The sequence below is a fragment of the Salvia miltiorrhiza genome, chromosome 6, assembly GCF_028751815.1.
Source record: "Salvia miltiorrhiza cultivar Shanhuang (shh) chromosome 6, IMPLAD_Smil_shh, whole genome shotgun sequence".
Taxonomy (NCBI): domain Eukaryota; kingdom Viridiplantae; phylum Streptophyta; class Magnoliopsida; order Lamiales; family Lamiaceae; genus Salvia; species Salvia miltiorrhiza.
The window spans coordinates 19,962,829-20,034,917 of NC_080392.1; the positions used below are offsets into that span (position 1 = coordinate 19,962,829).

A 72,089-nucleotide genomic window follows, 5' to 3' on the forward strand; every position below is an offset into this window, starting at 1 on the left:
ACGCGCAACAGTTAAGTTCTTGTGACTTAACTGATAACTCATTACTGAAGAGTCTTTCAGTATCAGTCGTCAACCCTGTTTTGGTCAAAACTCTTTTCAGTAAACAGGTGTCTGAGTTTGTGTGTAAAGTTTCATTTTGATCTCTATCTTGAGATCCTTCTGATTTTAAAAATAGCCTAAAGGTGTATTCCCCTCCCATATACCTATTCGAGACCCTCCGGACCTAATTAACATCATGTGACAGAACCTGCTCTATGTCTGGCTTTGTACTCCATATATTCACGATATTTCCTTGCCTTATCAAGCATTTTATTCGTCCATTTTGTAGCTGCAAACAACCAGAAGTTAGATTAAAAATGGATACCAAGCATAATTAATCATTCATGTACTTAATGAATGCCTTGCCTCTCTACTTCTATCATTTTATTTTGCAAGATTATTTCTTTATTCGGTAGTCTAGTTGTTGCATGAACAATCAAATCTACATCATGAACAATGAGCTCAAAAATACAAAAAAATCAAAAAAAAAACCATGTTTTCTTACAATAATGCCCACTTGCATTAGATAAACTTGCTAATAAATCTAGGTAAATGAATTGGAAATGAAAATGATACAATATAAACCTAGTCAAGGGGACCCCCACCATTATAGAATTAATGTTCTTTAACAAGTACTTTATATTATTATACAGACTCAACAAAATAAGTCAACTAAAACGACACAAATGAAACTAAATCCTTGTATTCAACAAGTGTTTTCTTCGATTTGTGGTAAAAAAAAACATAGAATAAATATACATACACAAACATGCATTCGGGACAAAATTGAGAACCGAATACTTGCATAAATATACGACGATTTGCCAGATAGCACCGGAAAACCAATAGTTGTTCAATGGCTTCTCGATTTTAGGGAAAAAAAAGGCAACATATATATAATCCGTCGGTGTTCATCTTAATGGAAAAAAAGGCGAAACCACAAAAATGATACCAACCTTGTTCGATGGTGGTGATGTTCAGTGAACTCGTCGGTTTTCAACCAGAATTTCGTAGTTTTTCTTTGTGATAGATGAATAATGACATCTTCCAAATCGTTTACTCTATATCGAAGCTGAAAATACTCGATATTCAGTGTGTTGGATTTTCTTTTGGGTAGATGAATAGTGACAGAAGTTGTGTTGGGAACTTAATGAAATATCCTAATTCTAGTTTTGATGATACCAAAATCAATATGTTTCACTTGTAATAGACTAGAACTGTTCGAACTCAAGTGTTAGAGTTCGTTTTCTATTTTTGTTGCTGTTCTGAAGACTGAAGAATGAAGAATGAAGGACTGAAGACTGAAGACTGAAGATGCCGACTGATGCGACGATTAAGGCAAAGTCAAATACTGATATTTGACTTATCAGTCGAAGGATCAGTTTTGACTGATTACTTAATGCGCGCCACGTGGATTCAGCGGACTGATACTAAAGTCAAATATCAGTTAAACATTCTTCATCGGACTGAACCTTTAAAGTTTAAAGGAAGCCACGCACTCTAGAAGTACAGTCGCATTAAATGCAGAGATCTCAGGATCGTTCTTTCTCTGTAGAGGCCATTCCTTTTTGGTGACTACCTTTTCAGAGATGCCCTATCTCCTGCTCCTCAAAGTAGCCGTTCTCACCAAACAAGGAACCTCGAAGATTGAAGCCTCAGCCCAAGTTCAAATTACTCTCTAACGGAAGAAATCTTGAAGACCATCTCCGCCAACGGATCTATTCAAGACTTCTCCGATAAATAGCGCTCGAGGATCACTTCAATCTTCACCGATTCAACAACATAAGCTGAAACTCTGCCAAAATTGTTTCTCAGCCAAAGCCCAGCCTCTCCAAAGTTTAAATCGAAGAAGAGAATCACAAAGCCAAAAATCAGTCACCGCTGATTACATATATTCTCTTAGAACTTAGGCAAATATTGTATATCCAAAGCCTAGGTAAAACTGACTGCGGAGAACTTGTTCTTTGTGGTTTAGTTGGTAAGTGTTCAAACCTCCTTTCAACGGACTGAATTGAGAGTTTGTGTCTAAAGGAGTTCAGGCCAGTGTTCTGTCTCCGTGAGATCTTAGTGCACAGTGTGCGCTAGGAGTGAGAAATCCAACCCAGTGTGTTGGTACTGAAGATAGGCTCTTCAGTTGTTTCGGTTTGTTGTGCACCCGTAAGCACACGTTCAGGTTCGCTATGCACCCGTAAGCACACGCATAAGTTTGTTGTGCACCCGTAAGCACATGCCTAGTGAAGTTGTCGGTCTGATCAACTGATCGTGGATGTAGGAAGTATTTTCCGAACCACGTAAAAATCTCTGTGTTATTTACAACTTTCAGTATTTTACCTTCTTACTTGTGCTCTCACTTTTTTAAACTGAAAACTGATTAATTGCAAAGAGAAACTTAACTGCTGACAACGTGATTAATCTCACAGGCTATTTCGAAACAAAAAGTTTTCCGCTGCGTGTGTTATTAGTCTAACTGACCTATCTTCAGATAGTCAGTAAGATTCATAACATCTCTCTGTTTAACAAACTCGACTGAAGCCTTACGTGTATCAGTTAAAGTCTTTGACTTAACTGATAACTTTTTACTGGAGAGTATTCAGTATCAGTCGCCAACCTAAGTCTTGCTAAACTCCTTTAACTGAAAAGGTTGTGTCAGTTTGTTTTCGTTTGAAAAATAGCCTATAGATGTATTCCCCCCCATACACCTATTCGAGACCTTTCGGACCTAACAGTGGTTCCGCGTGTGTGCGGTTATTTCCCCTTCTTTGTGTGGTGTAGAGGTTCCCCGAATTACTTATTTAATTATATATTAGATACCTCTTGTAATTTTTTTTTAAAAAGTACAATATATTGCAACCATTCAAGAAAAGTAAAACGTAAGTCAACCCTATGTTTAGTATTGAATTTTAATATTTTTGTTTAAAGCATTCAAAAGATTCAGCGATGTTTTACCGACCACAATTCTACGCTCATCTATTAGATGTTCATATTTTGATTCATAGGCGGAGCTACACTATGAGCAGGTGGGGCAATTGCCCCTCCTCAAAAAAAAATTATATGTATTTTATTAATATATATATATGTATAATTACTAAAAAAAATAGAATTTTGCCCCACCAAAATTTTGAGAAAAAGGGGCAAAACGTGGAGATTGGAGAAAAACAGACTTTAACAAATTACATTCCTTTTTTCGTCTAACATGGAGATTGGAAAGAAGATAAAAAAATAAAAATAAAAATAGAGGAAAGAGAAATTATTTTACCTTTCTCCACAAGTTTTCTTTTATTAAAAGAGAATATGAAAAGTTCTTCTCTATCTCTATGAACTACATTATCGTCTTCTCACCTCTATATTTTGTATCTTTTGTCCGTTGGTGTATAAGCTTATTAAACTGGCACTTATTTTACCTGTGACAATTGCAAATGTGGAAATTAAAGAGCTTATGAAAATTGTTAAAAGTCGGCCTCGAAATCGAATGGATGATTGTTGGATGATATTGAGAAAGAAATTTTTGAGACAATTTATAATGAATTGATATTAAGTCGTTTTTAAAATATGAGTAATCGTATGAATTATTGTGAAAATATTTTATTATATAAAGCTTTATAGAAGTTACTTTAAATTTTCTTTATCATGTTTTGCCCCCTCTATCTTTAGGGGCCTGGCTCCGCCCCTGTTTTGATTGGTACTGGATATCGATGCTTAAATTTTTAACTAATCTACAATAAAAAGTCCAATTCATAAATTTCTACAATAATATTTCCTTTGCCAATAAATGGGCTTTAGGAAAACCCGAAATCATGGGGCCCAAAAGAAATTAAAAAAAAATTGCATTCATCGCATCAACGACAAATATTGTAGGCATGCACACCGAACAAATAAGAATTGTTGGATATGCTAAAACCCTAGTTCTTATTTAGTTGAGATGAAATCAGTCTTCCTCTTCCGGCCGTTTGGACCAACAACCATCTCTCCACCCTTTCCCCACCGACAATCTTCGTTGAACGCCACCATAAACTCATCTTAGTTTCTTCTTTGACTCTCAGTTCATTTTCTATTTATATATGATTTTTTTTTGTTTCTCCGATTGTAGATTTGTGTTTTCTTAATTAATAGGGATTTATATATGTGTTTTAAGGTTGTAATGCGTTCTGTTTTCATGCGCTCACGAGATTTTTGTAGATTTAGTTTGTATTGTGTTTGTGTCAAAATCGATTGGTTAGATCCAATCACCTTTATAAAATTAGTCAAAAACCGATTGGTTCAATCCATTTTTGGTCAGTTTGATCAGCTAATCCAATTTTTGCACACCCCTTCCCTGAGAAATATCAACACCGCCCCCTTCCCCTAAATTTCCCCAGCGCCGCGCTTGCCCTGCATCTACCCCTCCCCCCCTTCCCCCTCCCCCAATTTGCCCAGCGCCGCCCCCTTTCCCACAACCCCCACCTTTACGCTCTCTCTCTCTCTCTCTCTCACACACACACACACACACACACACAGTCGAACACACCGCTGCCACATTGAATCACACACTCACATGCCACCGCCACCACCTGCAACACAAACAAGCACACATGTTGCACTCCGTCAAATGCGCTGCGAAATATGGTTGTAAACAATTAGAGCGGTAATTTGATGAAAACTTTTATTATTTTGATTAGCATTGGAAGACCAGTTAATAATCGAAGGGGAGATGCAATTTGTTATTGGATCGGACCTTATCTTTAACATGGGCCTTCAGATTAGGTATCTAAGATATCAAATAACCGTATTAACCTAGATATGTATTCTATCTTGGGCTAATTTAGGCTACCAAACATTGCCTGAGTGTGTGAACTAGTAGCCAAAGATTAGTCCAGAAGAGAATATATAAAACTTTATAGGAGCATCGCATTTCAGTTCGCCTACGTTTTCTATTACATTCTTTTTTTCTTTCTTTTTTTAGTGAAAGAATTATCATCAACAAAATTCTTATTTCTCCTATACCTGATTTTATAGAACAATGCCAAAGAATTATCAACAACAAAATTCAATATTTTCAATTATCAACTATACATATGATGCATATGGAGAAACAACGAAAAATTTTAGCAAATTAAGAGGCAGTGTATGTTGAAAGGAATGTTTAATTGTTAAACTATCCATCACTTTTCTTTATAAAACAAAATTTTGAAAAAAATTTCATGATTAACATATTAAGGAAAACAAAAATTAGAATGTAAGCGTCACGAATGCAGGATCATAATATTATCAACTTCAGTGCTCATAATTATTCTATGATCGCTTGATAAGAGAGAAATACCATTGGCCCCTGAATGAGCAAAACCTACTAAAGAAGACAGAAATGACGACCTCTTCGCGATTCGCCGGAGAAAGGGGCAGACGGAGGAGGGGGGCTCCTATGCATGGCTTTGAGAGAGAGAAATGGGTTGACCATTGTTAGTAAAAAATGGAGGTAGGTAGACACCTACCACCTCCACCATTTGCCACCTACCACCATGAGTGCCACCTACCACCATGAATTTGCCTATAAATACCTTCTTCAGCAACATTGCAAAGATACACCAAACACAACTATCAAAGCAGATAGCTAGAGAGATAGAGAGATAGAGAGAAAATCTTGTGAGAGAAAACTTCAGTGTGGAAGTTATACACGAGTGATAAAAGTGAGTTGAGAGATAGCCTCTGCGTAGGCAGATACAAAATACAGTGTGGTATTGTTGTACTCCTCATTTTGTGAGATTCTCTAATATATTGGGGTGGGTCCGTGGACGTAGGCAGTTTGGCCGAACCACGTTAAATATCGGTGTCATTATTTTTCCCGTCTTAGATAATTTATATCTTTGATATTGCTTTCGATTTGATAATGGGTGGAATTATTTGTGTATATTTCCCAACAACTGGTATCAGAGCCACGTTTTGTGATTGTTCTTTTGTAATTCTTAGTATGCTCTGTGGTTGCAGTAATTACTGAACCTCCACATCAGAAAAGAATTACTTTGAGAAAATTATATTGTTTATCAATTAGGGAGCAGTTACGATGGGCGACGGAAAGATTACGATTGAGAAGTTCGATGGTACGGATTTCGGTTTCTGGAAGATGCAGATCGAGGATTATCTTTATGGAAAAGATCTACATCAGCCCCTCAAAGAAAAACCAGATAAGATGGATCCGGACGAGTGGGAGCTGCTGGACAGAAAGGCGATGAGTGCAATACGTTTATCGTTGTCCAGGAACGTTGCCTACCACACGACTGGAGCAAAGTCAACAAAGGAGATGTTGGCGATTCTGGCGGAGATGTACCAGAAACCATCAACTGCAAACAAAGTACATTTGATGAGACGATTGTTCAATCTAAAAATGTCCGAGAGCACACCAGTGCAGAATCATTTGAACGAGTTCAATATGATCACCACACAGCTGAGCTCGGTGGAGATCGAGTTTGATGATGAAGTTCGTGCCCTAATATTGCTATCTTCTTTGCCAGAAAGTTGGGCCGGAACAGTGACAGCAGTTAGCGCTTCATCGGCAAAGGCAAAGTTGCACTTTGACGAAGTAAGAGATCTGATGATCAGCGAGGAGATTCGCAGGAAAGAATCTCCATCTACTTCAGGGTCAGGGACTGCACTGAACACGGAATATCGAGGAAGATCGAAAGGAAGGCAGAACAGGGGAAGGTCAAAGTCCAGAGGAAAGAGCCAATCCAGGACGGATAAGGGTTCAATCCAGTGCTGGAACTGTGAAGAGTTCGGGCACTTTAAGAATCAGTGTAAAGCGCCACCGAAGAAAAATGATCACAAAAAGACAGCGAACGCAGCCACAACAGAAGATGTAGGCGAGGCGTTGGTCCTGAGCGTGACCAGTCCGATGGAGTCGTGGGTACTGGATTCTGGAGCGTCTTTCCATTCATGCAGTAATGAAGATATAATTGAAAATTATGTCTATGGCGATTTTGGACAGGTGTATCTTGCTGATGATGAGCCCCTGAAAATCGTGGGAAAGGGAGACGTACGAGTTGTGACATCCAACGGATCCGAGTTGAAGCTGAATCAAGTCAGACATATTCCTGGACTGAAAAGGAACTTACTTTCAATTGGGCAGCTTGATGCAGAGGGCTACACAGTGACATTTGGCTGCAGTAATTGGAAGATAATCAAGGGAGCTATGATTGTAGCTCGTGGAAAGAAGGAGGGCACGTTGTATATGACAACTAACTCCAAAGATTGCATTGATCTTGCAGGAGGAGTGAACAATGCAGATTTGTGGCATTGTCGGCTTGGCCATGAGCGAAAAGGGGATGAAGATAATGTGTTCGAAGGGTAGGCTGCCTGGCCTGGAAACTGTTGAAGTTGGTCTGTGCGAGGATTGCGTGTTCGGAAAGCAGAAAAGGGTAAGCTTCTCGAGAGGCGGCAGAACCTTGAAGACGCAGAAGCTGGAGCTGGTCCATAGTGATCTATGGGGACCGGCGCCAGTAAAATCCCTTGGTGGCTCGGAATACTACATAACCTTCATTGATGATTCCACTCGAAAGGTATGGGTTTATTTTCTTAAAAATAAATCCGATGCATTTGATACTTTCAGGAAGTGGAAAGCCCTTGTAGAAACTGAAACAGGGCTGAAAGTAAAGTGTCTACGATCCGACAATGGAGGAGAATATGAACTTAAGGAGTTCAAAGACTACTGTGCTGAGAATGGGATTCGCATGGAGAAAACTGTGAGAGGAACTCCCCAGCAGAATGGTGTAGCAGAACGGATGAACAGAACACTAAATGAGCGAGCAAGATGCATGAGGCTGAAAAGTGGGTTGCCTAAGATGTTTTGGGCAGATGCAGTTAACACAGCTGCATACCTAATCAATAGAGGTCCATCAGTTCCATTGGAGTTTCGGATACCTGAGGAAGAATGGACAGGAAAAGAGGTAAACCTATCTTTTCTACGCATCTTTGGATGTGTTGCTTATGCTCATATTGATCATGTTAATAGAAGCAAGTTAGATGCTAAATCTCTTAAGTGTACGTTCATTGGTTATGGTGGAGACGAGTTCGGTTATAGGCTCTGGGATGAGCAGAACCGAAAGGTTATTCGAAGTAGAGATGTGGTTTTCAATGAACATGTGTTGTACAAGGAAAGAGTGAAAGCATCTAGCCCTGGCAATTCTGATTCCCAAGTAGTCGAGTTAGACATCTCAAACTCGAGTGGGAGCAAGGAGAGCCAGAAATTTGAAGAGGTTCCAGATGAGGAGCCAAGAACCCCACCACCAAACAATCCGCTGCCAAGACCGGTTAGAGAGCGACGTGCACCTGATAGGTACTCGCCCTCTAACTTTTATTTACTACTTACTGATGGTGGTGAGCCTGAATGCTATGCAGAGGCAGATACTGGTAGTAATAAGCGGATGTGGAGAGTTGCTATGGATGATGAGATTGCATCTCTTATCCTAAACGGCACTTGGGAACTTGTAGAGCTCCCGAAGGGGAAGAAGGCATTGCATTGCAAGTGGATCTATCGAATCAAGATTGAAGCTGATGGTAGCAAACGCTACAAGGCAAGGCTGGTTGTCAAAGGGTTTGAGCAACGATACGGTATTGATTATACCGATATTTTTACTCCTGTTGTGAAACTGACCACTATTCGTTTAGTGTTGAGCATGGTAGTTGCAGAAAACTTGTTGTTACATCAGATGGATGTAAAGACAGCGTTCCTTCATGGTGATTTGGAGGAAAACTTGTACATGACACAGCCCGAGGGATTCGTGGTGAAAGGAAAAGAAAATCTTGTGTGCAAGTTGAAAAAGAGCTTGTATGGCCTGAAGCAAGCTCCGAAGCAGTGGTATAAGAAGTTTGACAGTTTTATGTTGGAGATTGGCTACACGAGATGCCACGCTGATCATTGTTGCTACTACAAGAGGTTCGACAAAAGTTATCTTATCCTTTTGCTATACGTTGACGATATGTTGATCGCAGGAGTTGATGCAAAGGAAATGGATAAGTTGAAGAAGCAATTGTCTGAACGATTCTCCATGAAAGATCTTGGAGAGGCCAATCAGATTCTTGGCATGAGGATCAAAAGAGACAAGGCGGCAGGAAAGTTGTATCTTTCACAAGCCAACTACATTGAGAAGGTATTGGAAAGATTTAACATGCAGAATTCGAAGCCGGTGAACATCCCGTTGGGTTGTCACTTCAAGCTGTCGAAGAAGGAGTCGCCATGTACAAAGGAGGAACGTGCCGAGATGATAAAAGTTCCTTATGCATCGGCAATAGGCAGCATTATGTACGCCATGGTGTGTACAAGGCCAGATATTGCGCATGCAGTGGGAGTAGTAAGTCGATTCATGGGTGATCCGGGCAAGCAACATTGGGAAGCAGTCAAGTGGATTCTTCGTTACTTAAGAGGTACCACGGACAAGGCTTTATGTTTTGATGGCAAGAGTGCCAAGTTGGTTGGCTATGTTGATGCAGATTTGGCATCAAATGACCTGGAAGGTCGGAAGAGTACAACCGGGTATGTATTTACTTTTGGTGGTACTGCTATTTCTTGGTCTTCTAAGTTGCAGAAGATTGTCACGTTGTCTACTACGGAAGCTGAGTATGTAGCCGTGACGGAAGCAAGCAAGGAGATGGTATGGTTGCAGAATTTCTTGGGAGAACTTGGGAAGAAGCATGAGAATAGTACACTCTTTAGTGACAGTCAAAGTGCTATTTTCTTGGCTAATAATCCAGCGTTTCACTCAAGGACAAAGCACATTGAGTTGAAGTATCACTACATCCGTCACCTGCTGGAGATGAAGATCTTACAACTTGAGAAGATCCAGGGAAGCAAGAACTCAGCCGATATGTTTACAAAGGCAGTAACCATTGATAAATTGAAGTTGTGCTCAGCTTCAATTGGTTTGCTAGAATAACAAAGATAGAAAGGCTGCTGCGTTGATCAAGGTGTGAAGACAGATTGAAATCAGTCTTCAAGTGGGAGATTGTTAGTAAAAAATGGAGGTAGGTAGCCACCTACCACCTCCACCATTTGCCACCTACCACCATGAGTGCCACCTACCACCATGAATTTGCCTATAAATACCTTCTTCAGCAACATTGCAAAGATACACCAAACACAACTATCAAAGCAGATAGCTAGAGAGATAGAGAGATAGAGAGAAAATCTTGTGAGAGAAAACTTCAGTGTGGAAGTTATACACGAGTGATAAAAGTGAGTTGAGAGATAGCCTCTACGTAGGCAGATACAAAATACAGTGTGGTATTGTTGTACTCCTCATTTTGTGAGATTCTCTAATATATTGGGGTGGGTCCGTGGACGTAGGCAGTTTGGCCGAACCACGTTAAATATCGGTGTCATTATTTTTCCCGTCTTAGATAATTTATATCTTTGATATTGCTTTCGATTTGATAATGGGTGGAATTATTTGTGTATATTTCCCAACAACCATGTTTTCACTCATTTTCCTTTTTTCCATAGCACCCCATGTAATCAGTTAAGACGCAGTTGTTTTTTAATTACTAATGCCATGTAATCAGTTAAATTTTACAACTCAAAAAAAAGTGCACACGTCGGATAAGTAGTGCCACGTATTTTGCCGGAAAATGTCGACGGGCCAAAAATTAAAATGGGTGCAAAGGTTGAGTATTGTCAGGCAGGTTTTGAAGGTGGTGTCTAAATTCAAAATCAGCGAAAGTTGATGTATTTAGAGCAAATTAACCCTTAATTTTAAGAAAAAAAGTACATGTACATGCCCAAAGCAAAATATCTCCGAAAAGAGAAGTGAGACGCCTAAAGTATACTCTCACCGTCCCATTACAAATGTCCCACTTTCTATTATGGGATGTCTCATTACAAATGTCTCATTTCTTTTTTGGCAATATATTATCTCTCTATACTTAATATTTGAATAGTTTTTATCAACTCACTTTATCTACTTTTTACACATATCTTAATCTCTGTGCTCAAAATTAATGGGACATTTGTAATGGGACGAAGAAAGTATTATTTAATTATTGGTTATAACTCAAACTGGTTAATTCGGTTTAACAGATCGGTTACTGGTTAAACTGAATAATCGGTATACCTAGTATTTTAATAATCGATAACTGAATCGAATCGGCCAATTTCGATTATCGGTTAATCGATTAACTGATTTTTCAATTCGATTACAGTTATAATCGAATAATCGAACCTATTTTACCACCTTTATTTACCATCTTTACTAAAAGAGTTACAATTTGGGATTAGTGTTTATTAGTTCTACATAAAAAGTTAAAAGAGCTGCAATTTGGGGTTAGTGTTTATTAGTTCTAAATAAAAATTACCCGAGCCGACCGTGCGCCTTATCTCTCTACTACTACTCCCTCCGTCCGCCAAAAGTGGACCACTTTGGCTAGGCACGGAAATTAATAAAATTGGTGATAATTTTGATGTAGTTGAGAAAGGGTCTCACCACTTTATGAGATTTGTGGTTGAAATTGAATTTGGTGTGGTTTTTTTTGTAAATAAAGAGTGTTTGTAAGGATAAAAGATTAAAGTGAATGGTGGGACCATTTCTATAAAAGGAAAGTGGTATACTCTTTGCGGACGCCCGATATAGTAAAAATGGTCCACTTTTGGCGGACGGAGGAAGTAGTATTTTTGGGGGGTTTAATTCAGTTTCAGTATTGACGACGCTCTGCACCTTTGCTTGAGTACTGCCAAAGCATTGAAACATGGGTTCCACTATATCTAGCCTTTTTGGCGCAGGTGTGGGTGAAGAACCAGAACCTTCCGCCGACTCGCGCGTCACCGCCTTTCACTCATCGGACCGCTGGCAGCTCCACTTCGATGCCTCCAAGAAATTAAATAAACTGGTCTCTTCCTCTTCCTCCTTCAATTCTGCTCAGATCATCAATCTAAATGGGTGATCCTTTCCAATTCTATAATCACCGTCACTTGATTCTTTTCCCTTTTTTTGTCCAAGTTATTTTGGGGAAAATCTCAAATTTTTTGAATTTTGAATTCGAGTTCCGATTTAATGTGATCCGATCTGCTAATTACACTTAATTTTTACTTGTTCGATTAGATGGTGGTGGATTTCACTGCGACATGGTGCGGACCGTGCAAGTTCATGGCGCCAGCCTTCGATGCGATGTCCGCCAAATACACCGACGTCGACTTCGTGAAAGTTGATGTCGATGAACTCGCTGTACGCTACTTCCCCCTCAAAATTATGTATTTATCTCGTAGATCTGTTCGTATCGACATCGATATGATTAGGAATGCTTGGATATAGATATATAAACGCGTGAAAACCATGAAACAATTGCAATTGGTGAAGGGTCTAGTAATTCCTGATTAGGGTTTATGAAGCTCCTAATTAGATTTTAGGGGCATTTGTGTCTATATACACTAACATTCATTCAATTCTGGGTTTGCATGAACTGTTAGTTGTTCTAATTTTTTTCACATATTGTCAATTAATGTCACCGTAACCAACTGAAGTGACAAATTGATACCATGGTGATCAACTGAGGCGATTTTTCCAATTAAAGTTTATTAATCAGAATTGAAATTAAATTATGATGGATATATGGTGCATGATTGGCATTTGAGGTGAATTCTTAAGTGGTGGCTGGATTTTGTAGGATGTGGCACGGGAGTTCGCAGTGCAGGCGATGCCATCGTTCGTGTTGCTGAAGCAAGGGAAGGAGGTGGACAGGGTTGTTGGAGCAAAGAAGGATGAGCTTGAGAAAAAAATTTGCAAGCACAGGGAAGTTCCTAAATTTGCTGCATAAACTTTTTAGTTCAAAAGAATTGCTTTACTATTTTGTGAACTTAACTTGTATTGTTATTTGTACAATGAACGTGATTGATGATGTTGAGTGACTCGATTGTGAGCAATTCCGTTCAAAACTGGTACTTCTCAGCATGAGGCTATTCTCACTCCTGTCATCTAGGTTATTGGCTTTGTTTGAACTTTAAAACTTGTTAGTAAGATGCATAAGCGTTCTCTTTGATTGTAAGTTTATGATAAAAAGAATTTCTCTCTTTAAATCTTTCATTTCTTTTGCTCATATTCTACAAAAGGGAATTTCATCATCTTTTATTTATCTTTCTCTTTTCACTCTAAGGAGAGATAATATTATCCCTCTTTATAGTGAAAAAGGAAGGAAGAATGAGGAGGAGCGAACTTTTCTTTTGTAGGTTGTAGAAAATGATGAAAAAAAAAAAAATCAGAGATCTAAAGGGGAAAAAAATCCCTTCTTTTTTCCTAAAAATTTACAATAAAAGAGAACACACTCTACGAGGTTTAGTGTCAACTTTGATAGTGTTTTCAGTGATTGAAATCTCCTTGATAATTAACATTGCATATGCTTCTAGAGAATCGATTGAGATGTTGCTTCAACGAGATTCGACAGCAATTTTGTATGCCAGTCGCCGGCTGTAGCTATTTATTTAAATCGGGTTCCTGTTGTTGGGACATTTAGCTAATTTAGATTGAAGAAATAAATTTATTTTTCGAATACCTCATGCTCATAGGAGGAAATGGAGAGCGAACCCAATTTTTCAAAGTATTAGGTTTAATTTTCTTGATTTGCAATAATGTACAAGTATACTTTGGTTGAGTTCAAGGTAGGTGTAATGAAATGGTGTGTAGAATGTAGCAAAGCGTACGAGGACATCTCCCTCGATAATTTCCTTCTGTTAAGGGTTAGTTGCTTAAAAAACTGGGCGTATATTAGCCTGTAAAATACACAACTTTGGAGGGTTTTTAAAATGGGTTAATAGCCCCTAAATACACCAGAAATTTTCATTTTCTGATATTTCCCATGACCCCTAATTTTGGCTGCTAAATACACCAATTTATAATTTGGCTGCTAAATACACCAATTTATAATTTGTCTGATTTTTCCCATAAATTCAAAGTTTCCCCAAATTAAAACTGACGTGGACGCCGAAAGTGCCAGCGTGTATTAACCGGCACCACGTCACACACACTCCACACTCTATCTCTCTCACACACCCCACTCTCTCTCTCTCTCTCACCACGTCACCACTTTCTCCGACCGCATTCAAAACTATCTCTCAACTCTCGGTTCCGCCGCCACAGCTCCGGCCGGTAGCTTCGCCGGCCCAGAGCCTCTGCCTCTTCTCTCTCTCGCTCATCTCCTCCGCCTCAAACAGATCGAGCCTGAGCTTCCGCCTCTGCCTCTCTCTCTTGCTCATCTCCTCTGCATCTCCACCTCCGCCTCTCTCCCCCCTCCGGCGACCTCCCCCTTCGCCGCCCTCCACCACTTAATCCGCCTCTCTCTCTCTCGTTCATACAGAGAACCTCCGCCCCTATCTCTCTCTCGCTCATACCTGCCACGAAATTTTTTCAACAACACCAAATTCATTCATCAATTTTTCCAGAAAAGGCGTGAAATTTCAGAGTTGAAGCAAAGATCTGTCGCCACCTTCGTTGTTGAGCCCTAAATTTGCCGCCTTGAGACGAGCCCTAAATTCGCCGCCGCCCTGCCTTGAAATTTCGGGTGTGCGGAGGTGGGGAAGGGCTGATAGGGGTCTGGGGAGGGGGAAGTGGGGGCGCCGAGGTGGGGCAAGGGGGAGGGTCCAACGGCGGAAGGTAGCCTCCGCCTCTCTCTCTCTCGCTCAACGAGGAAGGGGGTGGTCTGGTCGAAGGGGAAAAGGGGTGGTCTGGGGGGTGGTCTAGGGGAAGGGGAAAGGGGAAAGCCACGTGGGTGGGGGTAGTCAACAAAAAAAATAATGTAAAACAATACTAACATAAATACACATCAGAACCGATTTTGCCACTTAGGAGCCACGTCAGCTTCAATTTCACCGGAGCTTTTCGCCGGGGGAAAAATTAGACAAATTAAAAATTGGTGTATTTAGCAGCCAAAATTAGGGGTCATGGGAAATATCATAAAATGAAAATTTCTGGTGTATTTAGCGGCTATTAACCCTTTTAAAATTGCAGATTTTTCTTAATAAAAATATATGACCATTCAATCTTTTAAAATTTTAGACATGATTTTAATTTATTTTTTTTAAACTGAAATTGAGTGGACAGTTTTAATGTGGTCAAATCGATGATGAGAAAAAAATGATTGGAACATGCCAAAACTTAATCGTGTTTAATTAAATATATAAATTTAAAATTCAAAAAGCAGCTTTAGGTGTCATCGACAAATTCAAGATGGTCTTAAAAAATGTCACATCCCTTTCATAAATATGTCGTCACGATGTGAATTCTCTTTCGGCAATGCTCTTCAAATTCGGACCTCAATCTAGTCGTTTATTCTTTTTTGAACTCTCGATCAAATGATTTGTGGTTTGACATTTATGTTTTTTATAAACGATGATATTTTTATGTATTCCAATATTGTGTCATTTTTTCTTGTAAGCGATGTGGCAGCGTTGGAATGTTTGATTGCCAACTCAGTGAAAAATTTAAAATTACATGCAAATTTTTTTTTTTTTAAAAGGAGTTATTGCCATAAAATGCATCATATTTGTCAATTTTCTGATTTATATCATCACTTTTTTTTTGTCAGAAAATACATGAATTTATAATTTATTCGCAATTGTCTCATCATTTATAATTTTGCCCAAATTAATCTGAGGTGACAGTCGAATTGCCAACGTGATTGCCGGAATTGCCAACGTGGTTGCCAGAGTTGCCAAATCACACAAACACCTCTCTCTCTCTTAGTCTCTCTCTCTCTCTCTCTCTCTCTCTCTCTCTCACAGACAAACAGACACAAGTCACAGACTCGCCGCCCTTATCCACCAACAGAACTGCCGGCTTTTCTACCAGCAGAGCTGTCCCTCCCCCCTTCGCCGCCCTCCTCCACCAACAGAGCCCCCCCTCCGCCGCCGCCCTCCTCTGCTCTAGGTTCTGCTGTCGACCCCTTCCTCAGCGGCGGCGAAGCCATCGCCACACTCCCTCAAATCTCCCTCAAATAATCACTCACAGATTCCACCAACTCCACCTCTCCTGCTTCGATTACCCGGTGAAGGGCGTCACATCCGACCACCGCCCCTAAGCCATCTCTTAAAAACCACAGAAAACCACAAATCTCTCTCAGAAAATCACAGATCCGGCCAACCTCTTCCCCTTTGCCTATCCAGCGAAGGGCGTCGCCTCCAACCGCCGCTCACCTAACGGTCATAGCCCCTAAGCCATCTCTGAAAACCCTAGGCACCAACAGCCGTTCTTCCCTCTTCAAACCCACGACCATGTCCGCCACCACGACGGCCCCTCTTCTGGCGAGGGCAAAAGTCTGAACGGCGCCGGACTAAATGGCGTCGGCAGGCGCTGTCGGTCAACGGAGGGAATGAGATGGGGAAGAGAAAGATATCAGATATCTCCCCCTCTTTTCCTTTTGCTTTTCGAATACATTGAATGGGTTGGGGGAAGAGGGAGGCTCCGCCGGGCTGTGGCCTATGGGTGCGGGCAGGGCCGAAAGGGTAAGGTGGGGGAGGGTGGTCGATCTGTGGGATGGGTGGGGATGTGGCAACGCATCGTCATCAATCTCGTATAAATTAAATGCCACGTCCGTGCCACATAAGCCACGTAAATGACACATAGTTTCGATTTCGCCGAAGTTATTTACCGTGGAATATTTAAGAATCAATCTTAAATTCATGTATTTTTTGACAAAAAGAAAAGGTGATGACATATTCGAATTATTCGTCCTAATGTCTTTCGCGCTAAATGTTTGGTACGAATGGTACGAATATGTTATTTTGCACCATTCGTGCCAAATAATCGCGCTAGTGTTGATACAGTAGGTCATTTCGTACTTTGCACCATTTGTTCCAAGACGCGACAAATCTAGGAACGGAAGTTACTAAATAACATATTCGAACCATTCGTACCGAACACTTGGCATGAATACCATTGGGACGAATCAGTGCGAAATAGCATATTAGTATCATTCGCTTCATTCACGCCAACTGTTTGACACGAATAGTGCGAAATAGCATATTCGTACAATCCGTCTCAATCTCAAGTGTTAGTTTTATTTTGACAAATGTTGGGACGAATGGTTCGAATATGTCATTTCATACCATTCATTACACTTGTCAAGAGCAAACCTTGAGATGAATGGTGGAAACCTTCGAATATGACTTTGACAGGATAACTTAAAAGAATAGCTTATCCCCCGAGAGCGCGGCATCGAAGTCCATCAACTTCTGCATAACTTCGTACACTTGCGAAATGACAAATTTTATACCATTCGTATCGCACATATATGAGACAAATCCCTAATATTTTAAAGAATAGATACTATTAGTGGGTAGATTTGGACCATCCATTCCTCCGGCTGACACAAAAGATATTGGTACGGATGGAATGATTTCGTACGATTTTATTCCATATTTTCTTAAATTTGGATTTGCGTCTGATAATTCTCGTAGATCTAGAACTCCTTAAACTCCTTTTTCATCGGATTCTGCATAAATCAAGAATGTTAACGGAAGCGATGAAAACAATCGGAGAAGATACCGTTGAAAATAAAAAGAGATAGCAGCTTGTCGGAGAGAGAGAAAAAAAGGTGCGGCAGAAAAACTAGGGTATAAATTCAAACTTTTTATTAAGTAATTGGTATCAATAATTTTATTTAAAAATAATTCACATTTATTTATATTTTAATTATGTTAATACTTTTTTCGTTCCAATGAAGATGAGGTGTTTCTTTTGGGTATCGAATTTAAGTAGTTGATATTTAGTGTTTTAAGTGTACTTTTAATTTAGTGACTAGTGATTTTCGGTATAATTAATAATTTGTGAGTATTTTTTTCTCTCTTTCTCTGTACTTCTTTCTTCTCGTCAGCTCAGATATTTATTCAGCATCTCTCTCTCTTGTCACTAATCTCAGACTGTCGCCTCCACATGTCTAGCAGAAAAATCATCAACGCTGACTCGGCCTGAAACCATGACCTAACTCGATTCACTTGATCTCGTTCAGTCCCTCTAAATCCAAGCCCTGGATGTAGGGATGTAAATTCGAGGCAAGTCGAGTACCCTACCCGCAAATTGTGGGTACCCATCCTGCAAAATCACCCAAAAACAGTGCTCTCACTCGTCCCGCGTTGCATGTGCATGTATCAGAATACCCGCAGCTGGTATCCGCTGCGGTTATTCGAGTACTCGCATTACCCGCAACTTTTTGAAGCCTTGTGAATTTGAGGATATTTTGTCCCCCAAATTGCGGGCGCCCGCAAATTGAGAGTATTTTGTCCTGCTATTTAAAAAAAATGAAAATATTCAAAGTGAGTCATTGATTGTTGTTTAATTATTTTATTTGTTGAATGTTTCCTCATTCTTGACTACCGTATAAAATTAATAATATGAAGGAGGGAGAAAATTAGAAATTCGAAATTATAATCAATAATTAAAATAAATAAAAAAATCAATTAACTAAATCTAAAATTGGGTATGTGGGTACCCGCATTACCCGATGCAGGTACCCGATACACGAAATCTTCTGGAATTACATACCCGCACCCAATCCTCTTTATGACTTGGGAGGGTATCGGGTACCCGATACTCTTGCGGATATCGGGTCGGGTGAGGGTGCACCCGATATCCTCTACCCGAATTTACACCCCTATCTAGATCTGCGAGATTGACTAGCCCACCACCACCAACCACGACCACCCTTCGCTGCTGCGGCTTTTTCTTCCATACGCGTCTTAGTCAGCACCATCATCTTCTCCATCATGTTTGTCTTCTCGTTTCCATTGCGCCCTCAAGCAACCATCGTTTTCCTCTGCGTCTTACACCAACGAAGACGGTAGATTATCTTAGAAAATCTCTTCTTCAGAATGAAAATGACATATAGGGGCGATGGCTGATGTCGTGATCTCTTTAATGATAATGGTCTTCTCACATTCTTCCAGCATTATGATGATTGTCTGATTGGCTGTTGTCGAGTGTTGTGGAAGAGAGGGCGGGGAAGCGGCAGAGAAAGCAGGACGGTTTGTTGAAGAACAATGAACTAATGGAATAATTATGCTATTTGGGTTAATTAAGAAAAAATAACGGGTGTAATTAGTTTTGTTAATTAGAGCTTCAAATTATCAATTTTTTGCTTAAAAAGGAAACGATTCATCTTTGTTGAGACGATCCGAACAGGAATACAACTCACTAATCATTGGGACGAAAGAAGTATTTATATTTACTTATTTAAAATATCATTAATTTCACTACTCGTCGTGCATTAGACAGAGCATACTAGTATTCCTAAAAAACGGGTCTCACTTCGTTAAAAAAACACCAACTTTCATTCAATTTTAAATTTCAACATACTTTATAAATTATCGATAAGAATAATATTATTTAATTTATATCAAAATAAACATATTCAATACATTTCAAACTGAATACTAACATCGACACCATTTAGTGAAATGATATGTAGTTGGCATACATCAAATTTTCTATCAATTTGCTAAAAAACCAGTGTCACATATTTTTCAGTCATAGGAAAAGTTTGGATGTAACTATTTTGCATCAAATTGAAAAGTAATGATTATTATTACAACAATTTATAGTATGTGTCGAAAACCGACATTAGACCATAATTCAAGATTGAAAGGAATAATCAGAGCAATTAACCCTTATATTAATATAGCGTGAAAGTGAAGGGAGAGAAATAACATGATTTGGTGGATCGCCTCAACTTGAAAGGGCACGTGATTCTTTGATGCTCCCCATAGAATCAAACAAAAGGAAAGGCATGAAGAGCCTTCAATTCGAGTAGAGATGTACAGAAATATGTACATGAAGAGATAAGAGCAGTTGGCTCTAACTTGAGCCTCCAGTTCAAATACAAGATACTATCATTGGATAATTAGACATCCAACCCGTAATCGCAATTTTCCAATTGCAAGAGCGGAGCTCTACCAACTGAGCTATATCCCCTCCAGCCAAGTGGAGCATGTATGAAGTAGTCAATACTTCTTCTCCTAATTCTTCAGCTTGATTCGTGTAGATTCCTCGGAGACTTTGGCGAGTTGGTACCTTGAACCAACAAAAAGGTGGATTACCAACAACAGGATAACAGCGCAAAATCATACAGTATATATTTTGGACATACCATTGGTGTTTCCGTGCTTGTGGAAGGGCCAGAGATTGACGAGGCGCTCCAAAACTGCTGCACTTTTGGAGAAGTAACCTGAGAATCCTTGAGGAACTGATGGTGGAGGGAAATCCTCAGCTGGCATTGCGAATGGACGTACCATCTTCTCCATCATTTCCAAAGTTAAACACGATCCTACTTCCTGCAGCCTCTCAGGGCCCATTATTGGCAATGTATGCTCCTGATGCAACGATGCTGCCTCACTATCATTTCTCTGTTCGATTACAAAAAAAAGAAGATCTAAGCCTCAACTTTGGGAGCTTTAAAGTCATTCTATATTTCCCTTTTACTCCCTAAACTAGCTCCAATTTATTGTCTTCCGGTCTAACATTGACTAGCACACATAAAGTTAAATGGTTGAGTTTATGCAGTTGGGTAAAGCAAACGACCAGAGCCAAGATTCTTACCTTATTAGTACTCTGTTGTTTACCGGAACCCGTGCTACCATTATTAAGATTTCCAAAAAAACATAATGACGTAAAAAATAATGTCTAAAATCAGTGCATCATCACGCAAATTACCTCCAAAGGGGACAAATCTGCACCTCTGCTAAAAGTCATCTCCATCCGAAATCTCGTTGGATCTTCAAAAGCCACCTGCTTTCAAATTAGATATTGAGTACCAACAAATATTACAAAAATTTATTGGGAACATTTTTTATTTTGTAAACATCCGCAATCAATAATAATCCATAGATAGGCTGTAATTTTAAATTGAGGCCAAATTTGAGATGACCATTATATTTAGTGGAAATTAAAAGGTGGCCACCAAATTAATTTCAATAAATTGTAGCCATTTTTTAGAAATAGGGACAAAATTGCCCCTAGAGTAAATGCGGACAAAATTATATCCATACTAATACGCACTGGTCGTTCCAACTAGTAGGACCAGCCAGTGGTACGACCAGTATGGATGGGGACTATTCGTACAAGTTGTGGCCTGCAGCATCCTGGTACAAATAATCTCAATTCGTATCAGGTGTACTAGGATGCTTCGCGCCATGACTAGTACGAATTCGTACCAGGTGTACCATATATTTATATATTCGCTAAACAGTTGTACGAAGTCAAAATAAGCACATTTAAGTCTTTTCATGTCAAAATTGGCTAAAACCTAAAAGTTATTGAAATTAAGTTGATGGCTAATATTTGATTTCCATTATCCGTTATGCATATTTCGCACCACTAACACTTATAAATTTGAGCACCAAAAAACTGAGAATATCGTGACTAGTTTCAGCTTTAAGCACTATAACGAGGATCAGAATGAACTAAAAGGTTTCGTATATTCCTGGGCACAGTTGCGCTCAGGAGTGACCTATTAAAAATCTTCCAATGAAAAGCGCAATTAGATGCAACTAAAACTCACTCAAAAAGCAATGTAAAGAAAGGTTAAACCACTAACCTCTGTGTTCTCAAACAACCTCAATACTATGTAACTCATGTAATCAAGCTCCTTTGTCCTATGCAAGCGGTCCAAGGCATTATCACAAACAAGGCTAGGTTCTCCTTGAAGGGATTCATCCAGATTGCAATAACGAAGAACATTCATCAATGAATGGATGTGTGATTCCTGTAATTTCAAAATAAATTGACAGTTGAACATGGGGCAAGACAAATAAAAAGCCCAAAATATCTCATTATAAGGTTTCCTTTCAAGGCTGAGAACAAGAAAAGTATCATCACAATGCAATTCTTTCCTGGCTAGGTTTTTTTGCCAGCAGGAGTTGGTATTTGATGCTAGATTTAATCCTCTGGATCTAATAAACTACTAGTCTAGATCGAGTAAAGCCAAATGTGTTTTTACATGGAGAATCCAATTTACAGGTGCCAACCCTACATGGATTGATTGTAAGTAATGTTGTTTACTTGTTTGTCCTTGTTGAACTTTATGATTCAGGAATCATAACTTATTTCAATCAAAGCTACTGATATAACGCATTTAAGTCGAATCATGGCATATAATATCTTGCAATAATGCATGCTTCTTAATGATGTGTTTAGTGGTGGAGCCCATTGTAGTTGCGAGTTATTGACAGGCAAGCTCCACAATCCAAAAATAAAGAACAAAATGCAGTTCATAAAGCAAGGTGCAATGATCCATACTCCAAACCAATGCAAGAAAGAGAGACGAGGAAAAAAATCATATGATCCAAAACAATGGTTACTCACAGAAGTGAAGTATAGCCTTGTTCGCACATGCCGCTCTGGTGTTTTCACATTTGCATATCTGATGAAGTCAAGAATTTATAGGTTAGAGAGATACATTTGCTTCCAACATTTTAAACCAATATTCTTGGCCAGAAAATCATGATGAAAAAGAAGTGAAAGGATGTTGCTTGTGAGCAAAAAATAAAAAAGGAAGATCTACTTTGGGTCCAGACGGTATTTAATTTCTTTGTCATCATCTTCATCTTGATCCATTGACATTTCACTGGTAAAACTGGTTCTTCTCGAGCTTTCATTTTTAGTCTGAGACTTCAAATAGTAATCTCCATCTTCCTTTCCGGTGTTAGGGATATCTTGGTTGCTCTTTAATTCAGCAACACTGATTGCTTCTTCACGGGTATTTCTCAGATCAATCAAAATTTTACCCATTAAGCGGCGTGCAATCTGAGATTTCACAAGACAGTTTTGTACATCAACATGAGCAAAACTTTACGTGTGTGTGTGAGAGAGAGAAAAAGAGAGAGCTGCAAAACATGCTGAGATATATGAACAAATACATGAAAAAGACCTTCACATATATAACAAACTTCTCTATTCATCTAGTTGTTTGACGATTTAATGATATACAACTTTGCATCTAATTTATTCCAGAGAAACTGTACAATGAGGTTTTATAGCATAGAACCTAGTAAAATTTGACTTCAAAGCCATCCACAGCGGATCCAGATAACATGCATCCAAACATTTAGTAGCAGCATCAAGAATCTTGAATCGATAACAAGAACCACTTTGTTCCCAGCAATGAGTGGATCCTACTCAGCTAAAATCATATGCAAACTAGTTCACTCCCCACCTTTCAGAGAGTTGCATATCTTCTGAGTGAACTGCTGTATAATTTGCCTCGAGGAAAAGAGACAAGATGCAATGAAAATTACCTTCGATCCAATTTTTAGTTTTTGCCTCGGATTGATTCCGTACTCATTAGGAATAACACCATCTGCAAGTAACTGAAGAAAAAAGGGGACCACGGAATAGTAAGGCATCAGTAACTACAGGAGCCCCTAATGAAACACATGCTTTAACCCTTCCATTGATCTTAAAAGAGGGTGTACAAGATAGAAATTTTATGTTTTTAAGTTTCCAGTTTTGATGGCAAAGTAGAACCCTGAAGAAAACAAAAACATTAAAAAACTAGCTATTATATACCTGAGCAACTTTGAAGAGTTCATCTAACCCTTCCAGATTTAGATGTGCATTGTGCAAGAGATCGTATCTGTTGAAAGGAAAGTCATTATTGTGAATAATCAGAAGCACATCAACCACTGATCTTTGGGTCTCCTGTATAGCTCTAAATTCACAGTTCTAAAGATCTACAGTCACAGGTCAACCATCTTTATGTAATATGCATGTTTTTCCATATATGTGATTGGTAATAGTGGACAAACTTAAAGTTCAAGCTGAAAGAAATGAATCAAAGAATTGCGTTCACAAAAATATATAACATATAAATAAAAATAAAATTGAACCCACAGCAGGCATCACAAGCACAATGTCATTATCCACCAAACTTAAAATCGGGAAGATAAAGCTTAATTACATGCTGGACTATAACAGCATGAGATGCATAACATGCCAAAATAAAATAATAATTCCTTACTTGCAAGAATCATAAACATCAGGAATTTGTGTTATATCGAACCGCCTGCACGTTCATTAAAACCCAACAGATGAATCAACCAGATCTAACATGAAAAGTGAATCACAGAACTTCTACTCATCACAGGAAAGTAAGAAAATCTTGGAAAGCTACCAAATATGACTTACCCTTTGCGCTCATTATACAGATCCCTCTCAAGTTTTCTCCATCGAGCAAACATGAGAAGAAATCCCTCACTACCACAAGGTAAACCAGCAGCAATCCGATCAACATCTATATTTGTCTTACCAAGTGCCTTAGCCTGATCATATGGGGGGATTACATCATATGAACTTGTCTCCACAAGGTCCTCATCTTCATCCTTAGCTAAACACCTTACTTGTTCTGTAACCTTCTTTGTTAAATTTACCTTGTAATTACAATGATCAACAGATTAGGACTGATAAGATAATAATAAGAAGCTTTAAAACAAAAATAATTACATATGTCAGAGGAAGACACATTATGGAAGAAGCCCCTAGTCATCCAGGATATTAGCAGCTTTTTACCAGTTTGGGTAAAAGTTCAGAGGCATTTGCAGGAAGGCCAGCACCATCGACCATCCACGGTTTCTCTGGAGAGCTGCTGTGAACAGCTTTCATGCCAGAAGTTATTATCTCATTTAGCCTGGCCTGTAAAGGAAAGCACAAAAGTAACTTCTTTAACACTAGCCACAGCATCAAACAAATATTCTCAGCAAAAGAACAAAATGTGTAGCATGCAAGACAAACCTTAGCTTCTTTTATCTCAATACTGGCATTGTCAAGCCCATCCAACATTGAGGAGTCCTTACTGACAAGTGAAACCTTAAGAAGACAAGAGAATGTAAGAGTAATTTGTGTTAAATCCAAATCCAACCACTAAGTAAATTAGATTGGACGGACTAGATTAATCTTGGAAAAACACTCGGAGTAATTTGTGATACCATATCCTTGCATAAGGTAGTCATTTGTGTGCACGTGAATACATTATACTTGCATAAGTTAAGTAGTGATGAATAAGGTATCTGTTAGTTATGCAAAATTCTCGCACGATACCTTATCCTTGCATAAGGTAGTCATTTGTGTGCACGCGAATACATATACTTGCATAAGTTGAGCAGTTGTATAAATAAGGTATTTCACCAGATATACAAGATTCTCGAATGCGTGAGTTGAAATTTGTGAAAAATCTGGATTTAGTTATTAATTGTAACCGCTGGATTAAAAGGATCGAGAGTAATTATTAATTCTTAGTTCTTACTAAAAATGTAGTAATAAGTGATTAACAAGACATGTTTAGGTTACTGACCAAAATAGGTGTCAGTTGCCCTTCCAAGTCAAGAAGACCTTTAGCGAAAGCAGCTGCTGACATCTGCTCATGGCAAATAAATAACTTATGTGAACAAACCATCATTTAGAAGTAAGTTAAAGCAGGACAACAAATCATTGAACAAATATGGTGTCGCTACACCATAATACTACCTCGAATATACCTTCGGACGTGCATAAAAGATACAAAGAGTGGTTTCATTTAAATTACTAAGTAAAATGTCGAAGCATCACCTGTACACGACCTTCATCTGAACTGTATATTTTTAGATCATGACGATATGTACTGTGGAGACGAAGCAAGCCAGTGCCTTCACCTAAGGAGACAACATAGAAAAAAATTATGCATTTTATTTATTTTTTATCTTTTATTTTTCTTTATTTCTTCTTCTCAAAAGATAGATAGGTTGATGAAGCATGCACAGAGTCTAGCTCCAAAGTTCATAAGAAAGAATGGAACCCAAGCGTAAAATGCACATTAAGAAAAGAACATAAAACAAAGGAGTCGATGTGGAGAAAATCTTGAAAGAACATGCTTCGGCACAATAAGAAAAAGAAAGTGTTGAAAGCAGCAGGCACCAGAGATTCACCATGATGTGCTCTCATATCAAACATAAAAGGAAAACACGGTAATTTAGTTCAAATTTATTTCACTTTAGACTTAGAAAATCAAGTCTTAATTAAATGCCAGATTCAGCCACAAGAACAAAACTGAACAGTAATTTATTTCAAAATTATACTCTCTCTTGAGATTTAGAAAATCAAGTCTTAATTAATCCCAGATTAGGACACAGTTACACAATTAGATGTATTTATGCAAATTGCTAACCTGGATACATATTATTCCGAAAGTACCTGCCCAATTCTTCGGCCTGAAAATTTAAAACGATGAGTACAGTGTGCTATGTACAAAAAATTGGTAAATTAGTGAGCATATGTATCCAGGCATGAAGATGGAGATCAACAGGCATAAAGCAACAAAATTACGACCTGCTTTCTCCCAGCATGAGTTAGAACACCACCATATTTGAGAACCATCAGGGCTTCGGTAGGTCGTTCTTCTTCTCCTTCACCATTAGCTTTTGGAACCTTGACCCACTTTAATGGCTTAAGTTGGACCTTTCGGTATATCCCAGAGAAATGACCCCCCTGGATACCAAAAACATAAATAATATATTAACCATCAAAACCATATCCAAGAAATCCCATGAAATAAGTACAGCTAAAAGAAAAGAGGTGAACATGCAACCTAAAATTGGAAAGTGGTCACCGTGAATAAATAGAAAATTGCTAGAAGGGATAGAGATAAAAACAAAGGTGCTTGTAGAGTTCCAAATCTACGGACTGAAATTCTAACAATTCATTCAGCAAAAATCATATTTGTGGTCTGTTGTTTTTTCATCAGTTACATTCTGGACTAGTTGGTCAGCTTCCAATTTGAGGAAGTGACAATATCAGTCACTCCAAATTAGTACCTCAAAAGTTGAAGCGTAAGTCACCAATTTCTATTGCCTGAATGCCACAGGAAGATGGTAAGGAAGAGGGAAAACAAAAGTGAAGGGGAGGGAGGGGTCCTAAAGACAGACGGGATGTCCCAATATCTCAGAAATAACATCTTTTAGATGAAATCTTGTATTCAACAAAATGAAACAAAACAACAACATTCACATAAAACAGTTAAGAAAAAGTTTGGCAGCTTCATAATTTTAAGCACTATTTTCACCATGAAACGGGGAAGCACACAGAGATTCAGAGTTGAAACTACTTCAATGTTTTAACTTATCGACCAAAAAACAGCAAAAATGATAGCATTGTTTCCAAGCGGTCGAAATATTATATATGTTGACCTCCTCAAGCACAGCTTTCACTTGACGAAGCTTTTCGGCATGTTCAATATCTTCAGCTTCACTATCACTTTCTCGCCCAGGTCTGAATGACAATTTGAACATCAGTCGAAAGTGATCTCTCAACATGCAGATTAATTGCAATGGTTATGCTAAGTGAATTTTAAACAAGTAAACAACCTAAAAAATCAGACCGAAAGTAATATCCCCATGAGAACATGAACTTAGTAGTAAGTCAAGAGTCAAGCACATTTAAAAGTCAATTAGTTTCAGAATTAAATAAAGAAACATTTCTCACCTAGAACGGGGTACTAGAATTCGTGTAGCATCCAAAAGATCTTGCAACTGAACTGCACTTTTCAGCTTTGTCTGCAGGAGTGTAAGAGGGATGTTAATACACATTAACTTATGCATGATGTTTGGAATACAATCAATCAGTAAAGTATGGGGATTTCTGAAAGAGCAAAAAACTACCTCTGCTCTAGGTCTTCCCCCATTGTATTTTAGCATCAAGTTTAAAAGCTTTTCCTCAGTGACTTTCAACTTAACTTTCTGCTTTGGTGTTCTGTCTCCACTGCAAGCAAAGAAACATATCACAAGATAGCCAAGGCATGAAAAACAGTACAGAAACAATAGCAAAGGTGATATATCGTACTGGCGAATAACTGCAATTACACAACGTAGCTCTTCAGATTGCCCAAATGTCCCAATTATCCCACTTCCTTGCCGAGTGAGTCCTTCTGACTGCTGAACAGGCTCATTGACTTTCCAAGGCAGAATTGGAGGAATTGTTGAAGAAAGATGTGGGGCTTTTGCATCAAGAAACATCTTCCTCAATACACAAGCAGCATCATCATAATACCTACAAAAAGGGGTTAAAAAATATAAATCAAGGAGAAAGAAAAGAAAGAAAACAAAACATAGAAGACAAAGAAGAAGGAGATGAAAATGGAAGATAAATGAAGGATAGAAATTGACAGGATGCAAAATCAATCACACAGTCCACAAGCACAAAAATGTTATAGTATATATACTTCTAGGAAGTGGAACAGCTATCTGAGAATAATTCCTAAATCCTAATCAGTATCCATTTATTGTGACACATATAAAATCAAACAACAAGGAGAATAAAACAGCAAACAGAAAGGTTACTTGTAAGAGTTCTTAACGAAGCTCCATCCATTGACATCACAAACATAGGATCGTCCCTCACAGCGCAGAAGATCAAACCCACAAACCTGTACATCAAAAAAGTAAGGACTTGTACCAATTATGATGCAACAAAACAGTACAGGACGCCGGTACCAAACTATTCTAAAGATTGAGAAAAAACATGCTCAAAGTTGACGTATTAATGCAACACAGTTTAGCAGGCCATACGGGCTCTTCATTTGAATTCGACCAATAAACTTCAAATGATTTTGCAAAAGCATCAAGATTTAATATGTGATGATGCATGCAAACATGATAGAAAGACAACAAAACTGAGTTCCGTTCTGATTGGCATAATAAAAATATTCAAAAGAGTGTGTGTGTGTGTGTTGGCCTAGCGGTGGGTGGTTAATGCCCAAGGACTGAGGTCCTGGGTTCGAGTCCACCGTCGTGGGGTCTTTAAATTTCTTTATTTACTTATGTAATTTATCAAATATTTATATATATATATATATATATATATATCATTATTAACACTAAAAATAAATCAAAAGAAGGACATGAATTAAATATCAAGAAGATACACAACTGAAGTTTTATTTTGACTTACAGCTTGCCTAAACGCAATGCAGACCTCTCTTGCCATTTGCTTCTCAGTTGGAGTAAGTAGAACAGGATACCTGACCTGCAAGGAATGCAATTTTAGGCAAAGAAAATTGATGGTAGTGAACATGAAGAATTCGGCTTAAGACTTTCAAATCAGAAACTTAATGCAGAATGCAAGGTATGCAAATAAGAGATATCAACATTTCATAACTTCAGAAATTTGTCATAATCAGATGCTTATATATGTAGAAGTGAAAAAGATTTAAAACAAGAGAAATGACAGGAACAGCAGCAGGATCGTAATAGCTCTGAGGGAAAGAAACATTATCAGAAGGACAAGGCCATAATGCAAACAGAGCCCTGAACCCAAAAAAATCTAGAGAAGAATGAGATGGTGATCTCAGTCTTTTCTTTTTCTTTGACCCATTAGATTTTGAGAGAATCAAGGTGGTAGCAGTAGTAAGAAATGGTAATTGGGAGTAGACTCGCATATAGCTCTGCCTGCACAAAAAGCTGCAGTACATACTACAGGCCAAACTTTTTGTTGCATATTAAGATATTAACATACATAAAATTCACTTTGTTTGAGGAGCACCAAATCCATGACATCACAATTCATAAACAACATTTACTCACTTCTTTACCATCAGGATTTCTCATTACAACACCGTCAACTACAGGAGATTTCCTTGCCTCTGCATGAGCATATTCGGGGCCCACTGTATATACCTAAGATACAGCAAGATAAATACATTGCTTCTTAATCAAATAAGATCAAAATATATATGCAGAAGTCTAAAAAGCAGCTAGACATTAATATTGAATATTAATATATAAATGTTTAGGACATTATTTTCTTTTTCCTTTCTTGGGTTCTTTTTTTTGGTGGGGTGGGGGGAGGTAGGGACAGTTGATAGTTTGCTCTTATTGGTTGGAAGAAAGGGGCGTATCTGCATGAGGAGGGGGAACAACCACTAAAGGTAAGGGTCATAAAGTTCTCAAAGATTCAGAGTCCAAAGCTCAATAGATAAGACTTCATGTATGTTGATCTATTAGGACCGCATATATGTTGGAAGAGTACAAGTTTCATATGAATCCATTCACTGGAAATTTCAAAACACAAGAAAAGCAACCTTAACATCTGTTCCCCCTGTGGGCATGAATTCCTCATATATATAAGAACCTTCACGTCTCACCCTTCTGACCTCTGGATGAAATTCGCTCGACCGATTACCAACCTGCAAAAACAGCAAAAATACTATATCTAATTTTCAACTGAGGAGGAAAAGAATAATCAAAACAAAACAAGAATAGAAAGGATGTAGTCCTCCTGAACACACTCATGGATTTCTAATAAAGAATATAAAGCAATAATAGATTTATAAGTAACCAAATATCCAAATATCAGGAGCAACAGTACTTGAATGATTTCACAACGTGGCAGTATATATAACAAATGTTTCTATAGAACATTTTAATAGTACAAGCTTCAAAAATGGATACATTTAACCACTCGCAAACAAATAACATTCAAACACAAGTTTATTTATTTATGTTGAAATTTATGTTGTTGGTGGAACGCCATTCGTTTTCAATCAAAAAGGTTGTTGGTCATCCCCAAATAACCTGCTGTATTATTGGTGTTCCATTGTAAAGAGAACCATTAAAAGTTTAAAACCATAACTGAAAGAATGTATTACACAGATTGTAGCCAAACAAGCAGACTACAAGACTAGCAAACCTAATGTAGCAACTGAAACCGAGGATTGCTACCCATGATACAGGTGTTTCAGATTTTTATAAATTCAAGACAGCACAATAACTAGCAGAGAGTCTGCTAATACTAGCCTATACATTCAAAACAGAAATTACAACCTGTCACCATGATGTCAGAGGGTGCAATGGAAGATTAGGCGAAAAGAACAAGTATTGTAGAACTTCACTTACATAAAAGCGTTCATGGACTAGGGCTTTCTTGTCACAACAAAGCATTTGTAAATTTAACTACCCATGTCTTTCATAGTGACATGATAACTGGGATTGGAAAAACATAAGATGCCTACAAAGTTCTAAACAAACGAAATCACATAAATGTCAGAGCTATTACCTTTCGGAACAACTCCTTCATTCCACCGCCAGCTGAACTAGGGTAATATATCATTATACTGTGGTTATCACCTTCAGAAAACAAAATATGATCATTGTCATACATTTCTAGAGTAAAAACTAGGAAGAGCACACAGTACCAAACAAAGTTATTATCAGGATGTTGCCACTCACTAACAGTTTCAGGTTCACTATACTATAGCATACGAGTTGCATAGATATTTTACCATCGACAGGCTTTTCCACAAAAGGCTTCCAGAAACGGTTCCCGTGGACCTCAACAAAATCTTCCTCCTCAATGAAATAATCCAGGTCTTGATTCGGATAATCCCTGTTAACTAGAGCATATCTTGGAACAGGAATTCCAAACATTTCAAGCTGCTGCAGAGACCAATAAACTACCACCAATCAACACAACTCCACAAAGGAGGGCAGTCAGTAACATTGCCAGTTCCATATAGAAAGAACAATGCAATAATATTTTCTAGAAGATTAAAGCTGCAAACCTCGTACACTTTCCTTCGATCATGAAGAAGGCGTTGTTGTCCTAATTCGTTTACGAGGAAAGGCCTGAGAAATAAGTGACAAAGCTGATCAGAAAATGTTTACTAAGAGAACTGAAAAGGCAAGAATATGAGATTCAATTTTCAAGGCTCCATCAAAGATTACTATAAAAAAGTGAAAACAATATCAGAAATTAAGGCTTCGTGGCAAGATAACATGATGCTTATGTTCTCAGAATCACATGATCTATCTAGTGGACCCGTAAAGAAATACCTGCCCATTTAAACAGCCAAGCAGCTACCAAAATCTTTCTAGTTAACTAGTTAACTGGAAGATGAAGAAGCACCGATGGAAACAGTTTAACCTAGTTCAAATCCACCACACCCACACCCACTGCTACCGAGCAGAGTCCTTGGCTGCTATCAGTCGAGGTCCATGGTTCAACCTACCACCTTGACCTATTCCTTTATGTACTATCTATCTTACACTAGAGCCAAAGAAAACCTTAAAGGCCCTTGAAACTGAACATATAAGGCCATACACATGTCATTACATTATCATACCACAAGATCTATAGACAACAAACACAAGATAAAGAATTTAAGTTCTAATTACTTTTATGCTCCATTGAATGATGAAATGTCGACGTGCATATGCCATTTGTGGATTAAAAAATGCAGAGGAAAAGAAGTGGAATGAAAGCAACAAGAAGAACAACCAGATTTAAGCTTACTTTCTCAGCGCTGCATATGCTTCAGCCCTCTGCAGAGGATAGCCAGTGGAATGGAAGGCAATCAGGCATTCGCATATCGGCCACCTACAATTTAAGGAAATGAAATAGATCATCAACAGTTCACAGTTCACAGTTAAAAGCAACTAATGAGGTTGTAGACATGTTCAAAGAGATATATAAGAAGCACAAAAATCATGATTGCATAGCAATAAAATTCTGATAGGAGAAAGCTCACCTCTCGATAGGTTCTTCAAGGATTACCTTGTCCCCAAAATACACAATCTGTAGCATGAAGAATCGATCATCAAATGTCATTAAATTACAAATAAAACACTTAACACCAATGCGATGAACTCCATTCGATAAAATCACCACAGCGTCAACTAAACTAATAACCTCAAACTCTCCAAACGCCTCGAGTCGCTCCAAAATCTCCAGCATCGGCGCTGAAGAGGCCTAGAAGAATCCAAAACAAGCCAAAAACGGGGGGGAAAAACAAATCAAAGGAAAATCAGTATTCGCAAATGTGCTCATTCCGTCCCAACCAACGGTTCACGGTATTGTGCAGTGAGATAGTGAAGACAAAAAGGAACAGAACCTCGGAGCCGCATTTCACCTTCTTTTCCATTACACATACTCCTACAGTAATCTTCTTCCTCAAACCATCCTCTTCCCCCTCCATTTCCAACTCCAAGCTCCAAAACTGATGACAAACGACGTCTCTTTACGCAGGCAAGTGAGAATCACGAGAAACGGAGGAGAATGGTAGAGAAAATGCAGAGACTTTTGGCAACTGAAAAACAGAGTGAGAGAGGATTCTGGGATATACGAAAAAGGGTATAGGAGGCGCTTGGGAGTTGGAAAAAGACGGTTTGCGGATTTATGGTGGCCGCTTTATAATACGGGTCTCTGTCATTGTCCATGATACTAATTACTAAGGTAAGCTTTTGTGTCCTTTCTTTTTGTGATTTTTTCACCAAATATATATAAAATGGATGAGTCTTTATCCTTTTCTTCTTTTTCTTCTTTTTTGTGACGCTTGCATTTTGGTTTGGGATATACTCATCCAGCCATTAGAATATTAAATATATATTAGAAATTCACAACACCTCTTTTACAACACACATGAGTCATGACACAACTCTCCTTTTAGAATATTTAAATAGATAGGGATAGATCCGATCACCTACCCACCGTGGGCAAACATAATGTGCCCACCACTGATGTGGCAATTGTAATTAGAGTAAGATAATTATAATTAGAGTAAGATTTATTAATTCTCCTTCCTAATTAACATTGCCACATCAGTGGTGGGCACGTTATGTTTGCCCACGGTGGGTAGGTGATCGGTTCTGTAGATAGGGATGGTATACATACTTGTTGCGAGCATTATTCATTATTCATGTCATGAGTCGTTTAATTTATATTATCATTTTTTATAGATTTACTTTTATTACGTCATCAATTTTATAAATTATAAAAAAATTTAAACTCGTTTTTGTCTTTCATTCATCTATATGAAGTTACTGAAAAAATGAACAAATCAAGCTTTAACTTTTATGTTATTTGTAAAATTAATAACGTCAATAATAATTTCTAAAATATTAAAATTAAAATAAATATATAAAATAAGAAATAATATTAACATGAACTAAACGAAAGTAATACTTATAAACAATGCTCTCATAAAATATTATATGTAGTATAACATTCTTCTTTTTATAAATATACGTGATGGTGTAGTTTTATGGATTAGTGATAGTGTGTAGTTGGTAGGATTATTTATTATACTTTTACTAGTGTGTCCCAATTTATCATATAATTAGTGGTAGTGTAGTTAGTAGTATTATTTGTTATTCATTTATAATAGAAGTGTGTTCCAATTTAACAATATAATAATAAGTAGTGATAGTGTAGTTTTTTTTGTCAGAATAGTATGATAGTGTAGTTACTAGTATTATTTCTTATTTAGTTACTATAGCAATGCATCCCAATTTAATAAATGTTCACATTTATGTTAAAAAAAAATTGACAACGATAATCAGTGTGTTGGAGTCAGACTTTTGACTTGAGGTTCAACTTTTTTCAATAAATTAATAATTAAATAAAAAATAAAAATAAATAATAATTATTAATATAATTATAATGTCATTTAAATTAGGGTTATTGACGCCTAAATACATGAACTCTTGGTCCATTTTAATTTTTCCCACGAACTTTAAAAATTGTCAAAAAAATACACGAATTTTGACTCATTTTATTTTTTTCCACGAACTTTAAAAATTGTCAAAAAAAATACACAACAGCGCCGTTGACCCCAAAACAACGTCGCTGACCATCTCGCAGGCCTAATTTTTTGAACTGAACCTTATTCAAGAGACTTCCGAATATTTTGACATGGAGAAGATCAAGACAAAATACAAGATAATCATCGAGAGATAGAGTCAAATTCTAAGTCTAAAAATAGTCATTTTTCTACTAGAATTCATGATGTCTTTGCCTATAAATACATATAAAACCCTATTGTAAGCTCTCAATTACTCAAAAAGGCTTACGCTATATTCAATACAAAAGTTTTCTATATTTTTGCGATCTTCACATGTTTCTAGCCTTCCGTTATAGGCGATATTTTCGGGCACAACACATAATATTTGGGCAAAACTTCGTCATATTTATATACCATATATAACAGTTAAAGATCTGTCATCTATGCTCTTTCCAGAACTTTAAATTTTATTTTCTTTTCTCTTTTAAATTTATAAATATCATTTCGTCATATTTATATATCATAGTATGTAGTAGGAGTTAAAGAGTTGTCATTTATATTCTTTCAAGAACTTTAAATATTCTTTTCTATTTTGTATATTTTTTCCTATTTTTCAATTTATAAATATCAATAAAATTGTAGTAGAATCAGATTATTGCTAGGCTTATTTATATGTATGTGCATTGTTTGTTTCAACTGGTTTCTACCGCCAACATGCATTATGCATTAATTACTCATTCTCTACATTATCTATAATAAGAGATAATAATGCTCCTGTATGCAAGTCGGAGTAGATTTATAGGTTAGATTACGAGGGTGTTCGGTTAAAATTTATTAGCTTTTGGATCTCGTATAATGCACTAGAAGTATTTTTATATTTAAATATATAAATTTAATATTAATTTAATTATCATATTTAAAAATAGAATGAAAAAATTAATTTCAACTGAGTGTATTTGAACTGAATATTGAAAAAATTTAAAAAAAATTAAGGCGAATTCACAATAATAAAAATTTATATTATGAAAAGACAAAAAAAAAAGAATTAAAAAATAGATTTATTCAAAAAAGACGTGAAATGAGAGAGAATTTTCAAATTTTAATCTTTAAATAAATATATATAGTTTTTATATTTAATATCAAATATTTACATAATATATACTCCCTCCGCCCCACGAATCTTGATACGTTTTCCTTTTTAGGCCGTCCCACGAATCTTGACACGTTTCCATTTTGGGTAATAATTATTACCTTCACTCTCCTACTTTATCATTTTTATATTTTATTAACTACACACTTAAAACACTCATCTACAATTCATTGATTCGCGTGCCGAATCCAAATGTGCCAAGATTCGTGGGACGGATGGAGTATCAAATTAGAGCTCTTATCGTGATTTTTTAATTTGATATGCATATTAAATACTCCCTCCGTCCACGAAAGAACTTCATATCTTTATTTTTTGGGACGTCCACAAAAGAACTTCCTACATATTTTTGGACTATACCCCACCACTTATAATTTTCTTACTTTCACTTTTCACAACTCTCAATATTAATTATAACACTTTTTCACCACTCCCAATACACTCAACTACCTTTTATCAACTTTCAATACACTAAACAATATTTTTTCTTAAAACCCGTGTCACTCCCTCCTAGGAAGTTCTTTCATGGACGGATGGAGTATTTTATAATTAATCGAATTTCAAAATTTTAGAAAGAAATAAAACAAAAATAAGAAGATAAAAAAAGGAAAAAAATTATTATTTACAAATAAACCTTCAATTTTAATATAACTACAAAATTGTCACACAATTTTGAAATTAATTTGAAATTAATTTCAAACTAAAAGTAGCCTTTTTAATATATTATAGATTATAGCTTTTAAAGACTTTGTAAGTTTGAAAAATGTAAGATATTTTAAAAGTTTATAAAGTGTAATATGTTAAGAGTTTATATTTATAAGTTTGTTAAAATATTTGAAGAGTTTATAAGCTAGAATAGGAATTTCAAGTTAGAGATAGAAAATTTAAAAAAGATGAAATTAGAAAGATATGCGAAACAAATAACAAATCGTACTAGGATTATTTTTGTAAATTGACAGTAAATCTTAAGATTATAAAAAAATAAGTTAGAGTTGAAGACGTTCAATACGTTCAAAACTAATAACAAAAATATGTTGTTCAAAACATTCAAAGCGTTCAATACGTTCTTAAAAACATGAACGTTCAATACGTTCTTAAAACATTCAATACGTTCAATAAGTTATTAAAAAAACGGCAGCAAGAATTGAGTTTGAAAAAATCTTTCCATATAAAATACAGATTATGAGAATCTTATAGATATATATTTACGGTTACTAATAAAATGAAGATTACAAATCTAACCTTTTCATATAAAATAAATGGGTTAATTGCCAGAAAAATCATATACTTTTTCGATTTTTGGTTATTTCCCATGACAAAAAAAGTCTGAACAGAAATCCATGAATTGAAAACTTAATTGTAATTTTCCTCGCGTTCGTTTTTTCCCCAAATTGAATCCGAGGTGGCAATCGGATTTCCAGCGTGTCATCGCCGGGAATTGGAGTTTTGCGGCGATAGTGAAGCTTTTTTGAGTCCCGTCACCTCGACCTCCGGCGCCAGCAAACCAGTCAACGGTCGCCTTGCCCGAGCCTCGTGACTCCACCCCGAGTCCCCGACGCCGGCGGCGATTGGCAGTTGGCACAACAATTAGTTTTGAGAGAACTGATTTAGATCCCAGCTCCCACCTCCGTCGCCCTCATCTCACCTCCAACCTCCGCCCTCTCGCCTCGCCGCTTCCACACACCGCCTCCGCCCTCCCATTTCCTCTTCCAGTTCGCTCGCCTCTATTCTCATTAATTAGGGCTCATTGCTTGACAAAGCAGGGGGGAGACAGAACCAGATCTGCGGCGCCTCTTTCAGAAATTTGGGTAACTGATTCAGATCCCGGCTCCCACTTCCGCCGCCCTCGTCTCGCCTCCAACCTCTGCCCTCTCGCCTCGCCGCCTTCGCCCTCCCCTTTCCTCTTTCAGGCGGCAGCGATGTGGCTGCCTAGTCATCAGGCGATGTGGCTGCGTAGTCATCAATTTATTTTGACAGATGGAATGAATTATGCCACGTTGGATCGGAGCTCCATCGGAGATCGCCGGAAAATGGACGCGGGGGAAAATTACAATTAAGTTTTCAATTCATGGATTTCTGTTCAGACTTTTTTTTGTCATGGGAAATAACCAAAAATCGAAAAAGTATATGATTTTTCCGGCAATTAACCCAAAATAAATATATAAGATCTGAAATTAATTCTACCGCTGGATTTGATTTATTCAATGCTCAAGATTACTTTTATATTCTCTACATATATATCCTTCTCTATTGAACTTTCCCATATATATATATATATATATATATATATATATATATATATATATATAGGGGTGCGCTACCGTGAGAGCACATCTTAAAATAAGAAATAAGAGCAATTTTTAACGTATGAATTTTATGTAGAATATGTATGAATTCGCTGTATAAATGTATGAATTGTGAAAAATATATTTTTGCTACCTTTGGGATTCGAACTCAGGATCATAAATCCATCCAACAAGATTACTTAAGATATATAGGGAATGGCTAAAATAAGAGCATTTCTTAAGATATAAAACAAGAATCATTTTCAGCCCTTAGATCATCAAGATCTACGGTTGATTCGTAATCATGTTGGATGGATTTATGGTCCTGAGTTCGAATCCCAAAGGTAGCAAAAATTTATTTTTCACAATTCATACCTTTATACAGCGAATTCATACGTTAAAAATTGCTCTTATTTCTTATTTTAAGATGTGCTTTCACGGTGGCCCACCCCTATATATATATGGTTAAGTTCAATAGAAACGGATATATAACTAGAGTAAATGCGGTTGAACATACCAATAATTTTATTGAACGTTTGAGGTTCGAACCCTGTATACGTTCAACACAATTCCCGTTGAACGTTAAATGCGTTAGATTAGATAAGATCAACGCATAAGATTTGGTCTCCCTTCTTTGAAAATATTTGTGTTTCTATTGAACTTTCTCATATATATATATATATATATATATATATATATATATATATATATGGTGCGGTTCTAGTGAGAACCATAATTTTCGTGAAAACATGAGAACCATTAAAATTAATGCATCTGCTATACAAATTAATGCATCCGTTATTAAATTTACCGCATTTGAAAAAAATAATTTTTTTGCTCCCTCCAGGATTCGAACCCAGGTTCTGCATTTATCCAACAAGATGATGCATCCACAGTAGATCTTGATGATCCAATGGTTTAAAATGGTTCTACATTCTTATTTTATTTAGTGGTTCTTATTTGAACCTCTCCATATATATATATATATAGGAGTGGGCTATAATAAAAACACATCTTTTTGTAAAAACTAAAAACGGCTGAATTCTATGTAGAACACTTATGAATTGGTTGTGTAACTGTATGAATTGCGAAAGGTCCTGAGTTCGACTGAATTCTATGTAGAACACGTATGAATTTCGCAATTCATACAGTTACACAGCTAATTCATACGTGTTCTACATAGAATTCATACATTTTAGCCGTTTTTTATTTTTATTTTAAGAAGTGTTTTCACAGTAGCCCTTCCCTATATATATATATATGTATATATATATATATAGGGTTGCGCTAAAATAAAACTCAACTTTAACCTATAAAATAAGACCAAATATAAACCTTTGATCTGTTTGAAATAGACGGCCAGATTATGTTAGATATTTAATATAGGACTTCAACGCAAATTGGGATTAGAGGATAATTAAGTAATAACCATTATTCAATAACTATCCTATCCTCAAATCAAGGGATCACGTTCATCATTATATCATTCCATATCAGACCACCTTCAATTAATAATTATATACTGTGCAATTTTAGTTACATTAAAATTTATATTCTAATATCAATGGTTGTTTGATTCACTCACTAATATTAATAACCAAGACGAATCTTTAAAGTTGTCTTTTGATTAATATGTGATTAATATGGTTTGAATTTATGTTCACGAATCAACATGTATTTATTCATGCAGAGACTGTGTTTTGATTCATGCAGGGACTGTGTTTCGAATTCATGCAACAGATATAGGGTGAGACTACAACAAATAATTCATGCATAAACCAAAAACAATTCATTCAATCAGGCACAATGTTCACGAATATTGTATGAATTTTTTCATTTATTTAATGACCTATACAACACATAAAAAAATGTAATCCCAACCATTAATTCCATATAATTCATACTTAAACCAAAAATAATTTTAAGTTCACGAATGTACACGTATTTATTCATGCAACAACTATATTTTGATTCATTAACAATATGAAAATTCATATCTTAATATCCATTGTTGTTTGATTTGTTCACTAATATTATGATGCATGAATGTCTTATCATTGCATGAATATGAATCAACTAAGGTATGAACAAAATATATAAGTTCGGTTGAATCGAAAATTTAGTAGGAATAACTCTATTTTTTCAATGAAACATGAAATCCACAAGAAATGTGATTCCAGCCGTGGATTACCATATGACACACGATCATAATATTATATGTACTAATTTTTGGCACTTATTATATGAACAACTTTAGAAAGTAAGTATGAATATTATTCTATATGCAGGATTACCATATGACCTATGAACATGATATTATATGCACGGATTTTTTGCACCAATTTTATGAACAACTTTATCAATTATGTACGAATATAATTCGTAGCAGAAAATGTGGTCTTATTGTTTGCCATGATTCATGCAACTTTATCATTTCAATGGGAGATGTCATTTACTTAAATTTGATTCGGTTCATTTACTCCAGTGAAGAAATCGATAAGCAATCATTACAAACCTTAAAATCCCTATTTAATTGGGGAGTGATAATCGCAGGTATAGGAAAATATTTGGAAGGTCAATCGATTATGTCCAAAATACCCTTCCGAAATTAAACAGTATGAATATTTTGCCAAAATTAATGAATTATAAAATCTATCCAAAATTGGATCTCAACCGTTGATTAGGCTGTAATCAACGTTCAAAATTAAGTCTTATTTTATAGACTTAAGGAAGTTCATTGAATAGCGCTACCCTATATATATATATATATATATATATATATATATATATATATATATATATATATAGGGGAAGGCTAAAATAAAAATCAAAGTTAGACTATAAAATAGGAACCATTTTCAGCCCTTGGATCATCAAGATCTACGGTTAATTCATCACCTTGTTGGAATAATTCATGGTCCTGAGTTCGAATCCCATAGGTAGCAAAAATTTTATTTTTCATAATTCATACATTTACACAGCGGATTCATGGGTGTTCTACATATAATTCATACATTTTAATTAGTTTATAGTTTATAGTCTAAGATGAGTTTTCTGAATAGCCCTCCCCTATATATATATATATATATATATATATATATATATATATATATATGGGGCGGTTATTCAATAAACCACCCTTATTTTAAGAATTACGAACCAGAAAAAATGCATGAATTTTATGTATAACACGCATGAATAAACTGTATAAAGGTATGAATTGCGAAAAATAATTTTTTGCTACCTTTGGGATTCGAACTCAGGACCATGAATTTATCCAACAAGGTGATGAATCAACCGTATATCTTGATGATCTAAGGGCTGAAAATGGTTCATAATTTATATTTTAAGAAGCATTTTTATTTTAGCCTTCCCCTATATATATATATATATATATATATATATATATATATATATATATATATATATATATATATATATGAAAGGGCTAAAATAAGAGCATTTCTTAAGATATAAAATAAGAATCATTTTCAGCACTTAGATCATCAAGATCTACGGTTGATTCATAATCATGTTGGATGGATTTATGGTCCTGAGTTCGAATCCTAAAGGTAGCAAAAATTTATTTTCATAATTCATATCTTTATACAGCGAATTCATACGTGTTCTACATAAAATTCATACATTAAAAATTGATCTTATTTCTTATTTTAAGATGTGCTCTCACGGTAGCCCACCCATATATATATATATATATATATATATATATATATATATATATATATATATATATATCGACAAATGTTATATGCTACATACTTTATGTGAGCTCCTTATGTGAGCACCACTCACGTTTAGCATTCGTTAGCGTTATCTTTTTTGTTTTAGATATTTGTTTTTATTCTAATATTTCATAAATTTTTATTGAGATCGTTAATTTTATAAATTTCATAAAAATTAATCGCACGCCGGAGTGGAGAGCTCACCACCATTCTCTATCCTAGGTGGTACTCTCATATTCTTCCATTCTCTTTTTTCTAAATACTACATTTTATGTTTTAAATAATTATTATTAATCCAATTGATTAGTATATATATATATATATATATATATATAATTGTTTTACTTTCCTTAAATATTTAGCCATTACCTAGGCAATATAAATGTGCATTTATACAAGATGCATATAAATCTGGAAAATTCATATCCATTATATATATAATAATGTAATTTTTAATTTTTTGCACTATATTTTTTATTTAACAAATAACAATAATATTTACATTATATTTAACCATTATTTTTAATGAAGTAATTCATCTTTATATAAAATGCATATAAATTTGAAAATACTAATAATAAAGAAGCATATGGTCAATCCAAATCAATACAAAATATATGGGAATATGAAATGTATCGATTATATTAATATTGCTATAATTATTAATTAAATATTGATTAGTCAAAGTTCATGCTAATGTAAATTTATTGCAATCTTTTTTGTAATAGGAAAACCCAAATTTATTTATGTGGCATTCTAAAATTCATGCATTTTGAAATATATATATTCTCCTTCATTTTGTTCCTTTTTTTTCACAAGTCACATCTCTTATCCCACATCTTGATTTTTAATCAAACTTCATCTTAACTAACACTTATATAAATTCTTGTGTGTAGTATTTCATCCTTTATATATTTGCAACACCAAATTTAATTTGGTTAATTAACTTTTAGTTGGTCAAATAAATAGTTATATTTTTGTTAAAAATTAATTTAATTTATCTAATATTACTTTGGCCAATAATTAAGCTTATTGAATAATATGAGAAAATATATTAAAATAATAAATTAATAAATTACATTTTAGTTATGTTATTTATATTATATTAATTCTATAATTCAACATTTACCTTCACGATATTTTAACAAATGTAAAATAGTAGTTGATTATTAAAGTAAAAAAGATACCATTTGAATCTCATATTGATTTTTATGACACATTTTCCAGCTCATAACCAAAACTAAAGTATACACTTTATGCAATATTTATTAAATAAATTTTGAGTCCCAAATTATTTTTCATAAAGCTTTACAATTTAAACATCTAAATTGAATAATATATTTTGTAATCTTTTAACCAGATTTTAAATTACACATCAATTTTTTTATTAGACTTCACAAATTAAAAATCTAAATAAAATGATACAATTTGAATCTCAAATCAATTTTGGTCATTCTATTAAAATATAACACAGTACATTAGTTTACATAAAGCAGATCAAGTTTTGTAAGTATACTCTATCAATGATACCGAATTAAAATTTAAAATATTGAATATATTAGCTTACATAAAGTAATTAAATCAATTAATATGTTGATTATTCTATAAAATTAAACTATGAAATTGCGTATAGGTTTTGAATGTATAATTTGTATGTATGGTTTGAATTCGAATAGTTATAACTGTTACTATTTTAGTGTTAAAAGTTTGATTAATACGTTTTTTTTTTTTCTTTCAATTCATAAACACAAAAACATTGGGTACAATCGGGTGTACTGTACAATCGGGTTGATCCACACCCAAAATAGTGTTATTTATAAAGTTCAAGTCAGAATACGAGTTCGGATCAGGGCCTAAGTAAGGGGTGCAACCCGATTGTACGGTACACCGGGTTGTACCCAAGACCATCTCATTCATAAATAGTGACAACGGCAATTAAAATGAATTTGGATCATTATGAAGACCAATTACTAATTATTATAGTAATTTATATAAATAAATTTGAACAAGTTTGAATAATTTGTAATATATTTTTTTTTAAAACAGGATAATTTGTAATATTAGATATTTAGGTTTATTACTCAAAGACATACTCTAGCATTTTTACACTGTACGATACGCGAGAGACGTTTTTATATTTCTATATTCATATAAAACCGATAACAACTTAATTATCATAATTATAAATATAATAAAATATTAATCTTAATTGAATGTATTTGAATTGAATATTGAAATTAAAAATAAGAGTGAATAATTCACAATAATAAAAATTGATATTATGAAAAGGTAAAACATAGAAGTTAAAAATGAAAAAAAATACTCCTATCCCACATTGCTTTATATTTATCTCAATTATCCTTAATTCTTATTTTTATCCTTCATTCTTTATTTCCTCACAACTCCTATCCCACATTGCTTTATAATCATAATCCACCTTGAATAAAACTTGTATAAATAATTATGTATAGTATTTCATCTTGAATTTAATTTGTCTAATTAATTAATTAGTTAGTCAAATAAATTTATGATAAAAAAGAACTATATAACATTTTACTAGACTAATTGGATAACACAATATTAATTTATTTGAAGTAATTAATTAATTTTGTCGAATTTAATAAAAATTAATCGCACGCAGGAGATTATTATATATATATATATACATATATATATATATATATAGGGAGAGGTTCAAATAAGAACCACTAAATAAAATTAGAACAGAGAACCATTTTAAACCATTCGATCATCAAGATCTACGGTGGATGCATCATCTTGGTGGATGAATGCATATCCTGGGTTCGAATCCTGAAGGGAGCAAAAAATTTATTATTTTCGGATGCATTAAATTTAATAGCGAATGCATTAATTTATATAGTAGATGCATTGATTTGAATGGTTCTTATGTTCTCACGATAAGTGTGGTTCTCACTATAACCGCACCCTATATATATATTAATAATTATTAGAGGTATCTAATATTTAATCAAATAAGCAACTCACAGGCAGATGAAACTTCTATACCATATTACCCACAATCCACGTAAAGGTGGGAAAATAATAATAATAATAATAATAATAATAATAATAATAATAATAATAATAATAATAATAATAATAATAATAATAATAATAATAATAAATTCAAACTTATTTAGTATTAGTAACTAGGGTTAATTGCCGCTAAATTCAAAAGCTTTTAAAAAATTCGCGATATTCTCACCAACTTCAAAATCGGCGTATAAATACACGAATTGAAAATTCGTTCTTAATGTTCCCAAATTAAGTAAAAAACCCCAAATTGAAGGTGACGTGGACTACCGTAAATACAGCGTGGCATAGTCGGCGGTGCAAGAAAACGGCGTCGTTTTTTTTAAACCAATACGACGTCGTTTTGATTTCCAACCACAATTAAAAAAAAAAAAAAGCAAAATTGGGGCTGTGATTTCCAGGTCGCCGGCGAGAGCTTCAAGCTCGGATGGCGAAGCCCCTATCTGCCCTGAATCGCGGCCTCCCTCCCTGAATCTAGGCCCCAAATCGCAGCCTCCCTCGTCTCTGGTCTCCCTCTCCTTTCTACTCTCTCCCCTCTCCCCTCTCTCCTCTCTCGATCTAAGCTTCCCAGCTAGACCAGAACACCCCCGCCGCCGTTGCTCACGATTCGAGCAACAACAATGGAAAATCAAGGATTCGAGCAACAAGAAGAAGGAGGGAGCAACAATGCAGTTTTCGAAATCGCACCCTAGCCACCATCATCTCCACCCCTGCCTTTTCCGACCCAGTGAAGAAGGCCCAAGATTCCGGCTTCAAAATCAAGCTCATCACAATCGAATTCCCACAGAGATTCCGGCCTCCCCGACCACCTCCAAGCGTCACCTCACCCTCCTGGTCTCCTCCTTCTCCCGCCGCCACCGAGCCCTTCCATCCCACGAAAACGACGCCGCATCCACGAACGACGACGGCGCGGTGGCATTTCCCTGGGCAGACGAACGACGGCGGCGCGGTGGTGGTGCGGTGATGAGAGAGGGGAGAGGGGGATTAGGTGGTCGAGGGTTGGAGAGGGGGTAGGATTTTTTTATTTTTTTTGTAAATTAATTTATTAATAAATTATTATATTTTATTAAAATAAGATTATTAAAAAAATGACATGTAATACCTAATTGGCATGTATTTGACACATATTCAGTGATTGCCACCTCATTTCGCCGGAGTTAATAATTTTGGGAACATTAAGAACGAATTCTCAATTCGTGTATTTATACGCCGATTTTGAAGTTGGTGAGAATATCGCGAATTTTTTAAAAGCTTTTGAATTTAGCGGCAATTAACCCTAGTAACTAATAGTTGAACTGAATCAACTGATATGGTTGACTTGAGGATTGGGTTTGCGATGCATGCTTATCCATTTTCATTCCCATCTTCTGGGCGTCACACAATTATTTTATTAATTTCTGCATCCATTTTCAACAACACGTGATAAGAGCCCTAGCATATGAATCAACATACAAAATGAGAAAAATCAATTGTCTAGTTCTTTTTAGGGAAAAATTTATTGAGTTAATTATTTGATTAATTGTCATTTCTCAATTAATGTATAAATTCTCACTTGTCTTACAATTTTAACACATCTTTAAAATGTTATAATAACATCATATTTTTTTTAAAAAAAAATTCATTAGTAATCGAAAAGTTGACGTGACATCTTTCACCATGACCAATGTCACGGAAACAACTTGTTATCTAATACTTCCTCCGTCCTGTAAAAAGTATCACATATGGAATAACACAGATTCAAAAATAAAAATAAAAATTGATAGATAATGTATTGAGTGAAATGAATGGTTGTGGTTGAATTGATTGTGGATTATGTAAAAAATGAGTAGTTGTGGTTAAAAAGAGAAAGTGATGTCATATACTAAAATGAAAGTGATAATTTTCCGACTATAGTTTAGTCCATAATGCTAAAGTCCAGCCACGTTTCATTGGGTGATGCCAGATTACTAGCCGGGGAATGATGTTCGGTAGATACTGAAAAAAATAAGTAAACCCATGGGTAGGGCTGGCGATCGGTTCGGGTTCGGTTACCCGTACCCGAATTTTTGGTTATCCGAACCCGAAATTGCCAAATTTCAATAACCGTTCCCGAACCGTTTTAGAAGTTCGGTTACCCAATACCCGCTTCGGTTAACCAATTGGGTTATTTGGATATCCGAAATACCCATTTAAAAAATAAAATTCAAATAATTTTTGCTCTATCTACTCTAAAAGAAATTACAAATACATAATATATATTTACAAATATATAATATATATATTAAATAATTTACAAATATATAATATATATGTAAATTTACAAATATATAATATATTTGTAAATATAATATATATATATATATATATGTAAATTTACAAATATAATTTACAAATATATTATATATAATATATATAATAATTTACAAATATATTTATATATTAATTTACAAATATATAATATATTATATATGATATATTGATAATATATATATTAAATAATTAATAAAATAATTTTCGGTTATTCGGTTAACCCGATCGGTTTTTCGGGTTAACCGATAACCGAAATTTCCAAAAAAACAATAACCGAAATCGATCCATTACCCGAAATTTTCGGTTATTGGATACCCAAACCCGGGAATTTCGGTTCGGTTAATTGAATACCCAAAACCCGATAACCATTTAGACAGCCCTACCCATGGGGGATATTTGGTAGTCTTTCTCAAGAAAGTGAAAAGTCTGTGAATTTATTATTATGTCCCTGATTTATTTTTTGTAAATTACCAGAATACCCTTTTTTAACAATTGAAGCCTTCCAGTTTTTAGAAACCAAAGAAACGATATGGCGGCTTTGCTATCCTGCGCCCGGATGAGGCAGCTGCGTGCACAACGAAATACAACAAATAATTAACACAAAATTGAGTCAACAAATACCCACATGCACTCCTCATCGTGTTTGTGAAAATTGCGCCACCACATTTCCAAATTGGTGTGTTTGAGAAATTGGGGCTTCTGAATGCTCAAAACCAAAAAAAAAAAAAAAAAAGTAAAAAATTTTGGGGGTTTTGATTCAAAAAAAAAAAAAAAAAATCAGCGAAGGTTTATCCAAGAAAATTCACATACATTGATGTTGTGAGTCTTACCTATAGACAAGGATCTGTGACTTTGCTTCTTGTTCGTCCCTCTGCGAAGAACACAGGTTCGTCGAGCAGAACCAAAAACGAGAGAGAAAAATGAAAGTTTGATTTTTTTATTTTTTTTTTTGAAATAATGGGTAAAATTGTACACGTCAAAATAGCAGCTACCACTGTAGCACACCTGGAAATAGAACCTAGGGTGACCCCGGGCTTCAATTACGTCTTTTAATAAAATACTTTTGGTGCGGGCCGTCTTTTAAGAGCGGGCCTCAGTGTTCCGACAAATGGCTACCAAATTAATAAAATACCCAAGTTTGGATTGCAATATGCCCTCTACTTGGCTACAAAACACGCCCTTAATTATAAGATATGCAACAACTAAAAAGAAAAGAAAGTGAAACATTATAGGGTAGACTGTCCAACAACAAACAAGCCCAAAAATGCAAATTATTTAAACACTATTCTACTTTTTGACAACAGCCACAACTTGTTTGATCTCATATACATACCACGTTACGTATCACTTGGATCCTCAATGATGTGGCCTCACATGGAAAAATGTGTGAAATGTGCATAGGCAAACACTGAGACCCAGATGATGCAAGATAACGATTTTATTTGATTTTTTTTTCTTTTCAGACAGCTTCTTCCTCCACACTAGCAGCTGTCGCAAGGTTACCAATGCTTGTTCCAGCTATGTATCCACCCGACCAAGCGTTCTGCGACAAAAATCAAGATTGCATAAAACTTGAGGAAGGAGGCATATATCCACCAAATTATAGATCCTTCAAGTAAACAAGCCCTAAAAGAAAAGAACACGTGCAAAAGAGACATGAACACAGGTACCTGGAAATTGAAGCCTCCAGTTATGCCGTCAATATTTAATACCTACAAAGTTAGCTCTCATAAGCAAAATAATGACTCAAACCTGACAAAATACAAGAATCTAGTTGTATATATCACGTCCAGTTCACTCCTAAAACGATACCAAAGTGACGCCATGTAAAGCAATAATACCTCCCCGGCAAAGAATAGATGTGACTGGATTCGGCTCTGCATGGTGTTCAGAGATATCTGAAAAAAGCCCGGTTTTAGGAAAGAAAAAAAAATCCACGATCACATATATCCACAGCAATATATACAGCTGAACACACTTAAAAGCACAGAGAAACAACAAAGAAGAGAGAGAGAGAGAGAGAGAAATATAGTACCTCAGACAATGGAACACCTCCAGCAGTGACAAACTCATCCTTGAATTGACCCTACATTTTATTACGAGTACAAATTCAATGAATACAAATAGAAAATGAAAAAGGCATAATCATAGAAGAAAAAATTATTAGTATACCTTTCCCTTCACTCTGAAGGAACAGTTTTTCAGATGATAAGCAATTGATATTAAGGAGTTGTTGGATACATACGCCCATAAAAGATCCCCATCCAAACCCTTTCAGAGAAAACAGAGGTCAATCACCACCACCACCAATAAAAAATATACCCAACAAAAAGAAACAACAACAAAACATGTTTCAGTGGGATGGCCGCTCAACCTCACGTTCTAAAATATATCTCCAGAATCTTTTCACAAGGCCAAGTTCTGAAGGAAATGAATTGACAACTTTTTGTTTCTGTAGATGCAGAGAGAAAAATTAGATACAGAAAATAACACGAACAGCTGATGGACTTTAACCGTCACTATGTAAAAACACAGTCATCACTTCCTGAAATAAATTGTATTAACAGTAGGGTGAAATGGTCTTTTGAGAAAATCTGATGCTTGCTGTTTATAATGCAGTACATATCTTGATTACTGGTGTTTGTATATTATCACAGTCATCACTTTGTTTTGTGACTTGAGACTGCTTTCTTTCATTCTAGAGGAGAATTCTAAGTCTTAACAGCTAAGAAGCATAACTTAATTAAGAAACAAACTAAAGTATTTAAGAGAAGAACTTAGGTCATAACAATTACCGCAAACTTATTTTTGTGTTCAATAAGAAGTGACTTCAAACCTTCTACATTAAAATCAGGAACAAAATCCAGAAGAAGTGTGCCTGGATGAGCGTTATTCAACCGTTAAGAAGATAATGAAACAAAGGGAAAGGTAGACGAACAAAGCTCTTCTAACCTTTATAATTAGAATCTGAGAGATCACGAGCTCCCCAGGCCGACAATCGAAGAATTACTGGCCCACTAAAGCCCCAGTGTGTTACCAACACTGGCCCAACCTTTTATTTGAAAATCAAGATCAGTCTCTATCCTATTTAAATGCTACATAGCTGCCAACAAAATTCTTGCCTGTGTGAGTGCGGGTATGCTCTTCTGAACAGTTTCCAGCTTCAATTGTGCTTTCACCTTAGGGAATGTAACCTGAGTATCAGGAAGAGAATAGAAGAACAGTTACCACTAAAGAGAAACAACAATATATGCATTGAAATTTAGATAGTTTATTCAATGAGTTATGAAGTTTAGAGAAGAATGTGATTAAATTTTTTTCTAGACAAGAAAAAAGGATAGCAAGTAGACAGGCACAGGAGATGCAGTAAGGATCCTTAGAATTGAAAAGAAACATATAAGGTCCGCGTAAATCCAGTTATGTGATTTGAAACTATGAATGGTGAGCTTAGTAAAGTGGATGCTTGAAAGATGAGTGGGAAATAATTAAGGACAATACAAAGTTCCTTTTATATAAATGAAAGTAAAATTGTGAATGAGAAGCCATGAAGATGCTCTTTGAACAGGTAGGATCACATTTGGAAAGTGATCCTAATCAATTCAAAAGATGTCTAGCCTTAACCTGAAGGCAAACCCACAAATCAGAATTGGTTTTTGCTTCTTTAAGAACTCTATGCTGCAACAAGCAAAGAGCATATATTCCGAATTCTGAAGATAATCAGAGGCTTATTCTAAAATATCGGCAGGAGAATTACCCCAGACAATTCTACTAACTGAAAATCATCAATCTTGAAAGTGAATAGACTGGGTACAGGCTTCACAATAGAATGACCAAGTTGTGCAGCAAGTTTGTAGCCCTGAAAAGGTATGGACACAGGTTAAGATCACAAGCGTGGAGCGGAAGGGAAGGAACAATGAGCACGACAACTGAAATTGGATGCAACCTGCTCACTACTACCACTAGCAATCATTAAGTAATTCGCTTCAGCATACTCAACATAATCAACTGTGCGTTTTTCTACTTTGATAGAGAATTTGCAACCATCAATTGCTGACACACTTGTAACAGTTTTACCAGTCTCCAGAACAACTGATAGAAAGAAGCAGTCAGCACCAACTTCAGGTATATTATGATCATGGAAAAGCACAAGTTATGCGCTCAAGCATTCTGGCTCTATCACATGGTTATTAAACATAGCAATGGTAGAAAACCATTTTCAATTTTTGGAACAGTAATTGATATCATCTAAACTAAATCATAAAATTATCCTGACAAAAGATTAGCAAGCATTAGCCAGAATACCTACCCCCTCTCCTCCTCGCTTCAGACATTAGGCAGTCTATAATAGTAGATGAGCTGTCAGTGACTGGAAATACTCTTCCGTCAAGTTCAGTCTGAAGGACAACGTAAAAGTCAATCCAGAAGACACATGTATGGGACAGATATTCCTATTCTAGAATAAAATAACTTTTATATGAGAACTGGAAATTTGAAACTGCCTTTAGTTCAACTCCACGATCTGAAAACCATGACATGGTATCATTTGGGCCATGCACATTGAAAAATGATCCTCGCAATTCTTTATTGCCTCTTGGATAGTTTCCTGCCAAAACCTATGCCAATTGTCAGCAACAGCACTTGAGACGGCTCAAACATAATTAATACCCAAAATGAAACTTTAGCATTTCTCAAGAACCATCAAATGATAGCTAGACCTAGGAATACTCATATGACGACTATATACATGTTTTAATTGTTTATGTAAAAAAACAGTTTTATCCAATCAAAGCCAAAATAAACTCAAATGTTGAAATTTTCAGTTGGGGCTTATACTTTTCCATCCTAAGTATGACCATTTTAGATTTTGCCAACTAATAGCTAGATCGTGATAGTTTTAAAAGAGAAGGATTGTGTACTCGTAGTCTACTGCAGCTGCCCTGGCGTAGGAATTCCAAACATGAAATTTAAAGACAGAGCATTTAATAGGAAAGGAGTGCAAACCGGATGAACGATAACTCAAGCTTGAACATCAGAAAAACTTCAAAATAAACTTGTAGCTCAATTAGTTCATAAGATGAAACACAAATTTTGAGCATGTCGGCATCAAAACAAACAAATGACAAGGACTGGCACGTATACGGCTGGCAGAATCCCATCCAGATGCAGGAGGAACCTTTTACAAACTTATGAAGCTACTTAATATGCGTGTGTGTGTGTGTGCCTGCTCCGATTTCCACATTCAAATATGCAGTTTCAACCATTTTACTGTCTAATGAAATTGCAACATAATAAGAAGACAAGAACCCTTACCACATTATCAGTGTAAGAGCCATTTGTCACATTACATCGACCACCACCAGAAATCTTAACCTGGGAAAATGCAAAATCCATTCCAAGATAAGAACAAAGGAAGATAAATTTTTAATTCCTCGAACAACAACAATAAAATAAACTTGTGTAAGCAATCACCGCAAACACAAAACCTTGGATAACGGCTTTCCTTTCTCCATAACAACAACATTGAGGTCAGGCGCAACCGTTTTCGCTCTAATCGCTCCATAAATGCCGGCCGCTCCGCCGCCTACTACCACCAGCGTTTCCTTAGTTGGCTGCTCAACAAAATTCCACACATTCAATAATAAAACCGATGAAATCCACTGCGCCTATAGTATCACCGCTACTGACTTAGCGAAAACAAAAATATATATTCACCTTGGCAGACAACGAGAGGACAATCGCGCAATATCTTCTTTTCCGGTTGGAGAGAAGAACATAAGCACAATTTTTTGGCGGAAGTGAGATTCTTGAGAGGAACTCAGCTTGGAGAAGAAACCGCGGGAAACATGTGTTCATCTTGCAGTGTGGTTTTGAGGAGGCAGAGTAGCAGAGCAATGATAAAATGGTCTCGGTCTTTTTTCGGGAGGGTTTAAGATAAATTTTTGTCGGGTTGTGGGTTTTTCAGATAAATAAAATAAAATGGGAAAAAGAAATACTACTATCTTGGCCAATAATAGCACATTTTCCATTTTTGTTTGTCCTCCAAAAATAAAAGTAATTAGGGTCTCTATTTTTTAATTTATGTGTTCAACTTACTTTTACTGGTTTTCAATATAGGATTAAGTGGGATAATTTATAACCAGAATTATTAGTGTGGATTTTGACAGATTATTAGACAAGGTGTGTTGTTTGCTATCATGGAAAAATAATCCTAACTAGTGTTTGGTATTGTCATCATTAGTTTGAATAAACATATAAACAGACAAAAGTACCCTCTAATATTTTCGAAAATTCCACCCTTGTCCTCAATAATTAAGATCAAAACACTCCTCCATATTCCCACTACCTCCTTTCGGCTAACCTACAGCACGCGAGAAGAAGAGGAACCGTCACACACAGCACAAGCAACTCCGAAATCCAGCAAGGAATACACCCGTCGTCGACTGTTGAAGATAGCACCGGCAGAAAAGAATAGATCACAACATGAGTCAGTCAACACACGGTAAGTTGCGTTTCGGTGAGCCTATTCTCTCCGATATTTTTTTCCGCCATGGATTTAATACATTTCATACTTGTTGCTTTGACAGAGCATATGGCAGTACTCTATCATCATCGTTGTTATTGTAGGCTATTTTCCGATGCCAATGACTTTGTATCAGAAAATAAATGAAAACAATACTGTTTCATTACTTGAGCTTCAATTTTTAGTTGTTCGTCTTCATTATAGGAATGCCGTGATGTATGTGCTCCGTGTTTATCATACATTTTTTAGGCGTTGCAATAATGATATGAACATGTTGGATTCATTCACAGCTCTTGTACATCACCTTCGCTAGTTTTTTTTTTTCCAGCATTTGTTATGTTGATTTGAACATATATATGATGTGATTCGCTTCTCAGCCACCACAGGAACAACTCGAACTGCCCGAGCTACCAAGGCTGACCAAAAGCGACGTACTTGGTCCGTTCGCGAGGAAGAAGTGCTCATCGCCTCTTTGAAGGAGCTCGTCGCTCAAGGGTGGAAATCCGACAACGGATTTCGCGGTGGATATTTGAGCAAGTTAGAGGAGGGCTTGAAGAAAGAATTTCCGAACACGGACTTGAAGGGGATGCCGCACATCAACTCGAAAGTTATGACGTGGAAGAAGACATACTATTTATTGTGGAATATCCTCAAAGTCAGCGGTGTCGGCTTCAACGTTAACGGGAAGCATATGATCGATTGCGACGACGAACAATGGGAGCACTTTGTGAATGTAAGTACCATGAACTCAATATTAGGTTTCATACTACATTCTACGACAGTTTATGTTCCCCTTTATCCAATGGATGTTTCAAATAATTGTAGAATGGATGAAGTTGTTGGTTTATTTTCAATCGAACTTTTACTACAGCAACAAATCACATTGTTGCTTTGATCTCTATAGTCAAAGATTTTACTAAACTCATTATAATTTGTTTCAATTATGAAGGCAGATAGCAAGGTGGCCAACTTCCGCTACAAGAGTTGGCCTTATCTTGAGGATTGGAAAATTATATTCGGAAAGGATAGGGCTACGGGAGATGAGGCGGAGGACCTCATGGAGGCCGCACACGACATGTATCACAAAATTGACCTCAGCGACCTCAACGAAAATGGCGACTATAATGTCCAGCTCGAAGACATATTCGAAAATGACTTTTCAACGGACAACGCTAGCCAAACCCAAGGACAAGCCGAGAGCGTACCGGCGCCAACTGTGGCTCCAGCAGCCGGCAAGAAGCGGCGTCGTAGCGATGGGTTCGATGAAAAATTCTTTCATGCGTTGCATGAAATTGGTCGGGGCACGGAGAGTAGGCTTGAGACTATCTCAAGTAGGATGGGATTCGATTTCGACATGTCAAAGGCGCGGAGGGAGGTTAACGGAATATTAAGTGCTATACCAGGGCTTTCACAGATCGATAGGTTCGATGTTTGCAACATGCTTGCTACGGAGGATAAGATTCTTGACGTGTTTTTGAGCTTACCGGATGATGAGAAGGCAGACTACGTGGTATACTTGCTCTCAAGGAAGAGTAAGTAGAAGCGCGGTATGCTACGCTGCTTGGAAACTTTTTTGCGATGCCGCTTCATATGACGTTCGGTCTAAGACTTTGCTGGTCTCTGTTTTTTTTTTTTGCTTGCTTTTGAAAAGCTTAGTTGCACTCTTCAATCTAATTGCTACCTACTATATTTCGCTCCAGCTATGTTGGTTTGGTTTGATCTTTTGGTGATATTGTTGGATGTTATTGGTGTTAGGAGGTCATGAATATTTGCATTTTGTTTATTTGCCTTGGCATATTTGTTTTGATATTGGTTTTGATATCCAAGTTCATGGCGTAAGGAGAAACCTCCAGTTATATGAGCTCCACTCATTTTTTTAAAATTTATATGATAAAATGGAAATGAAAAAGTTCAACATAGTAGCAGCAATGAGAAACAACGCCGACAAATTTGAAATTGGAAGTGAAAAAACAAACAACAGCAACTTAAATTAACAAACGCCGTCCGAGGGCAGCAGCGGGAGCAAAGCGGTAGCGCGCACTACTTGAAAGGCGAAGACGACGCACACAAGCTGCCGCCGTATGTAGTTGATGGCTGTCCATCGTCGTTCCTCTTCGCCGCGTGCGAAGCGGGCCGCTTGAATTTATTTTTAAGAGAATTCCACGAAAAAGTTGTGGACATCTTGCTCGGGTTCCCACCGGCCGGTGCAATGCTAGATGACGCGTCGTCGACGAATAGCTTTCTACAAACGGGTTTGGGTATCGACAACGTTACCTCGTCGTCGCTTGATCCGGCTTCTTTCTTTACGGTTGAAGAGTCCTCGATCAATATGAGAGTATGAGAAAGCTCGGTCTTCACATCGTACATCCCAAATAAACCGCACATTTGTAAGAATTCCGGCTCACCGGCATGGTAGTAAGCTCTAAGGAGCGCATTTTCCTACAATAAAATTATAGGTGAAGGGAAGTAATCACATATTAGAATTATAATGCTAGACTTGAAGTATATTATAACGGAACCAAGAATATACCTTAAATAAACGTTCCCAAACTTCATCGACGGAGTATACGACATTGTCATTCTCATCGTATCGAGTATCCTTACGGTTACACAAATACTTGAACGAGACGTAGCGATCTTGAAGAAAGGCCACGCGCCCCTCTACTTCATCCAATGACACATCCACATTGAGTTTGGAGTTTAAAGTCATCATCGCGTGCATTAGAACGTGTGGGGATAAATGGGGTGGTGAAGGCCGACATTCCTCTATTTTTTCGATGAGACAAGCTAAGAGTAATTTATCCTTGCTCGAATCCCACTTGCAAGGATAAAGGTATAACGCTTGAGAGCCTACCGGTGGGAAAGTCATGGTGAGATAGGAAGCAAAAATTCACACGAGATTTACTACTAAAAATGGTACTCTTCTTATGAATAGGTGTTTGTCATTGAGAATATCTCAATAACCTTTTATAGATGAGGTTTGCGTCATTTGGCCAAAGCTATAAATAATTTGGTGGTTGGGAATTCATTTTAAATTGGCCTTTGTCATGACAAATGCAAAATTAGTTTACATTGGAAATATTCAAAAATTAATTATGGTGTGTTTGACTGTTTTTTTGGTGAAAATAAGAATTAATACAAGTCTTGGAATTCACATAATTAATTTCGAAAATAGTGGTTTCCACCTTTTCTTCATAATCGAAATAATTTTTTTATTTGTACAATGACTTCATTTTCAAGATTTGGAGTATTGTGTAGCATCCTTGAACCTCGAGAACTTAATAATAAGTTCACTCTATTTTATTTGTAACATACAACATATCATAATTGACTTCAATTTTTTGTTGGGTTCCACAAATGAAGGAGTCAACAACCAAATTAGCATTAATGATAATCCAATATCTTGTTCGAGAATAGGTATGATACCAAAATCAAAAATAACGTATAGCTACATAAACCAAAACTAAAACAAAGTATGATGGACACTGCTAGGAGGTATCAACATATGACACCTTCACATGAATTTGCCAACCAAAATTCCAATAATAAGCACGGCTAATGTGAAACAAAGTAGGGCGCAAAAGAGCTCAAATATCCCAACGGTCGCCTTCAATCCCATAACCGGCAATCCCACGCTGTTGGAATTCGATTGTGGTAAGGGCTGTGTCGAAGTAACGTCGCCGAACTCTTGGCTTCGAGAAGACTCGGCGGCCGACTGCACATTTCTTGCGCGAAGCCCATGGTACTCGTCATACCAATGAAAACCGTCCCAATGATTCCCACCCGTTGGACACTTGTAGTACAAACGTCCGGGGTTCTGTGATCCAACACCGGCGCATTTGAGATTCATAATGCCGTTGCCACAACTACAGGGTGGATTTGGCGTTGACACCTCCGACGCAACAGCCATCTACACTGTTTAAAGAATCAACAGTCAAAAATTGGAATCAAAATAAAAATCAAAACATCAATCGCAACAACAAGAATTGGCAGTTTTCATTGCCCTATGCATAAACGGAAGTTTTACCAAAATCATAATAAACGTGGCAGCAACCTCACATAACAAGAACAACAATATTAAAACTCATATTAATAAACAAGTATGAATGATATAGAGGAACAAACCTAATTATTAGACACATATTGCATCCACATGGATTCGGCTAGGGTATTCCTTGCCGCGTTCCATTGGGGAGAACTCTCAACATGGTCTATGAATTCATCCGTCGCTTGATCTAAGGTTGCATCGTTATCTTGAGGCATGGAATCTAGCTGTTGTTCTATAGGGTCAACCGACATCTCCATCCGACAAAAAATATTGAGCAAGAAGGCAGCCATTATTAGCCTATTTTGTACTCGAATTGGATAAAACGAGGGTGATCTAAGAATAGCCCATCTCATCTTCAAAATACGAAAGCTCTCTCAATTGCATTCCTTGCCTTACTATGTCTCAAGTTGTAAAGTTCTTCCTTGTTTTGTGGTCGTGCATTGTTTGGACCCCACTCTTTTAAATGGTACCTAACGCCTTTGAACGGCGTTAGGAAACCCTCGCTATTTGCATATCCGTTGTCACACAAGTAGTATTTCCCTATCAATATAAATATATCATAGAAAAATTAAGTAATGCTTACAGTATATCTTTAAATTATAAGTAATGCATTAACTAAACATAATTCATGAATGTACTTTGGAACCCTTAGACCATGAGGTCTACTAATGGCGTCTCGTAAGATTCTAGAGTCTGCAGCCGATCCTTCCCAACCGGTGAGAATGTAACTGAAATTCAAATTTCGATCACAAACACCTAGCACATTCGTTGAAATATGGCCTTTCCTTGTCCTATACCGGGGTTTCTCGTCATTAGCAACCATGACACTGACATACGTGCCGTTTAAGGCCCCTAGACAGTCCTTTGTAAGAATTTAGATTACATTAGTACAAACACCAATGTAAATACGAAAATTATTTAATAAATAAAATATGGTTCTTGCTATGTGTACCTTGAACCACCGCCACCGCGGATCAGTGAAATCCGCAGGAACAGCTTCGGGTTTGGCTAGAAGAGTTCATGATTCTGAATAATCGCCCCTAGTACAGCATGTACGTAGTGCGAGATTGTTTGTCCAAATCTCCAGAAGTCAAAACGAACTACCCTATTTTTTTTATGGTGGGCCAACACGGACAAGAACATTGCTACTTGTTCTTCTACTGTTACAAATCGACCATCAACCAAACCCCCCCGCTCACGCAAAATAAAACAAAGCTTAGCAAAAGACCTACGGTCCATACGAAGGTTTGCAATACAATCAACATCGTTAAGACCTATTAGATGGTGTAAATGTTTTTCTTGATCCGGCAATTTATGCACTATCTCGTATTTAAGGTTTGATGTCACACGCCATCTTTTCATTAACCTAGTTCGACGATAATATGCACATAACAATGCCACTTGTACAATGTGTGTCACGCCCCAATTCCCGAAGGAAGGCACGAATGCCGAAACGTGACTAGGGGTTGGATTTAAGAAGCGGGAAAGAAGGGGGTAATAATAATAATAATAATAATAATAATAATAATAATAATAATAATACATAGATAACTTATTTAAGTAGCAATATTTTTTAATATTAAAGTCGGAAAGTTTGGCTCAGCACGCTGGTGGTTTAGAACCAGTCTACAAATACGTGCGGCTAAACAATCGGACATTTAATTACAATTTTAATAAAGCGGTAAATGATGGGGTAACCAAGTCTAGCTCGCCTAAAGGAGTTGACCGACCAGCTCACTCATGAAATTGGCATAGCACAACATGATCATGAGGGCTTTGGTCAAGCATCCAAGAGGGGCCGACTACATGCACTCTCCATCGAGCGGTAAATAATGATTTGCGTACAAATAAATAATAATACCAAACATTCATTCTATATATATATAATCTTTAATTATAATTTTTACATACTCAAAATGTATAATAGACTTTTTATTATAATAGTTTTTTCAAAATATTGCAGCCAGCCCTCCACAGCTGCTTCCATCTCCACCAACTTACTGACCTGAAAAGATTAAAAGAATTTTGGGCTGAGTACTAGTGTACCCAGTGGGTCATGCATTTTTGAAATAATCATTTCCATATGATAGTCCATGCATGTATGTGAATTATAGAAGGTTTTAAAAATAAATATTTAACTTCTATAATCACAAAATATTTTCATTCATTTGCGCGCGCCATACCGTAACACCACTGCTACCCTTATCCTTTCATTCGTAGTCCCTGGGCGACCCCTGAGAAGTAATCATTTATTCGTTCATTAACTAGATGGGACCCCCGGGACGAACCCACGTCAGCTACACCATCTAGCCGGATTAAGGGCGAATCCAAAATCCTCATTTCGTCTATAAGGCTCGTGGGGATCAATCCACTACCTTAAGACAGTGCGCACAACTTTTAATAGGTGTGTCAGACCCATTAAAAGCCACAATTGTTAACATAAGAGCATTAAACAGTGGGAGAACGTGAAAATATTTCATGGACATACCACTTTTTATCTAACAATAACAGAGCTTAATAACTCAAATATACTTTGGACGAAATAGAACCCACCTTTTTTTCTATTATTGGTCGACACCTCCTGTCTTTTAATATTTCTGCGTTATAATTTTGTGGTTTATTGCAACCATCCGACCACATATTTATATAGGTGATTTATAGCTATGCTTAGTCATTTATAGACGTATCCATAGGTTAGTAGGTTTGATTGGTTTGTTTCTTAAATTCCTACACTTGTTTCGTAGCTTCATAGGTATGGTTAGTCACTTTATCAACTTCTTACACTTATTCCTGCTTAATATATATATCAATACTTTGCATGATTGCTACGTAATGGTATTTTTGTCCATGCATTTATATATATATTTAACTCTTATGTTTTCAATAACTATTATACACTTTTCGTTTATATATATGATAGCTAACTATAGCCATGCATGCACACGTAGGTACACTTTCAAATTTATTAAGTTAATTTCATGCATTCCATGCACATATATATATATATATTATAATATACACACTACATGCTATTATATATAATATAACTAATTATTAACCTAAGGCTTTTTAGTATAGCTATATATATATATACGTATATAATAATCAGTTTAAGATATATATATGTATATGCTAGCTATACATTATATTATATATAAAATCAATTTTATAAGAATATATATTTGTATATCTATTATATATATAAGTATTTTTATTTCACAATTTCTAAATAAATTCTTTTAGGTAAAATATATCTTTAAGTTTAGGATAAATAAATAATATAACAATATAATGCAATTGAGCTAATGCTATGAAAATGCTTAAGAAATGTAAATGCAAATTTTAAATATGAGAGAAATGAGTAACGACATATTTATTCTAAAATCTAATTTATTCTAGGCTTAAATAAATCCCAGATTTTTTCAAATCTCACCAAATATCCTATAGAATAATCTAATATTATCTTATGGAAAATCGGGGTGTTACAACGTGAAATCTTAATATCTCTTGCAATAATATGAATTGCATGTCAGCTGCACAAATACTCTCCGAACCGGACATCTTACGAACGAATGACTGGTAAAGCAGGCTATGGCAGATCCTAGTGATTCACATAAAAATTATTTTTATTAATTAATATTCTCTAGTATAAAATTATCAAATCAAAGAAAGACTATCAACTGATTTAGTATGTTCGAATTCAGTATATTATTTTATCTCTAAACTGAGAGAACGCCAGGAAAGGTAAAAAATAGGAAGACGTCAACACTCATATCAAATTAATAAACACCTCGTCATGATAAAAATAAGAAACAGAAAGGTGCCAAGAATCTACAACAAAGTAATAAACACCTCGTCATCAAAAATCATAACATTATATATCGAAACCAATAAACTGAAAGTACACCCCAAAAAGACAGGATATTAAAACGAAAAAACAGAATTGTATGAATCTTGCTACTTCACTAATAAACACCTCGTCATCAAATATCATAATAAGCCATATCGAAACAAAAAAACTGAAACAACTTCACTAAGAAACAGTATATGACAACTATCAAAAAGAAAGGCATAAGGAAACTATATTAAATTAAACCTGGAAATCCATCACACATCAATATGAAAACTTGAGAGCAGAAAGGCATCAAAGATGTATACAAAAATCGATAAACATAAAGCCACCGATGAAAACACTGGTCAAGCAGCGTCTTAGGAGCTCAAACAACATAAAAAACTCCCTGAATAATGCATCAAAGTTTACCAATCCAATACCCAAATTCAATTAAACATCCACACAGCAGCTATCTCGACGAAAACCTAAGCATAATTAATGTATCTACACAGCTCTCACAATGCAGTGACACAAATAATTGGCTGAATATTCAGAAATTAACGTGAACAACAAGGAAATGCAACTCACATGTAACCTCCTGACCTTCGAGTGGATATTCTCAACCCTTCCGTACAACGCGTGTTTAAAAAAAAAGTTAGATGCGAACAAACGATGTGGAAATCCAACCAAAATATGATATTCCACAGCTCATATGAGAATTACAGTGGTCGGATTTTTGTTTGACATTGTGGCGTGATATTAATAGGATGTAGATTGAAATGAGAAATTGTGAAAAATAGAACCCCAATTTCAAAATTTTCGAAATCAATTAACTTTATAGTGAAATGTAAAAATTGTGCATAATCCATGAATTAGACATATGGGAAATGTGAAATCTTAACAATTGGAATGAAAATGGAACATTCACAACAATTTGGGAGAAATACAACCTGAGATGGAAGGTATAATCTTCAAGCTTGGCGTCGCCGTTCAGTTGCCGGAAGCAGCGTCCTCGACCTTACAGGCGGCGAGAGAGTGTTCTGGTTGGCGAGAGATGGCTGCGATTAACGACGACAGATTAAGACACGGTGGAGGGAGAGGCGGCGATTAGGGCAGACGAAGAAGATGGAAGAAAGGTTTGGGATGAACAAAGAGAGGGAGACGACGATACAGAGAGATGGTAGAATGAGAGAGATGAGGCGATTAGGGCTTGTAGAAAGAGTATCATTGGAAGTTGTGCAGAGGGGTAGACAAAAATTATGACGCCAAACCTGGTTTAATTTTATCCCATGGGGGAGGTGGTATTATTAATCCTGAGAAATCAGGATTAATAATACCGGGTCGTAGGATAAATTCGGATCATCAATATTATTATTACAGAATACCAAACATTGGACAATTCCGTACTAAATTAGCTAATACTGGTTAAAAACCCATACCAAACAGCCCATGCCTAATTCACTGTTCAACTAAGGAAATGGGTGAGGGGGTGGACTCCGGTTAGTATAGCTAGGGGTGGAGCAAAATACCGAAAAATCGGTATATCGCACTTACCGTACCGAAAAAATACCGAAAATACCGAAATTTCGGTATACCGAAAATTTCGGTACGGTATTGTACCGTACCGAAGATTTTCGGTACGGCAACGGTATCATTTTCCTCATACCGCGGTATACCGATATATACCGATACCGCGGTATATGCCGAAAAACCTGTATATACCGTTGTTTAGGTATATACCACCGGTATATACCGATAGTATATACCGAAAAAATCCGTATGCCGTCGGAATCAATTATATATATATATATATATATATATATATATATATATATATATAGGGAGAGGATCATGTGTGAACTGATGAACAACGATGTTCATGTGCGAATCAATGAACAAATACATAAAATACATGAACAAAAACATATGAACAACGATGTTCATGGAGAACCATGAACAAATACATAAAATACATGAACATAAGCACATGAACAACGGTGTTCATGAACACCGTTGTTCATGTGACGCATGAACAACGATGTTCATGACTTAATGTTGAACAATCGTTGTTCATGTCCAAATAAAGGGCTGTGATTGGTTCTCCATTCTCACAAAAAGATGTAATTCTCACTTGATCCCATCCCTATATATATATATATATATATATATATATATATATATATTAGTGGTAAATTATTTTTTTGCTTTGTTGAAGATGTGGAGTTTAATTGTTAGAAAGTTATTTGTATTTGTTTAATGAAATTTCAATATGTACAAATATACGGTATATGTTAATGGTTTGGCAATTTAGGCATGAAACGATATAACAATAATTTTGGTAATACCGTAAGGTATGGTATACCGACTTTCGGTATGGTATACCGCACTATCGGTACGACAACGGTATGAAAATTCTCATACCGAAATTTTCGGTATGCCAATCTTCGGTATACCGAAAAGTACGGTACGACAACGGTATGGAAATTCTCATACCGCAATTTACGGTATGGTATACGGTATAACGAAAAATTTTCGGTATACCGTACCGATCCACCCCTAAGTATAGCTGGAGTGGCAAGTTTATTTTTCTTTCCCAAAATTGCCCCAATTCATCTCTCTATCTCTCTCTCTCTCTCTCTCTCTCTCTCTCTCTCTCTCTCTCTTCCTCATCTCTCTGGAAGATCTTCTCTCTCGCTTTCGATCTCTCTCTGCAACATGAATCTCTCCTCATTCTCATCTTCCTCATGAAATCCGGCAAGCTCTCTCGTCGCCGAGGATCGCCGTCAACAGCCAACCCCTCCTTTTCTCGTCTCCCTTCTTTTCTTCTCTCTCTCGCCCCTCCCCATTCTCTCTCTCTTCGCCGTGAACGGCTGCGGCCACACTGCACATGCAGCGCCGGCCGCTGCTGCCACCATTCTCCAGCCCCGACTCTACTCCTTTCCCTACCCTGACCTTCAATTTGTTAGTCCTCCAGAATTCTCCAATTTCAAGAACCCTCATCCCTAAATTTCATGACCACTCTCTTCTCCGATGCGCAGCAGCTCGACGTGAATTCGCGTCGCCGTCGCTCTGTCACCGTACGATTAGCAGAGGTCTTTCGACCTCCACCGGCCGCAACTACCTCTCTTCCTCTCACTGGACTGCCAGCGGTCAACAAGACCGCCGCCGCCTGTGTGATTCTCACCGTCAACAGCCCCATCTCCCTCTCTATTCCAACGGCGAACAGCGAGAATCGCCACCCCCCCCTTCTCCTTCGGTCGGACAGCAGTAGAAGATCAGGAGATGGAGGTAGCCAAAAACCTCCATCCTCATCAATCTCCCATCTTCAAATCTTGAGGATCAAGAATGGGATTCTAGCCAGATAGATGTTCCCTTGAGTCTAGGATGCAACGAAGATGTGTATATGGCAGACATGCCTTTGCAGAATACCAAATTAATGAATTTTGATAGATACACCTTGTTGTGTGCATTGATGGAAAGGCAATAAGCTCAAATTCCCCCACTTGGGTTCTGCTCAAATTGGAACTTTTTATATGGGCTTTCATCTTCTAGAGATTCATGAAGTGAGTTCTGCGATTGGAGGGAATAAACCCCCAATTTTTTTCTGCAATAACTAAGTCGCGCCTGGAATTTCTAAAAAATGTTGGGGGTATGTTCGACTATTTATTTTATAATAACAATTCACTCATGCTCTATCAAACGCATAAACCATGGTACACGATTTTAACATTTCCTATCAAACACAATTCTAATATACCGTAACACGCCAGCCGCCCTTTTCCTTTCCTTGAGTTGGCGTAAATTGCCATAACATGACTAATAAATCAAACACGGCCTAAATAAATAATCTGAGCTTACTTAACACCTTGTTTTTACAAGTGATTTATATTTACTTTATGCTCTATATACATTTTCCTTAATTTTCGTGCCTGGACGAAATAGAATGAGTAAAAACTATAAAAACTTATAAAGACACACGCTACAAGAAATCTCACCGAACACCAATTCCGTTGGTAGACAGTATTCCGTCGGAATTTCGACAGACCGCTGTGATGTGCAAATCTGATGTCACCACTGACGGATAAGCCGATGATCGCTGTTGTCGATGGATGTTGTCCGTCAATGATGTGGCAACAAATTGGAAAAAAGAAAAGAAATTAAAGTCGGGAGTTCTATTATAATATCCTAGTCGACGTCATACCTAATTCCCCCTTCCGCAAATCCCTATCACGACTGTTGCCGCGCCATCTTCGTCTCTCTTTCACCCTCTATTTCTCCACCACACCACACCCACGACCATATCGCCGCGGCCACGATACTCTCTCATTCTGTCTATTTCTATCTCCTTATTTCTTTACCTAAATTTTGAATTTGGGTAGAGCCGTAGAGAACCCTCTGATGCCATCTCGACACCCGCCGCCACTTCAGTCGCTCCACCACTACTTCTGGTCTCTGAATCTCACAATAGCCCATACATGCTTCATCTGTCTTCATCCTTCATGTAACAACTTTGATATGATAACTCGCCGGTAAATATGGAATTTCACCGGTTTGAACAAATGAATACGCGCGGAAGACTTGAAAACGAGAAATAAAGTAAAGATAAAGGGTGGAAGTTGTCCCAAAACCCCTGACCTAACCTACGAAGTTTCCTAGAGAACGGATCTCTGGACCCCAACGATGTGATCGGTGCAGCAACTCGGAGACGTTGAATGACACACGACGGGATGATGAACTCGCCGATACGCCGATAAGTTGAATTTGCTTGGGCAAAATTCAGGAAGAACTCATAGTTCTCAAGAGAGATTAACTCACAAATATCATATATCAAAATTAGTTAGGTTTTTCGTTCACATGTAGCCATATATATAGGCAAACTAAAACCCTAATCTAAAGAAGGAAATAACGTAAAAACAAGGAAACTTAAAAACAAGGAAACAAAAGAAACTTGATCAGCAAGCTAAAATAACCCTAGCGAGAAATTCCTCTGCTCTGGAAAAGCGCAGAGGAATCAAGTCTGCTCTGACGGGACGATTCCTCTGCTCTGGCAAAGCGCATATGAATCAAGTCTGCTCTGCCGGGACGATTCCTCTGCTCTGGCAAAGCGCAGAGGAATCAAGTCTGCTCTGGCAGGACGACTTCGCTGCTCGGGCCCGGTTCCGCTGCTCTGCTCGGTTCCGCTGCTCTGCTCGGCGGACTCCTCTGCTCTGGCACAGCGACTTCAGCTCTGGCGAACTTAGCTCTGTTCTGGAGCGAATTTGGCTCTGTTCGGGCTGCATCATTCCCCTCTTCTTGAAGATGATTTGTCCTCAAATCCAAGTCGTCGATGTAAATGCCTGGATCAAAAACCAAATCTTCATTGGCTGCTAGAAACAATTGATGGACCATAGCTTTTCTCTCTTGTTCATCATTCATCTTGCCGGGATCAAAAACCAAATGCTTTGGCTCTAACTCTGATTTTGCTTGAAACGTGAACATGACGAAATTGTTGTTGAAAATACTGCCATGCTTCACTTTTCGTCCGAACAGCCATGGTTGCTCCCACCATTTATACTTAGTTTGCAACGGCGCTTCATCATAAAAGACTTCACATGCATACTGGTTGATCTGCATCAAAACCTTTGCTTCCAAAGTAATTGGAACATATTCCTCAAGCAGCACTTCCTCACGTGGCTCCAACTTAGGAGTAGATTCATCAATGTTGATATCAACCGCTCTATCAACTACCACCAATTCTTTTGGATGCAGGTATGCCTTATCGTTGCTAGTCACCACGATTGCCAGGTCAGCCTTCTTCTCCATTTTCTCCACCGGTTGTTCCTTAGCGTTCACCTTCTCTGCAGCCTTTGCGTCGACATCGCAGCACTGCTCATTTTCAACGCCCTGAACTTGTGTCAAAGCCTGTGTTGCCAAAGAAGATTTCTCACGCACTTCCTCACGTGAATCCTTCAATTCCAGCAACGTAAGATTAGACTCCTCATCTTGTACAGCAACAACCTCTTGATCGATTTCCACCAACTCCTTTGGATTCAGACCTGCCTCAACTTCGATATCCACCACAACTGCCATTTCTTCGTCGGGCTCCTCCAATTTGGGCATATTGGGATCGTTCTCCTCACTAGCAGTCACCACCTCCCGATCATCTCTCATGATCATAACCTGTGTGTTCGAACTCTCACTTATAATATGCCCGAATCCCGGAGACGTGAAACACTCTTTATCGCGATTGCAACCATCATAAACCGTCGGAGTGCCTCAATTTGCTGAACGCACACCATCGGTCCGAGACCTAAAGAACTGCTTCTTGTCATCACGTGGCAGCGCCTCATTTTTCCATTGATTCCCTTTGAACGAGGTTGATACTGCCTCCAAGTGCCCCGATTCTCATAGATCCAATCAACCTCATGATACGAGTTATGATCGTGTTTCTTTTGGATTGATGAAATATTGTTCAGCTTGATATTCTCATGATCCCTTGGTCCACCTCGCTTTGTCTTGTCACCATAAAATTGTCGACGAGCATTCTCGAAGTCTTCCTCGAAAGATTCTTCTTCTTTCATGAGACCCCTTCGAAAATTTTGAGCAGGTTGCTGTTGATGTTGCTCCCGGTAGTAATGATTAGGCACATGACGCTTTCTCATCACCACCTTCATCTCTTACCATGTCTGAATAGGTGGTTCTCCGTTTCTCCTCCGACTTGTTATCATCTGATCCCACCACACAAGTGCGTAGTCTGTGAACGCAATCGCTGCCAACTTCACCTTCTTGAACTCGGGATAGTTATGGCAATCAAATAGCAACTCGACCTTTCTCTCCCACTCAAGATATAGTTCTGGATCGCTCTTCCCTTGGAATGAAGGCATCGACATCTTCCCTGGATACGAAACGCGGCCAACGAAACCTAAATGATATGAAATTATGAACAGACCCCAATAGAAAACCCTTGAAATTTCGACCCTTACGAAACCTGGAAAATTGATACCAGATGATATGATAACTCGCCGGTAAATATGGAATTTCACCGGTTTGAACAAATGAATACGCGCGGAAGACTTGAAAACGAGAAATAAAGTAAAGATAAAGGGTGGAAGTTGTCCCAAAACCCCTGACCTAACCTACGAAGTTTCCTAGAGAACGGATCTCTAGACCCCAACGATGTGATCGGTGCAGCAACTCAGAGACGTTGAATGACACACGACAAGGGATGATGAACTCGCCGATACGCCGATAAGTTGAATTTGCTTGGGCAAAATTCAGGAAGAACTCATAGTTCTCAAGAGAGATTAACTCACAAATATCATATATCAAAATTAGTTAGGTTTTTCGTTCACATGTAGCCATATATATAGGCAAACTAAAACCCTAATCTAAAGAAGGAAATAACGTAAAAACAAGGAAACAAAATAAACTTGATCAGCAAGCTAAAATAACCCTAGCGAGAAATCCCTCTGCTCTGGAAAAGCGCAGAGGAATCAAGTCTGCTCTGGCGGGACGATTCCTCTGCTCTGGGAAAGCGCAGAGGAATCAAGTCTGCTATGCCGGGACGATTCCTCTGCTCTGGCAAAGCGCAGAGGAATCAAGTCTGCTCTGCCGGGACGATTTCTCTGCTCTGGCAAAGCGCAGAGGAATCAAGTCTGCTCTGGCGGGACGACTTCGCTGCTCGGGCTCGGTTCCGCTGCTCTGCTCGGTTCCGCTGCTCTGCTCGGCGGACTCCTCTGCTCTTGCACAACGACTTCAGCTCTGGCGAACTTAGCTCTGTTCTGGAGCGAATTTGGCTCTGTTCGGGCTGCATCAAACTTATTGAAATTGAACAATATATTTAGGGCTCAAATTTTAGGGCATTTTAGAGAATTTAAAACTTTGGTATGAATTTTAAGGCAGATTATTAAGAATTGTTGGGGTTGTAGTTATATTACTCTTGATTTGAACTTTGGTATGAATTTGTTCTCTTAAAGTGTCAAAACCAGAACCACGTCATTTGGTTGCGAAACGTCGTCGTTCTATACACTTCGCCTGCAGTAGAGGATCCGCACCATCAAATATAAGTCATCCACGACTTTTATGTATGGTCTTACCCTTGGCATTGAAGCAATAAGTAACTCAGGGACTCGAATGCAAAATCTTACATGATAGTATCACAAATTGCACACGTAGAATACATGAATGCAGCATTACAAGGGGGAGTCACAACATGAAATGCGAACATTTACAATGGGGATAAAAAGAAATCTGATTCGACAAAACAACCAATACCTAGAATAATTTCAGATAATATAAAAAAGCCTTAGTAATTGTGCCCAGTAGTAGCTGTGGAAGCCCGAATTGCTCCGGCACTGGCGTAGGGCTTTTTTTGTATGATTTCTGGGCGGCGGCTTACTTCATCTAGATTGTCAGAAGTTAACGGAGGAGGGACGCAGACGGCAGTGTTGAGCCCATCGTCTATATCCTATTGTGTATGAGCGAAATTCTTGTAGTACGATCTTCTTAGTGTACCGACAAGAAACAATTATCTGCTGAGTGGCATGAATTTTCAACTAGTCATACCTGGGAAAGCCAGAAACTATTGGTTGTTAACTTTTGATTGAAAAGGAATTATTCTTGTTAGGCCAAATAAAGAAAAAAAAAACAAAGAAAAAAACACCATAACTAAGTGATAAACAGCACGAAATAGGAGGAAAATAAAAAGGAAACCTTCTCTTAAGTGCAACAGACGCACTAGAGTTCAATGAGTGTTTCAAATTGGAGGAAGATAAGCATAAGCATATGAATCAACCTGCAATTTTTTTTTTTTTGATAAATTTATAATACTTAAATAAAGAAATTAAAAGGCCGCACCACAGGGGACTCGAACCCAAGACCTTTGGCCTTAGACATTAACCCCTTATTGCTTGGCCAATACACACATCAACATGCAATTTTTAAACAACATGAGCTGCTGAGGTTTGCATGTACATGGCTCATGCATGCAAACAAAATTATTTCTCAACTCTCAACGGTCATTTGAAACTTGAACCAAGAACACAAGAGCGATAGCTTCATAGCTTGTGCTCATAATTTCGTTAGATGCCAAGTAAAGCTCCAAGTTTAGCATGAATTGCTACACGCTGATATGAAAATTCTTAGCCTAAAACTAAAACAAAGCTCCTAGACCTCCCAACATCCTTTTGCTGGGAGTCCTGATTTTGGCAGATGATAAATTTATTGCTCTTTTAATATGTTAACAAGTACTCCTACAGTCATACATAGTATTTTCCAGCTAACAATGAGAAAGACTTATCACTTATGTACATCAGTCACCTACCATTCAAGGCAAAATTTGTCAAGCAAATGTCAAGTACGCTTTTCTTACTTGTTGATGAAAACATTTGCAAGATTGCTGATCTGCCCAATTTACTACCTTTGGTATTTTTCAGCTCAAGGCAAAACTATAGGCCTCATCAATTTACTGATATCATTGTCTCCACCTTCTTAGGCCAAATTAAGACAGGTCTATTATTCTGGTTCCCTACCTAATAAATCATCAGTGAGTTGTCATATCACTACAAAGTTCACTGATTACACAACCAGATTGCGCTTCTTCTCCTAAAAACACAATACACTATGATCATCACAAAAAACATAAGATATAGTTGCAAACCATTATCTTCTTAAGTCAAAATATCAAATCTTCTGCACCGCGAGTAGCAAGTACTGATGCTCGATCAGTAATAGCACACATCAAACAATATGCATAAACAAAATGGAATAAATAAATATGTAATTCCAAAGACACACACTAAAATTACTCTTCCATATCATCATGAGAATCCTGCTGATGAGCTAGGTCGAGATCCGCAAGCAGCTCCTCCAAAGGAACTTGAACTTCCTCGCCATTATTGCGGTAGAGTGAGAGATTGAATCTCAAATCAGGATTTTCCTCGATATCCCTCAAGAACTGTTCATACTCTGAGTTCATCTTGTCCTTGGCACCATGGTCAACCTCCATGTTGAGAGACTTGAGCTTCCACGAGCGAGACTTGCCTTGCCTCTTCTGCCCATAGCTCTTCTTAATCAGTATCACATCTGGGATATTAAGATTTTTGTATTTCTCTAATTCCATATCATTAATATTGGCACCATAAAGGTCATAACCAAGAGCATAGTCCCCAGCACTCAAGCGATTCCCCAGATGTGTTCTCACAATGAAACGCCTATCGTTCTTCCCAAAATCCGACACACGAGCAACATGAGCATCAGCCAAGGTGTATCTTGAACCGCCTACGCTCACTTCAGAAGAAACCAGCTCAACATCCAAAACTATGTATTCCCTAAGCTGCCTGCTCGACAATAAGGGCTGAAATGATGATCTCCAATACTGCTCAGCATCTAAGAAGCATTGCCTAAGTGTGAATGGATCCAATAGAGCTATGCTGCTGCTTACTTTATGGCATATCAGTAGCGGTCCGAGATTCCCCAAACTAGCAGCAACTTTAGGCGGGAGGCACAAGATTGACACAACTGATCATGCACATCGTATTCAATCGTGTAGGCTTGTTCCAGTATTGCTCCACGAAGAACCTCTTTCTGGACCCTCAACTTGATCTTAATCCTCTTGGAGTGAGGTTCGGTCCAAATGAAGTGTGC

At 37.0% G+C, this 72,089-nt stretch overlaps 4 protein-coding genes and 1 long non-coding RNA gene across 6 annotated transcripts in view; 1 reads left to right on the forward strand and 4 right to left on the reverse strand.

The window, feature by feature from the left end:
* The first annotated feature begins 11,660 nt into the window (after nt 1-11,660).
* LOC130990384 (thioredoxin H2) lies at nt 11,661-12,925 on the forward strand. Its single transcript, XM_057914622.1, has 3 exons — nt 11,661-11,883; nt 12,096-12,218; nt 12,658-12,925. Exons 1-3 carry the CDS (start codon nt 11,743-11,745, stop codon nt 12,805-12,807), a joined length of 414 nt encoding a protein of 137 aa, XP_057770605.1. The 5' UTR covers nt 11,661-11,742; the 3' UTR covers nt 12,808-12,925.
* Nucleotides 12,926-19,705: 6,780 nt separating this feature from the next.
* On the reverse strand, nt 19,706-33,174 carry LOC130990385 (inositol hexakisphosphate and diphosphoinositol-pentakisphosphate kinase VIP2-like). 2 transcript variants are annotated; one of them, XM_057914624.1, is made up of 31 exons: nt 32,881-33,174; nt 32,679-32,738; nt 32,518-32,564; nt 32,283-32,366; nt 31,552-31,615; nt 31,273-31,426; nt 31,047-31,117; nt 30,073-30,177; nt 29,576-29,668; nt 28,944-29,018; nt 28,334-28,419; nt 27,837-28,043; nt 27,656-27,755; nt 27,480-27,550; nt 27,185-27,266; nt 26,328-26,486; nt 26,167-26,209; nt 25,572-25,654; nt 25,318-25,380; nt 24,759-24,833; nt 24,537-24,659; nt 24,156-24,397; nt 23,989-24,033; nt 23,538-23,604; nt 23,267-23,338; nt 22,534-22,775; nt 22,335-22,392; nt 21,568-21,735; nt 20,685-20,759; nt 20,122-20,377; nt 19,706-20,045 (listed from the first exon to the last, which is right to left on the reverse strand). In XM_057914624.1, exons 1-31 carry the CDS (start codon nt 32,962-32,964, stop codon nt 19,999-20,001), a joined length of 3,201 nt encoding a protein of 1,066 aa, XP_057770607.1. In that variant the 5' UTR covers nt 32,965-33,174; the 3' UTR covers nt 19,706-19,998. The 2 variants fall into 2 exon arrangements, with proteins under 2 accessions (XP_057770607.1, XP_057770608.1); XM_057914625.1 differs by having other exon boundaries at nt 32,899-33,173.
* Nucleotides 33,175-48,269: 15,095 nt separating this feature from the next.
* Nucleotides 48,270-52,971, reverse strand: LOC130990386 (uncharacterized). Its single transcript, XM_057914626.1, has 16 exons — nt 52,779-52,971; nt 52,550-52,675; nt 52,377-52,436; nt 51,566-51,679; nt 51,373-51,460; nt 51,010-51,155; nt 50,821-50,922; nt 50,189-50,260; nt 50,019-50,118; nt 49,862-49,944; nt 49,441-49,518; nt 49,239-49,337; nt 49,102-49,152; nt 48,908-48,964; nt 48,737-48,778; nt 48,270-48,609 (listed from the first exon to the last, which is right to left on the reverse strand). Exons 1-16 carry the CDS (start codon nt 52,917-52,919, stop codon nt 48,526-48,528), a joined length of 1,443 nt encoding a protein of 480 aa, XP_057770609.1. The 5' UTR covers nt 52,920-52,971; the 3' UTR covers nt 48,270-48,525.
* A 3,973-nt stretch (nt 52,972-56,944) lies between these two features.
* Nucleotides 56,945-62,744, reverse strand: LOC130990387 (uncharacterized). Its single transcript, XR_009090954.1, has 3 exons — nt 62,417-62,744; nt 62,055-62,091; nt 56,945-57,501 (listed from the first exon to the last, which is right to left on the reverse strand). It is a non-coding gene; the product is annotated as an uncharacterized LOC130990387 (long non-coding RNA).
* An 8,398-nt stretch (nt 62,745-71,142) lies between these two features.
* LOC130990388 (uncharacterized) overlaps nt 71,143-72,089 on the reverse strand; it is a 1,271-nt gene continuing 324 nt past the window's right edge. The window contains 2 exon segments of the mRNA XM_057914627.1: nt 71,143-71,949; nt 71,952-72,089. The exon segment at nt 71,952-72,089 is cut by the window's right edge and continues 324 nt beyond it. Of these exon segments, the coding sequence (XP_057770610.1) occupies nt 71,248-71,949; nt 71,952-72,089 (840 nt within the window). The 3' untranslated portion in view covers nt 71,143-71,247.

Bases quoted from the DNA above. Each gene is read 5' to 3' on its own strand.
- LOC130990386 (XM_057914626.1), bottom strand. From the start codon at position 52,919: ATGAACACATGTTTCCCGCGGTTTCTTCTCCAAGCTGAGTTCCTCTCA. The intron at 50,261-50,820 runs GTAATTCTCCTG...CCTGATACTCAG, and splicing joins AGTTAGTAGAATTGTCTGGG to GTTACATTCCCTAAGGTGAA. The intron at 49,519-49,861 runs GTAATTGTTATG...CTGCATCTACAG, and splicing joins AACACAAAAATAAGTTTGCG to AAACAAAAAGTTGTCAATTC.
- LOC130990385 (XM_057914624.1), bottom strand. From the start codon at position 32,964: ATGGAGGGGGAAGAGGATGGTTTGAGGAAGAAGATTACTGTAGGAGTA. The intron at 31,427-31,551 runs GTTTGCAGCTTT...TGGTCTCTGCAG, and splicing joins ATCGAAGGAAAGTGTACGAG to CAGCTTGAAATGTTTGGAAT. The intron at 30,178-31,046 runs GTAATAGCTCTG...CTGTTTTTGCAG, and splicing joins TGAAGGAGTTGTTCCGAAAG to GTTGGTAATCGGTCGAGCGA.
- LOC130990384 (XM_057914622.1), top strand. From the start codon at position 11,743: ATGGGTTCCACTATATCTAGCCTTTTTGGCGCAGGTGTGGGTGAAGAA. The intron at 11,884-12,095 runs GTCTCTTCCTCT...TTGTTCGATTAG, and splicing joins CCAAGAAATTAAATAAACTG to ATGGTGGTGGATTTCACTGC. The intron at 12,219-12,657 runs GTACGCTACTTC...TGGATTTTGTAG, and splicing joins TTGATGTCGATGAACTCGCT to GATGTGGCACGGGAGTTCGC.